At 37.1% G+C, this 72,089-nt stretch overlaps 2 protein-coding genes and 1 long non-coding RNA gene across 4 annotated transcripts; 1 reads left to right on the top strand and 2 right to left on the bottom strand.

Annotated features, from left to right (window-relative positions):
- Positions 1-6,470: 6,470 nt before the first annotated feature.
- On the bottom strand, positions 6,471-11,686 carry LOC148855536 (phytoene synthase 2, chloroplastic-like). Its single transcript, XM_088981934.1, is given in 8 exon segments — positions 6,471-6,842; positions 7,477-7,669; positions 7,978-8,213; positions 8,443-8,519; positions 8,522-8,547; positions 8,549-8,615; positions 10,101-10,151; positions 10,330-11,686. Coding segments are annotated over 8 exon segments (1,305 nt in total). The 5' UTR covers positions 10,808-11,686; the 3' UTR covers positions 6,471-6,665.
- Positions 11,687-37,604: 25,918 nt separating this feature from the next.
- LOC148855535 (uncharacterized) lies at positions 37,605-38,248 on the bottom strand. Its single transcript, XR_016112821.1, has 3 exons — positions 38,101-38,248; positions 37,832-37,946; positions 37,605-37,670 (listed from the first exon to the last, which is right to left on the bottom strand). It is a non-coding gene; the product is annotated as an uncharacterized LOC148855535 (long non-coding RNA).
- Positions 38,249-49,303: 11,055 nt separating this feature from the next.
- Positions 49,304-71,223, top strand: LOC148855534 (uncharacterized). 2 transcript variants are annotated; one of them, XM_088940968.1, is made up of 7 exons: positions 49,304-49,673; positions 49,813-49,859; positions 53,450-53,609; positions 53,725-53,917; positions 59,571-59,700; positions 70,242-70,418; positions 70,648-71,223. In XM_088940968.1, exons 1-7 carry the CDS (start codon positions 49,505-49,507, stop codon positions 70,795-70,797), a joined length of 1,026 nt encoding a protein of 341 aa, XP_088797094.1. In that variant the 5' UTR covers positions 49,304-49,504; the 3' UTR covers positions 70,798-71,223. The 2 variants fall into 2 exon arrangements, with proteins under 2 accessions (XP_088797094.1, XP_088797095.1); XM_088940969.1 differs by lacking the exons at positions 70,242-70,418; positions 70,648-71,223 and adding an exon at positions 65,524-65,836 and having other exon boundaries at positions 49,322-49,673.
- Positions 71,224-72,089: the final 866 nt, after the last annotated feature.

The following is a 72,089-nucleotide window of genomic DNA, read 5'->3' as shown; positions in this document are numbered from 1 at the left end:
AAACCCTCATGGGACTCGTGTTGACCTTTGTGGAGTCCCACGCCATACAATATCAGGTCCAAAGTGGCCATGCAACACTTAGGGTCGTAAGCCTTTAAGAGAAATGGGCCTAAGGCACATTACTAATATGATTAGTTAAGCTGTCACCTAACAATTTAAGTTGTCATGTAATTTAGGCCAAAATTAGGTATGGATCTGGGTATAGAGCACTTATCCTCTTAAGAGGATAATGTTTATCAATTAAGAAAAGAAAAAGTTATCTTCTGAATAGATTCGGAATTTGCTCCATATAGAGTAAAGAGAGAAGTGGGTGGACTAGTCTTGGACTCTCTCTCCACCTTGTTGCTCTGTCTTCTTTTCTCTTGTCTCTCAAGAAACCCATCACGACCTAGCCTTTTCAAGAATTGATTTCTATCCATTTTTTTCTTTGTTTTTTCAAGAAAAACATTGAAGAAATTCAGGATCACTCATCCTACTCGGTCTAAGCTAGTTGGATAATAAATTTGTTGAAATCAGAGTTACTAAATCGGTTTCTCCTGTACATTGCACCATCTTCAGTTGGAGGCCAATTTTGGGAATGATATTGGGTATGAAATTCCACCTCGGAAGCTACAATTTGTGGTCTCTGTACTAGGTATAATCTCCTTTCAACTTGATTTCAAATCTGGTCTGGTTTAGTGCAAGATGGACCCTAAAAATTCAATTTTCAAAATTTCTAGGAAATTAGTTCCTAAAAGGGTAAGAAAAATTTTTGAAATTTCGCCCAACCATCTAGCATGGTTTGGACATCCATATGATGGATTCTAAACCCTTTCATCAAGCCGATGGCACTATGAGGAATGTGCTTGTGGGTGTTGGTTGTCGCAAGAACAAGAACTTTACCTCACATTATCGACATATTATAGTCTCTAAAGTCCTTTAGACCACTCGAACCAATGCCCCACAGATGGAGTTCATCACCCAGCACTGAAACCTAATGGCATCATACTTACCTTCAGCTCTGATTCTCCTTATCTGAATCTATGGCTTCCATGTTGAACCTTATAGATAAGACAATATGGAATTGCACAAGGAATGGTTTTCATAGAGCAAGAGAGTAGCAAATTCTAGTGTCCTATGGGGTAGAAAATGGGAATGACCGTTCAAGTTGAACTTCTATAACCTCTATTGGATGGAGGGGTATCAGATTCGAACATGTAAGAGAAGAAATGAGATGAGATGAGAGGGACTAGGAGTGCCTCCACTGTATCTTCTAAAAAGATCATTGGAGTCGAATATATCGACAAGATCGAATGGGGGAGGAGTTGTAGGGACTAGAGTTTTCAAAGGGCAATTCAAGGAGTGAGAGACTGAGAGAGTATGAGTGGGAAAGGGGGAAAATATCGTTTTGAGTGAAACACGAGTTGAGGGCACATGCGTGTGGGAGGATACGCGACCAATTTTAACTATGTGGGGCGTTTTTGGGGTGCCAAGCGGTGGGTGTAGATTCGAACTCAATCAATCTCACTCAAAGAATTATAAATTAATAGTGGTTATTTTAAAGTAAAATAACAATAATATTACAATCAAATTATTGTAACTTTTTAAAATTCATTTAATAGTAATTATAATAAATAAATTACTATATATTACTAATTATTTTTTTGTAATTTTTCTTATCAAATCCAATGAATCAACCAATAATTAATAAAAATTAAAATAACATTTAAATTCAAATTAAAAATAACAAGAAAATATTTAAAAATTGTAGAAATTTATCTAACAATAACAAAAATTAATAAATAGTAATAAAAATAATGAAAATTAATACAAATTAATCAGGCAATACATAAACCTAATGTTTGGAGATGGATTTGGTTTGATTTAACCCAATTAGGAAAAATCACCTCAATTAGACATCTAAGTGCAAAGTTACAGTTTTCAAAAGTTTAGATATACATGTGTGTGACTCATGGACTGGGTCGAATAGGTCAACAATTCAACTGCTTGGGTTGGATGGGTGATGGTTTTCGGAAGTCAATGGTTTTTGGTCAAATTTTGGCTTTAAAAAACCATATCCAAAAAAGGACAAGGTGATGGTTCAATTGTTCGAGTCAATAGCAAATTGAAAACATTGAAACCGGCCAAACATAACCCAAAAAAATAATGCTTGAGTTAGAACTGAACTAGCATGGATGAGTTGTGAATGTTATGAGCAATACTTTTGCTTCAATTTCACTTAACAAAGCCCATGCATGCATCAAACAGCCTTGACAAGGATATTAAAAAGCTTACAGGGCCTACCTATAACTATTAGTTACATTAAGTACGTAGTTAAGTTATTCATTAAGGTTAAATAACTTCAGTCATATGGGTCAACATATGATACCATAAATAAATAAAATAAGAAACACATATATTTTTGTATTAATTGGTTTCCAGCTTTTTAATATAATGTATCGTCTTATTTAAGTTACCTTTAGGGGGTGTTCTTTTTTTGGATTTTGAGAGGGGGGAAGTTGGTCAATGGGATTTTGGTTCCCATTGACCAAGAATCTCATGTTTATTTTTGAGATTTATGTGGGGACCAGGGAAAGTTTATTTTCTTGGGTACCATTACCTAGATGAGTAATACCCATCTCCTAAGTGGGTAAATAACTTTTCCACCTAGGGGAAAAATTGCTAACACTTGAATGAGACAAAAGTGGCCTTTTTAATAATGAATTTTTATGGCTAAAATAATCATTACCTTATTTGTCAGGTGAATAAAAGAACATGGGTAAATGCACTTACCCAAATAATTGTTTTCGAAAAAAACTTATCCAGGTAATTACATTTACCCAAATAAGTAACTTACCGAAAAACGAACAAGGCCTTAGTATGTTTTCCATTCTTTAATTTCTAATATTAATTCCACTTTGCTTTTAACTATTTTTTCCCTTTTGCGGGAATTTCTAATTTAAATTTCCTTTATTTCATTTTTAAAATATAACTGCATTATTCCATTTATTTTATTTTTTAAATATTTTCAAAATTAGTGTGATCTATCGGTTGAGTGAGCCTTTTTTTTAAAGCCAGTAGATCAAACTACACGACTTATATGGTAAAATCTCCACATATTAATATATTCTTCATTTTAAGATTATTGACTATATAAGTTTTATTTCCCTTTTCTACCTTTCGGATCAATGATGGTGTCCTCTTTTGGCACGTTTTAGGTTTTTTTTGTGACATTTTTGCACAAAACATATCATATTAATTAACGTGACTAAGGACCACTCACATTGCCCCACAATGGTTTTGAAAACAAAAATGGAGTGAACAAATATGACTGTCTATCTGTGGACTGTGGTTTGGTTGGAAAAAAGAAACTCAAATACAAATCTATCTTCACTCTCAAAATCAAATTGCTGTTTGTGTGCTGAATTGGCCCCCTACTACTATTTGGGATATCCTCTGTTACGATACTTGTTACCCAAACATGCACGGATACAGGACTTGTATAAGTTTGCTGAATCCACTTCAAACCCTTGGTATTTGGTAGGAGATCTCAATTGTATTTGTAACTTAAGGTTTTTAAAATTGAATCGGACAACGAAATGGTCAGGGTCTGGTTTTTGGGTTGAACAGTCCAATTGTTTAAACCAAATGGATGGCCCATTCTGACAAAAAATAAAATATTTAAAAACCACCAAAACCGTTGGTAAAACAGAATTGACCAAATCAACGTTTTTTTATAAAATAACGATTCTAGGGTAAAACAGAACTGATCACCTGACCGGTTCCCGGTTTTCTGATCCAACCATCCGGTCCAATCCGACTTTGAAAACCATGATGCAACCTTTTGAGAAGCTTGGAGATCGGTCCCAGTGCTGATCAGATGTGTAACCTTGGAGCGACTGTGAGTAATGTTGGATTGTTGGACCTACTTATACTTGGTCCAATAGGAGGGAGAGTCAATACTTAGTACAACAACGCCATCACAGCTGGGTACTAGTAAAATCAGAATGGCTGTACATCTTTCCTCTTCCAGTTGTTAACCACTTGCCCATGATCACTCGCCATTGTTACTGAAATTATTACAACATTTCAGGGGTAGAAGACAGTTAAGAATCGAGGAGTACTGGCTTCAGGAGGAGGGTTTCCAAGATACCTTCACTCACAATTGGCAACAAGCTACGGGTAATGCTATAATGAAGTGGGAAATATGGCAACATTCCTTCACAGATTACCCGTTTAGAGAAAGAGTTACGGCAATTTCATGAATCACAACACTAACAGGGAGTTGGATCTTAGGAGGCAGCTGGAAGGTTGGCTTGACAGGGAAAAGGCATACCAGAAGCAGCGCTCCAAAGTTGACTGGTTTTCTCAGGGTCATAGGCATACACGCTTCTTCCATGCTTCAGCATCCAATAGAAGGCGGAGAAACAAAATTTACTAGCTAAAGATACTAATGGTAATTGGACCTCGTCTTCGGTGCAAATAACATGTGTATAATGACTTTTATTTTTGGAAAAATCATTAAGAACCCTTGGAATTTTTGAAAAATCTATAAGTATTTTTGCCTTTTGTTTTAATGATTTTGTATTTGAATTTGAGGACAAATCAAGTATTTTATTGATTGTTTAATGTAAATTGGTTTGTGCCGCCCACGGCCTGGCTTAGCATGCTGATCATGCCAGGCTCGACACAATGGTCTTGGCCGTTCTGGGCCTAAGGTTCCAAGTCCACGAGCCGGTAATTTGGGGGCATTTTGGGTAAAGTGATAAATAACTTTACAATGAATAAAATACCCCTCTCAATGACTAAAAAACAGCTAGTTTTTAGAGTATTTTGGGCAACTGGATTATTTTCAATTCCTATAAATAACTTTATCCTCCATTCTCATCATACTAATTCAACAAATCATATAAATAGCCCTATCCTACCATTTTCAATTCCTACAATGATCAAAATCAAAAACAATAGGAGAAAATGATGATGTAAACATTTTTTGTATACTTAATAGTTGTATAGCATTTTTTCAAATTATTGTAATTTTTTTTTTAATTTATTTGATATTTTTAATGACGTATTTTTTTTTTATTTTCAATTTGTAACTATATTGTATTTTTTATATTTTATTAATTTATTTCATTTTCTAATTTTCATATTCCATTCATCCAACCATTGTATGTTTTGTATCATTCAAATTTAAATGAAATGAAATTCCTATTTTTCTTCCAATTTGTTATTCACTTTGATTCTTTTTTTGACTTCTTATTTGGTTAAGTTTTTTTTTTTTAATTTCTTTGTTAGATTTCTTATCTTTTCAAATAATTTCCAAATAAAAGTTAAATATTTTAGTTTTACTTACAAGGAAATAAAAAAAATCAAAAATGTCAAAAAAACAAAAAATGGCCTAGTTCATCCCATGCTCAAAGCCTAACCTATGGCCTAAACCCGCAGCATGGCATGGCACGGCACGGCACAGCACAGAACGGAGCCTAACCTATGGCCTAAACCCGCAGCATGGCATGGCACGGCACGGCACAGCACAGAACGGGCCTGCACGGGCTAGGGCCATGGCCCATGCCAGGCCGACCCCCCAAATTATCCCTGAGGAGGGCGACATGGCTCGACATGGCTCGCGTACCAACACAACACGACCCGTTTTACACCTCTAGTTATTGTCTTATTGAGAGGGCTTGAAATTGGAAAGAAAAGAGAGTTACCAAAGAAGCAGGAAAGGGGGTTTGGAAGAGGTGAACAGCTTTGCTTTAAAATGTCTTACTACTTTTTTGGAATGATGGTGGTTCAAATCTTTTAATAACTTGGGGTACCACATTTAAACTGCTTTGCTTTAAAATGTCTTACAACTTTTTTGGAATGATGGTGGTTCAAATCTTTTAATAACTTGGGGTACCACATTTAAATTTTTACAATTCAAAATCTCCAAAGATGTTCAAACTAGTTACAATTAAATGCCCTAAACCAACTTATAATACCCTGAAGGCCAAAACTCCATAACTACGCTAAAAAACAACTGATGAGTAGAATCATTAGGGCAGAAGCAGAACCGGGACTAAATCGCCTCTAAACCAGTCAAATTTATTTACAAAAAGGTTAAGCTGTTGTTAGAAAACCTACAGAAGGTTTGAACCAGAACAGAACCAGTTGGAAAAAGGTGAGAGATGGATTAAATTAAGCTTTTGAAACATTAGTCGGTTCGGTGTCACTAAGATCGGCCAAAAAAACGGTCAGATCATATTCGGACCGCGATCAACTCTACTGGAACGCTTGTAAATCGGATCATGGTTCATGGTTCTTCAAAATTACTGGTCCAGGTATGACAAGACTGGCCTGAACGATGTTTCTTAAAAGTTCCCGCCAAATTTCAGTTTGGGAGTTGGGACTTAGGACAAAACTATTGGCAGTTTGGCACACATACAAAAGCGAAATATATCAGTAGGTTTATTTCCCCCAAAATTTTAAAATAATATAAATATAAATTTAGCAAAAAAAATGCTAAAACTTTTATTAATTATGTGTGTGTGTGTGTGTGTGCATCACCATTTACCTCATATTTAATCAGAAAGATCAATGTCAGGGTTGCAATATTTACAGCAGTAAAAATATATAACCAATTCTATTGTAGTCTGTATCTGACTAGACATTGCTGTAGAATCCATTGTGATCAATTTGATTCAAGCTTTCACAGGATTTGATATTCTTGATGGCCCAATAAGAGATCTGGTATAAGCAACAGGCAAAGCCAGTAGCTTATTAGCTTTGCTCACATATGCCCTCTTGGTGAAGTTGTTATAATCATTAGCTTCAATCTCATCCAGTATCTGCCGATACAATAGCAGGGATGCCCATACCTGCAATATACAATACTAAAGGTATCAGTTACACAGATTTAGAAGGCTTTAAGCAGATTAAGCAAAGTCTGTTGACAGGATGATGTTGGGGGCTCTTCAGGAAGGTGTTTACCTAAAAATGGCTGCATTAAGTAACTTTTAATTCTCTTGTTTATTTATTTTTACTGGGGGTTTGGGGCAGCTGCATTGCATTCCATTTAACTGATAGAATTCAGTGAATCTATCAGTTCAGTTTCAAGCTTCATGGCTCTCTAGATGGAGAAATCTGTATGACAAAGAAAATGGTTTTGAGTTGTTCATTAACAAATTAAGAAGGATCCTCTGTGCAACATCGTCTGTATTTTAAGAGGAGCGATCCTATGGAAACGCCTTGAATGAATATCTTGTTGACAGTTTGATTTTCACCATTTCCTATTTCTATCACAATCACTCAATCAGCTTGTAGATGATAATAGGGAACATACATACAAGTCAAATCACTGCCTCATTGTGATTAAGTGGTGCTGTTAATGGTGGTAAGTGGTATATAGACTGAATGTTTCAGTTTGTACACCATTTTCCATTCTTATGGTACTTTCCCTCTAGGATTTTCAGAATTCTGAATATTTTTCCTTTCATGTTTTTATTTTCTTACCGGCCATCTACTGGCAGAACTGAGCTCTGTAACCCCTTTCTCTGCTTCATCAAAGAAAATCCTTGCCCTCAGAATTTGGCTCTTCATGAAACTCCTCCATTTGTCTGTGACCTTACCTGCAAAGATATCCTCATCCGAGAGCCCTGCCTGTGCTAGCTCATCTTGTGGCAGGTAGATTCTCCCTCTTTTTGCACTGAATTGAAAAGGAGAAACACATAAGAAATATAGACTTTCATAACTGCTAATCAAGTTAGAAAATGAAGAAGCATTGCCTCGGTACTGTACTAACAATACTACTGGGTCTATTTGGTCAATGCGCACCATAGACCAAAAAGGACATGGGTTGAAGTAGTAAGAAATGATTTAAGTGACCATAATTTAACAATGGATATGGCATTAAACAGAATGGAATGACAAAGCAGTATTCATGTAGCCAACCCCATATATATGGGATAAGGCTTGGATGATGATGAAGATGTCAATGACTTAAGAAGTACTTACTCTTCTCCCACATCCCTGAGTATGTTGGTCAGCTGATTGGCAATTCCTAATGCCAAGGCAGCATTATAGACACTCTCTGTTGTTGCCTGTGATTCAGGTGCAATACCCATGACTGGAACACTCATTAATCCAACAGTCCCAGCTACATAGTAACAGTAGAGATAGAGTTCGTCAAAGTTCTTATATCTAGACTTCTTAAGATCCATCCTCATTCCTTCGATCATGTCTTTGAATGGCTGAAAAATGAGAGATTCCATTCTTGGATAAGAATTTTATCAAGATCATTGGCTCAAAAAGTTGGCAAGTATGACTAGTAAGTATATGCAAGTATGGAGCCCGGAATTGAAGGAATTAAATATATAACAAATATGCACATTAAACATGCTAATCAAGAAAGAAGAGAAGAAGAAAAATAAAACAAGAACGACAAAGACAATCACATGGAAAACCAGAGGTAGCATGCACCTGAATATCAACAGGAAACTTTGCAACTGTATCTGCTAAAGCTGCATCAAGCATATCAAATGGACGGCCTGCAAATAAATCTTCCAACCTTGATTGCCACCTGTCCAAAGCTGTTGGTGTTATCTGTGATGCATTGGGTCCATCTACAAGTTCGTCTGTTCTTCTGCACCAAACTGCACAAAAAAGAAATTAATGGAGGAAACAAAGTCCTACTTTATCTTCCATTTTGCATACACATATCAGAAGCACAATTTTATACACAAACATGTAGATATGATAAAAAAGACCAACTTTTCCTTTCAAGACATTTTTCATTAAAATTGTATGGTGAAGGTTGAAAATATTTGGAAAAACATAGAGAAAGCAAATGCATACAAAATTATCCAGGTTAATTCTAAGTCCACAGAAAAAAAAAGACTATACTAGGGATTTACTATACTAGGGATTTCAAGTAACCAATGCAGCATTGCATGTTTTATTAACAGGAGATGCACCTGAGGTTATAGAGAACTAAGTTAGATATAGTTATGAACTTTGGAGAGAGCCTCAGCCTCATGTTAGTTAGGTTCTTAATTTCTTTCAATTAGATTGTTGGCCAAAAAGATCAGATCATATTCAATTGTAAACTCTCCAATATGTGTCCTGCAGTGCCAATAATTTAGGGTTCTAATTATCAGTGTCCAAACTAAGATATTTATCTTGGTGATCAGAGAAAACGTTCAGAGGTTATGCCAAGACAAATAAAGAAAGATAAGAAGCATATGACCTCAAATGACATTAGTAAAGTTGTTTATATTTACTTTTTATCTTTCTGAGATGATTTTGGCATGTCACTGTAGAAGTGCAAGCTTAAGAGAGACAGAATATTGGTTTGGAGAAAGCTACCCCATTGTGTTGTCATATATGAATTTATAGAAAGGGCCTGATGGGGAATATAATGGAATTTCATATTTTAGAAATGTCACTATCATAAACTTAAGATATCATCCCTTAAAACCAACTAAAAAGAAGAAACCAAAAGAAAAATCCTTCACTGGCTCTAGCTGTATCAACAACAAAATCATCCAAATATCATGTCTTCAAGCTAGCCAGCTAGAAGTAGCAACTGCCAATTTTCAAGGACAGATGATATAATTTTCCCACATCTCCCCCAAGCCCACAACAAGATGAGCATTTGAGAAACTGTGAGAAGCTGTCCTTCCCTTATTTTATTTTTGTTCCACTTTCATGAGAAATGGTGATCTTTGCTAAAACCATAATCTCAAAATTTATCCCTCACAATTACAAAACTAGACCTTAGCTCCAACAGAGTCTATCATATCATATTGGTAGGTCAAACGTTCACCACCATCCTACCTTGATGAAGCTGAAGTTATTCCCAAGGTTAACAAGAGACAGTTGTTACTGACTCTAGCATAAGGTTTAATCATAGATTCTTCCCTTCAATATATCAGATGGGTTATTCTGCTACTACAACTCCCCACACTGCATACCATTTAACTTATATGCTGGTCATTCTCATTTTCTGTGCTTCCTTTAAATTGAAATACATCCCATTTAACATCTGAATCCATTCTTGTTGGAAGGTCAGAGGTCTGTGCAAACTGGAAAGGAATAAATGAAAAGAGTGTCCCTAGTTAGAGGTTGCAATCACTCACCATAAATTGCCCAGATAGCTCTTTGCCTCTCAGGAGTCATGAGCAGAGTCCCTGGACCAAGTAAAAGGAAAATATATAAGATTTGTGCTACAAAGAAATCTGGTTTAGTTAATTAACAAAGGGCTTATCCAAAACTAAGCAAATAAATAAATAGCAAAGGAGGCTTTACAAAGAGAAGAGTATACAAATCTACAACTGGGGAGAAAAGAAAATTAATGAAAAGGCTAACCCAAGTAGAACGTCTTTGCATACTCTGCACATACTTCTCCACACCGGTCATAAGCTTCATTCAACAAACTGAGAGTTCCCGGAGAAACCATGTCCAGTTTCACATCGAGAGCTACACTAGACTTCAGCTGCCTTTCAACCAGAGCTGCCTGTTTAAGCACCACATCATACACCTTCTGTTCTGAGGAGATAGCATTTTCCCCAGCAGGATTTGCAACCAAGCTCGACAAAACAGGGAAGTTTCCACTGTTCTGTGACCCAGACAAACATGAATACTTCAAATATGAACCGAGAGAGCAAGAACCCCATCTGGGTTTCTTCCCCTTCAGTCTTCCATCAAACCTTGCAGACAGAGCTCGACTTAAAGAGTTTGAACCATCAAGAGACCGACCTCCCTCTCGGATTGTCTCTGAAAAACCAAGGCAGTTGGAGATCTCTGTGTTGAGGGAGAAAGCCCACAACAGTGTAGCAGCTGGCATCTTGCACTCCTATAGCAATCCCTGGATATTCCTCTCTCTCTCTCTCTCTCTCTCTCTCTCTCTCTCTCTCTCTCTCTTATCTATCTATCTACCTCATGGTAGAGAGAAACAGTGAGCTGTCAATTCTTCTACTAACCCAACTCACTTTTGGTGGGGGAGGGGGGGAATGGATCACAGGAACCGCAAAAGACCAAATCAGATTCAGAGAAACACAGAATGTATGCTTCTAATAAAAAAACCTCAGAAAACAGACGATCCAAATAATTGAAAATTCAATATGGACTAGCTAACAACTTATACAAGAACTAGTCCCAAGAAAGATCCCCAGTTCTTGAACGGAAATGGAAGCTGGTATGTTCTAAAAAGGATAAACAGGAAGATAAAAAATAAAAAAAAAACCCTGAAAATAAGCCTAAACAAAATCAAAAAACCAAAAAAGTGGTAGAGAGAGAGAAAGAGAGAAACACCAAGCTTCTGATTCCTACAGACTAAGATGATTCAGAGCTCCAACAGAATAAAAGGTCAGCAATTGCCTCCTTCTTCTGCACCGAGCAGGTGGTGGGTACTCTCTAAATCCTCAGTTGCTCAAACCAAACTTGCCATCAAATCCGCCATTCCAAAAAACAGACCAACTAATGCCAAACAATAAAATAAAAGAACCACCCTGTTTTCACTCTCCACCACTCACAGCAACCTCCATTAATTACTGCAAGCACTTACGTCAACATTACAAACAAAACCTACGAATATCCTAGAATCTGCTCGACAACCAGCACACCACCCATCACTCCACTTTTCTTGAATCTAAATTATCACCATTTCTCCAATCAAGTTCTCACTTGTGCCCTGTTCTTCTCTTTCACTTTTCTGTTTTGTCCCTTCCCACGAGCCATATCACCAATTTGAAAGAACAAAGATGAAACGTGGCACTAATCGATCTAGCGATTGAGATAACGTTATCAGATAATCTATCCGGTTGAATTGCTTACGTGTTCGAACCTGACAAAGAATCACGTCGCATGGGTATTCTCGTCAATTCATCCATGAAAAGGACGATGAATTGGGGGTAGTTTGTTCAGTAAGTTAGAGTGGACTTTGCTAGTAGGGACCTAGAAAGCAGACCTCCTGTTCTTAGTCTCAACACACCAATTACATGGTTGGACGGTGAGTTATAGTGGAACACGTTGAGTTGCACTTTTCTGGTAAACCACAATGGAAAGTGGAACTTGCGTTTAGAACTTAAAATGTAATTGCATAAACCAGGAATCTCTGCAAAGAGAATTCTATATTTGTTTAGACCTTAGAGAAAGTGGAATTGAGATTCAATGAGGATTCTCCACGTGGGGAGATTTTGGGTGTCCGATTGGGATCTACTTGACACTCATTTTGGCGTAGATAGATACTATCTAAACTTGTGTCAGTATTATTTAAAGCTCTATTGCAGAAATTAAGAATGCTTTTGGAAACAATGCTAATAAGTGTGAATGTAAATATGTAGAGCGTAAAACTGTTCATATAAAGTGTAAAGTCAGATTAGTTTTGCAATGACGAATTTAATTTCTTGTCAAATAGACTTTTGACTGTAATTGATACAAATATGAATTCTAATAAAACATATGCTTTTACATCTTATTATCAAGATGTAAATATCCATTGATGTATCATTTGTCAATGCATAAATGTAATGTTGCCAAATACATACAAAAGTGAATCAAGAGTATAAATTTAACCTGAATCGGGATTTACACTCCATTTGCATCGTTTTTAAACACAGTCTAAGAAAATCGCTATTATAATCTTTTGTTAGTTATGTGCCTCAGACGTGTTTTGTATATTACAGTCATTCCTATCCCTAGGATGACAACTGGGGTTCTCCTTCCAAGGCTGTTGGATCGGATTAGGATTTTCTCTTTTTTAGGGTAAATTGCTAAACCTCCCTTGAAATTTTTTACCCTTGCTGAAACATTTTCTAAAGTTTAGTAATTGCAATCACCTACCCTGAACTTTTGATAAAGTTACAAGTAGACCTCTGGTATAATCTTCTAAAAAAGGCCTAAAATTGTCTAAAATACCCATGCAATTACTATTGAGGTTGGTTTTACGGGATGAAAAAACAATACAAATTTTATGAACAACAAAAACAAAGAGAATTTAAAGTTGTAGCTTTACCTTTGAGTGATTGATATAAAGGGCAATTTTGAAAAACAAATCAATTTTAAGAAATTGTAACAGTTTGGGATAGAATTTGAAAATAAATATTTTTGTGAAAAGTAATTATATGGGTATTTTATACATTTTTATGCATCTTTAGAATATTCTACCAAACGAGTTCTACTTGCAAGTATCTTGAAAAGTTCAAAAAAGATAATCACAATTACCAAATTTAAGGGGATTTCAACAACAATAAAAAACTTCAACAGAAGTTTAAGCAATTTATCCTTTTTTTTTTATTTGGTAGTGGAGATCGAAAGAGTACATCAGCCTTAAATGAAAGAATGTTGATTTGGTATTGGAATCTTCTTGATTGTTAAGATTCAGTATATGATACCATCCCTTAATGTCATTAGGCTTTGATTTGATGGAGAGAGAATTTTTAGGTGATAAACAGAATGCAAACCTAAGATACAAATTTGTGGGTCTAGAGCCCCATAACTTGCCACCTGTCCTATGTGTGGAGTATGAAATCTATCAATAAATGGGTGCTATTTAGGAGTTCAGTGGGGCCAAAAATCAATTGGTACAAAAGGTTATAATCTTTGTTTGGAGGTGTTTAATTTTAAACTTAAATTAGTATAGAGGAAAAATGGAAATTTTCAATATCTAAGATTGATAATTGAAGTTGAATGAATTTAGCCTTTGAGCTGTTAGAAAGAGAGAGAGAGTACAGGATTGAATTTTTAGCTAATAAAGGGTTCCTAACCCAATACAACATCTGAGTTCCACAAGATTCCTTTTGACAAGTATAGGTGGCATCATATATAGCAGAATTTCCTTTACTTAACCGAGTTTCTAATCTTCTATATATGACCAACATTGCACAAGATAAATGCATGTAATCCATACTATATTAGAGAGAGAGGGTCGCGTGGCTCTCCTTATGATTTTTGTATAATTTGTAAAATTAATGAGATTAAGTTAGGCCCTTATGGGGTTTTGGGTGGAGGGTTAAATTGTATACGGCCCTAACCTTTGGATATGAGAATAGGCATGTGTTCCCCCCTTTATTTTCTTTGTAATTCTGTTTTTTTGCTTTATCTTTTCTTAAAATTCATACTCTCTTTTACATTTCTTATAAATTTTTCTTTCCTCTAAATTTTCTTTTATCCATCCATTTTTTCTCTCACAAAAAAGTCTTTCCTCCTACGAATTTGTCCCTAATTTGATCATGCGATGGATGAATTGTTGTTAAAAATTACCCATATTCTATATAGGAGTGATGGTTATGGGTGAGTATGTGAATAGCCTCATGTTTTATATGTTTAACTAAAACAAAAAACAAAAAAGGAAAAAGAAAAACTGAAAATTTAGATGAATCAAGGAGAGGTTAGGAGTTGTGATGTGGAAAACTCCATATCATGGCTCAGTTTGAAAGGAGTACAAATACAAATATGTAGAATGCAAAACCTTGTGTTTTGTATGTATTTGCATGGTACATAGTATTCGTACTCCTTCCAAACTGAGTCTTATGTAACTAATCGAGACCCATGTGATGTGCATATTTTTTTAGAAACATTAAAGTAGAAAGCCCCATGCATTTTCAACTGAGTTTAATCGATCCAAGTCGAGCATTATTTTTTGGGTTATGTCTAGTCAGTCTAACCACAACCCAAGTTGCATAATAGTATAAGTAGCCAAATTTTGTATAAATTTGTTGAGACCCATGTGATGTGCATGATTTTTTAGAAACATTAAATTAGAAAGCCCCATGACATTTTTTCAATGAGTTGAGTCGATCCAAGTCAAGCATTATTTTTTGGGTTATGTCTAGTCAGTCTAACCACAACCCAAGTTGCATAATAGTACAAGTAGCCAAAATTTGTATTAATTTGTTGAGACCCATGTGATGTGCATGATTTTTTAGAAACATCAAAGTAGAAAGCCCCATGACATTTTCAATGAGTTGAGTCGATCCAGGTCGAGCATTATTTTTTGGGTTATGTCTAGTCAGTCTAACCACAACCCAAGTTGCATAATAGTACAAGTAACCAAATTTTATATTAATTTTTATTATTTTAAATGAAATTTAAGTGGACTTTAGATTAACAAAAATCCATTATTATTATTATTATTATTATTATTATTATTAAAATGAAGTATAATTTTAAAAACTTGTTCATGTTATTCATTTGAATGGAATTTAAACTAATAAAATATAAATTTAAAATTAATAAATTTTCATTATTTTTTGTTAGTAAACTAATTTTATTGATTTAATAATGACTACTCAATTTCGGTTATCTTTAAGTGGATTTTAGATTAACAAAATAATTATAAATCTAATACTTTTTATTAATTTTATTGTTTTATTAATAGATTTGTATATTGACTATTATAATTTTTAAGTGGAAATTAAATGGTTTTAAAATTATAAATTTTATTAGAAATAACAATTAATAGTTATTACATGATTACATAACTTTACTATTATTACTTATTTTATTATCTATTATTTTTATTTTTATTTTTTTAGATATTTTTTACTTATCCTATTTTAATATGCTTGGTGGAAAATTAGATGCATGTACCCACAATCTAAATACATGCATCCAACTATCTGAGGGATAGTGACATTGGAAGGTGGATTATGTGATATAGTAGATAGTAAAAATTTTAGAAAAGGGAGACCTTTATAATTCTGACATGAGATGATAGAGATCCATATCGGAGTGAAAAAGAAGAGTAACAGTGCTGAAGTCATGCAAGAGAGAAAAAAGAAGAAAAATGTTTTTTTGATAAATAAAAAGAAAAAAATATATGTTAAGCACAAAGGTTTTAGCTAAACAAAGTATACAGGCAAGTTAAAATTTCTATACGATACACTTAATACAGAACACACCATAAAGTATCAATAATTCCCAGAACCTCAAATATTGGATATTTTGGAATTTAGCAACTTTCAGGGGTAGATATGTAAGCCTAAAACTGACCCCTCAAAGAATTTTGACAAGGAAAAAAAAACAGTTATAAAGTATCGACACCCAATAAGCCTATTCGTACATATTGGGTATATCGAAGTTTAAAGTTTAAACCATGCTTATATGTTTGATTTATAGCAATTAGCTATGGAGGTTATAAACATGGATATAATGACCATTGCTAAAAGATGATTAAGTCTTTAAAATTTTAGCAATGTTAATAGCGATAGCTGGTCTCTTAACTACAGTTTTTGTTAACCGTGGTTAAAACACACCACATGGCATTGGACTGAAATAGGACTGTCGGAACCAATGGCATGGAGCTTGCCGACAAACAAGGGAACATTAGGCATATCCACCAAGAACAAATATATTGCCGATATGAGTGGAGTACTTTTTGGCAAAAGCAAATAAATTCATAATTTAATACAATCCACCAAAAGAAATATATATATATATATATATAATGCAAATCTGTTAATTCGATCCACCGAATTCTTTTTTTAGAAATTCGGTAGCTTGTGTTTTGGTCTTTTTCCTGCTTAGTATTGGGAATAGTCTAACTACTAAAAATGATGTTTTAAAAAGACGCACAAAGTCTGTTTTGAGCTATTTTTGGAAAGATCTAAATGGAGCTTTTTTCATTTTTTTCATAATGTTTTTAAATAGAAAGATACGCAAGAAGATACACCTTAACCAAATGGTCTTCAAGGTGTTAAGAAATACAAAAGCTCACATCGTCTTTTGACTGTCAAGTCTATGGAAAGATCTTTTAAAAATGAATTGTCAAACGGCAGCTATGTTAAAAGAGATGAATGCATAACTCTCAATGGTGATATGAATTTACGCCGGTGTGAATGGTAGCAATAGGAGTGAATTGGTTTCATTAGGTGGAATTGGAATTTCATTCCCACTATGATGGAATGGTATTCCCACATTTGAGGAAAAGACCATTCCTTCCCAGCCCCTTTTTTGGGAATAAAATCCCATTCCACCATATTCAAATTCCTATTCTGATTCTTGCCTAAACTAAATATACTATAGGAGTAGGCTATTCCAATCCAATGGATTCCAATTCTGATTTCAACCAAGAACCAAACGGACCCTTAATTAGACATTGGAATCTTCATCCACACCTTACCAAATAATATGAGATTGATTATATGACACCTGTTTAATCGATTCATTCTATTTAATGTTACATCAATTGTTAAATTATTCACATTAAATCATTTTTTATTACTTCTACTCATGTCGTTCCGAATGTATGTATGCTTATTCTTTTAACCCTTTCAAGTTGTAAGTTTGTAACAAATTACTTATTTATAGGGTTTGGTTTTTTGGAATTTTCATTGGACATAAATTACCCCTTAATTAATAAATTCTTTGGGCTCAGTTTGGAAAGAGTACAAATACACATATATACATTGCAAATACATACAATATAATACAAAAAAAAACAAGATTTTGCACTCTATAATACATAAATTATCCCTTGGGGGGTGTTCTATAGTTTGGATGAGAAATTGGTGGGTGTGGACTAATCCACACCACACCACAGTCCATAGTTGTTCTAAACTAGGGACAAACTATGTGGATTGGACCAGTTCATACCCACAGTGGTATTATGTAGATGTGGTGTGGATTGGTCCACACTACACTTTTTGATTCCATATATCTCATATACATTTTATGAATAACCTACATAGTCAATCATAAGTGTCTAATTTTTGCATCTTATATGATAAATATATTGAAAAAAAGACATTGATAAATTAATATTAATTTTAATAAAATGATAGTAAAATAATTAAAAAAATAAAAAATAATAATAATTTAAATATTTAAAATTATTATTTTGTTGATAAAAACTTTAAAATAACAATATTTAAATAAATTAAAAAAAGAATGAAAAAGGAGCACCATCATGCTTGTGCTAGAATTAACATTAAAAATATTATTTTATTGATAAAATATTAAAAATTAAAAATTAAAAAATATTCTTTTAAAAATAAAAAATTAAAAAGAAAGAAAAGTATGTAGAAGATATGTACTGTATCAAAATACAATGTGGAAATGTTGTGGACCAGCCACATCCACAAGATATAAGTGTGGTCGAGATTTTGAGTTGTGGACGGGACTGGTCTACAATATATATTGTGGACCAGTAGAACGATGCGTTCACCCCGTGGCATGGACCGAAATGGTCCATCCACAAGATGAACACACTACCAAACGCCACCTTAATCATTGAATTTCTTGGGGACAAATGTGTACTTTGACAAAACACCATAATTAAGACATTTAATATTGTAATTTTCTGAAATTTTCATTGGACATAAACTACCCCTTAATCATTGAATTTCTTGGGGACAAATGTTTATTTTGATAGAACACCATAATTAAGACACTTAATATTGTAATAGTCATTATTTAATGGTAGAAGCCATTTATATGTAAACGTGTTCATGGACCGGGTAGCCCGACGGGCCGACCTAGCCCAACTTGGCCCCCGGACGGGCTTGAACACACATTTGACCCTACGGGCTTGACCTCGGGCCTAAAAGCCCGAGCCCAACTATGTTGTAGATCAGGCTCGAGATTTGTTATAAAAACTAGTTAGCTGAACCTGGGCTTCGAGCTTTTTATCAGGGCCGGGCTCAAGCCCAAGTTGTAGGTCCATTGATCGGGTCAGGCTCAGGCTCAGGCTCGGGCTTTTTATCAAGGCCGGGCTCAAGCCCAAGTTGTAGGCCCGTTGGTCGGGCCAGGCTCAAGCTCAGGCCTAGCAAAATCCTATTTATACAAAATAAAAGCCCAGGTCGGCCCATGAACAGGTCTATTTATATGAATAGATGTCACCTCATCCTCCCATTAAAATTCACTCAATAAAAAAGAAACTTACAATCACTTTCCCATAAAACAAAATTAATTAATTATAAATATATGAAAATAATAATAATTAAAATAACAAAATCTAAATAAAATAAAATGTAAAAAATATAAAATAATAACATCATCATAAAAAATTGGCACGTGCACACTTTTAATTATTATTCAAACATCTGATACCTTAATCAACTTATGTGAACACTGCCCATAACCTCAAATAGAATTCTTGGACACTTAAGCTATGTTTGATTTGAAGGAAAAGGTAGGAAAAGGAAGAAAAAGGTAGAAAAACTTATATAAGATTTGTAAAGATTTTCTCTACTTTTCCTTCTTTTCTCTACTTTTTTCCTGAAAACCAAGCACAGCGTTAGTTTTAGGGAACGACAAGTTTTCTTCTTTCTCACCAAAATGAAGAAAAGTTCAAATCAAAAAAGTGAGATTCAAATCTTATGGAAAATGGTTTTCTATTTGGTTACACTGTGAGAGATCGATGGAATGCCCAATGATATTGTGACACGTGGGTAACATTTTAATTATCCTGTTTCCAATTGAAAACACCATATGAGTGACGCAGTTTTTTGTTCCTTCGTCCATGAATGATGTTAGAGCGCCCAGCGACAAGCAGACGTGTAATCAGATTCTTTTTTCTAGGTCTGAGTACTCTCTTTGACTGAAGTTCTGACCTGATTACGTGTTCATCTCTGGGCGTTCGAGCATCCTTTCCTTTGTATGGAGCCTCAATGAACTCGCCATTACAATTTACAGAGCCCCTGCATCCACCAGCATGAAGCATGATCAACAAAAATTTAGGGATATTGACTAAAAATTAAGAGAAAAAAAGCTATGTGGAAGAAAAAGTGGAGTATCAGGAGTTTGAAGAAAAGAAACAAAGATTAATTAAACCGGATAATACTCCCAACAGATGCTTCCAACAATCCTCCCAATAAGATGAACATGATGCAGTCTGTATTGGAGAGATCTTATCATGAATGATAGGAGAGATGTTTCCATTATGTGGATGTAGTAAATTGTTGGGAGCAGATCTGAACTAAGAGAGATACAAAGAAAAAAGACGGAACACCTATTCCTATAAATCTAATATAGTTTTTTGAAAAAAAAAGCAAAATCATAGGGTAAATCAAATAATATAGATTATATTATTAAAATAAGTCCAGATTTCTTATCCACACCTACCCACATAGCACCACAGCCACATATGGAGAAACATCTCATTCTCTTATATATTATAATGCATGAGAAGATGTTCCCAATGCATGGAGATAGTGTTTCCTGGGTTATTGTGGGTAGAGTTCTTGTGGATAGGAGATCCAGACTATTAAAATGCATCAGCCCATATTAGGGCCATTTCCTGATTATTCTCATGTCATATCCCTTTTTGATTTATTAATACATTCTTTTAATCAATTTTTGACAAAAACATAACATATTAGCCAAACCATGACCTTAAGAGTTTTCATTGTAAATCTCAAGAGAAAAGGAGCTTCAATGATTCGCTGTAATTCCCTCCATGATTGCTTATAAACTTCTCTGGCTCTCAAGTATTGACAATAATCGGTTGGTGTATTTTATGCTTTTTTATCACAATATTTATATGTAGCATATGGTTCAATTCCTCATATGTATTTTCAGATCTAAATAGCAACTTGCATCAATACAAAATGAAAATTTTCTATATAGAATTAGATAGATGCTTGCCTAGATGGCTTTCATCAACTAGAATAAACAGCAAACTAATTGAAGGAATGGAAAGAAAAGAAGGAAAGTTATTAAGAAACATAAATGCATAATCATTCATATAAGATATATATACTTCAATTTCATATAATCAAATACACAGTGCCCATGTTCTTAGAGAGGGAAACCAATGTGCTAACTTCTCGGCCAACAAAGGTATTGATCAGAAAAATACCCTCATTTTCAAATCTTTGTAGAACATTTCCGCTTAATCTTTCCAAGCTTCTTAAAGAAGACTACCAAAGACTTCCTATTTTATGAATAGGATAGTGGTAGGGTTGCAACTCAGACAGGTTGGGTTGGGTTGAAGACCAACCCAGGCCTAACCCTAAAGGTGAAAACCTCAGGCTCAGGTTTGGCCCAATCCAAGGTTAAGCCCAATTTTATTACCCTAGCCCCAACCCAAGTTTAACCCAAGATAATTCGGGTTGGCCTTGGGTTTGAGCCAGGCCAGGTTAGATTAATTGGATTTGAAAGAATTTGTGAATATATTTTTATGTACTCATCTTTTATCAGGCTTTATTATTGTAAAATAGAAATGATTGAAAACAAATGTACATATACATATTTTAAACATAACATATAATTAGAAAAAAGATATTTTATATGAATATTATACATGTATCTGTTTGGGCAGGCTTAGGTTGCCTCAGACCTCAACCCAATCCCAACCCAAGTTTAAATCAGGCCTAAGTTTTCTAACCAAGCCCAACTGCGGCCTAAAAATTAACTTAGACCCAACCTATGCAAAAATTTGGGTTTGATTGGATCGGGCTTGGGTTGGGGCAGACCAAATTGCACCCCTAGGTAGTGGTGGCCATTTGTGTGCTGCCTTTGTTCCAATGTTTTGCTTTTCTTCTAATTTGTTTGGTGATGATGAGGTTGTGCTTTGTTTTTATCTCCTTTTATAATGTATAATTAATAAAATTTGAGGTGATTGCCCCTTTACCCGATATCCATTTCCTCTGGCATCCTCAAAGTGAGATGGGTAATAAGTTGGGTTATAATATGACCTTCTAAAATACCATCAAAATCAAAGCTGTCTAACTTTGGCTAGGGGGTTCAGGAAACTCTTTCTTAAATTATAATTTACTTAACGAGAATGCAATTTACTAGCTATGTTGAACTACAAGAAAAACTTTTTAAACCAATCAGGCTATTTGGGAGATGTTTATGATTTCTCATTTCTCTAAAATGATTTCTCATTTTCTCTATTGAATAGGTTATTAAGTTGGTCAGAATATCATTACTATACTTGTTACTTCGACAATCTCACTTTATCGATGGAGGGACAAAATCTTGTTGATTTTGGGTTAATTTATCTAGTTATATTTGTAAGTCTTAGCAATTATGGGATTGTAGGTACCTAAGTTGTTTGGAAACCTTTCAATTTTTAGGTGTTGAAAAGCTCCCACCCATGCTCATATGAACGTAGGCCTTTTGATATTAAACAGGTTCATGATTTGATTCTGATGAAGGATGATTTGATTCTGATCTGTGAAACAGTGACATGTAGACATCGATTTAGCATGAGCAACAGCCTAGTGTTGAAGCCTGGAGTAACTAAGTGACGGGCCCACGAAGCAGTCCGCTACGTTACAGCTCACGAGGGGAGAAGTCCGCTGCAAGGCAAACTCCGAGCTCCCCGTGCTATCTTTGAAGAGATACTCCGAGGCAACTGCAGCTCGCGAGCTAAAGTTATTAGCTCGCTCAAGCTCCCTAGCAGATAAGTCATTCTGAGGACCAATTCCACTAAGAGTAATCCTAGAGTGTTTCAAGCTTGCCACAAAATAGCTCGCGAACGAGCCGCACTAGCGCTCTCCAGGAAGCTTTCGACTGACAGACCATACTGGTCAGACTGCACCATATTCTCTACTGATGGCACAGTCCCAGTCCTTCTGACAGTCTGCGTCCACGTCTCTCAGCGGGCAAAGGCGTGCCTGCCACTTTGGGAACGTGTCACTCACCCGGGCGAGGCGTACGTCACAACGGCCACCTGCACAGCCCTAGCAGGTAATGGCTATGGCAGGAACCCAGTGGCAGTTATGCCCGACCTAATGTGAGTGTCCCTATAAAAGCCCTCAGGGCAGAGGAGAAAGGTCTTCTTGAATCTCTAACCCCGTGAACATATTGGTAGCACGCTATCCTCACTCTTAGCCCTTCGTCTTTCTCTCACTTCTACCGAGTACTAACTTAAGCATTGGAGTGTCCCCGTCAGGTATCCCCCCCAAGGGATTCTTCTTATTCTTCCTTGTCTCAGGTGTGTTTAAGGAGCCACACGAGTGCCAGCTAGGAGTGACTGGATTGCGCTGCATCATTTGGCGCCGTCTGTGGGAAACACTTCAAAAGGCCTTCTCTCTAAACTTTCTCAGTCCTGTTCTTCCTTTAAACAATCCAACGCTCATGGCTTCCTCTAGCAATGCTGGACGAAGCACGGAAATGGATAACTCCAGGGAACAACTCCAGCTTCCTACTGTCTGTATCGGATAGTTCACCGCCCCCCTCTCAGCGGACGGAATCCCCAGCCTGAATGTGCCTCTCACAGTGGCACCTGTCGTCGCCCCACTCCCTGCTACGGTCGGAGCGACGTTCACCGAACCTTCGGTCGTGCTTCCAGCGGCCAGCTCAAACCAACTGGAGGACTTGATGCAGTGCATGCGGGCCATGCAGGCCCAAATGTAACAATTCCAACAACTTCATCTCTATCAGCAACACGTACTGCACCAAGTCTCCCAGTATCAGTATCAGCAGCAGTTCCCCCAACTGCCTCAACCTCAACTTCAGCAGTCGCAGTTCCCACCTCGGCACCCAGCCTCGTAGCAAGCTAAGTCTCGCTGCCAAGACGAGCACCCCTCTGGCCAAGGAGAGGTCCCCCAAAACCTCCCAAAAAACCAGGCCTCCCCCCACAGTAGGCGAGAGAGACCGGCTACCCCGGTCTGACCGCAGGCGGACAGGTCGGGAGGACCCCAGCTCGGCAGGTCTACATCACCTTGGCAGTCGAAGCTTGAAACCCCAATCCTTGAAAATCGGTTCAAGATCCTGACAATAGACTCCAAGCAAGACCCCTCTGTCCACAGCCATCACCAGCACACCGGGCTACTTCCTGCACAAACCATTCCAGACAGCGCAGAGGTGAGCAGCACGAACACCGAGCCCACCAAGAAGCAGAGACGCCATCGCCGAGCTCGCTGATCTGTCACCCGCAACTTGCCCGAGCTCATGGGCAAAGAAGAGGTAAGCTCGGCCGAAGTCAAAGCTCCCCTCCTCTCAGTTCTATCCCCCCTGTCTTCCAAACTCTTGGCAGTTCCAATGCCCAAAGACTTCAAGCTCCCCCTCTTGACAAGTATGATGAATCATTTGACCTGAATGATCATGTAGACGCCTTTTAGTCACAGATGCACCTAACAAGAGCCAGTGAGTCGTGCATGTGCGTAGCCTTCTCCACTACTTTTAGAGGAGCAGCCCGCACGTGGTACCGGAATCTGGCACCCAAGTCGATAAGAAGTTGGGCGTAATTCGCACAAACCTTCATGTCCCACTTCGTTACTAGCAAGTGGTGTTTGCGAACTGAAGAAAGTCTCCTCAGCATAGTGCAGAGAGAGGGAGAATTCATCCAAAGCTATATCAAGCAGTTCAACGATGCCTGTATGCAGATACTGCACCTGGACCTCGCCATACGCCTTGTAGTAGCTAAGAAGGGCGTGACACACAAAGATTTAAATGGCACATGGTCATCAACCAACCAGCGACCATAACCAAGTTCCTGAAGCTTGCGGACAGGTTCATAGCCACCGAAGAGGAGATCAACCAAAAGGGTGAGGGCACGCCCGAAAAAAGAAAGAGGGAATGAGAGCTCTCCAGTCAAGGAGACAGCCGAAAGAAAAAAGACACAGCTCAGAGAGCAAGGTCGGGTCAATTATTCTGACCTCCTGTAGTAGACCAAGTTGATTACACCCCACTGAACGCGAAGTGGGCTGAAATGCTGATGGCGATCAAGGATGCCCCGTATGTGAAATGGTCACCCCGTCTGAGGGGGTATCCCAATGAAAGAAATAAGAATCTGTATTGTTGTTTTCACAAAGATCACAGTCACAATACCGAGAGTTGTAAAAACCTCCGCGATGAGATAGAGGAGCTCATCCGTCACGGGTATCTAAGAAACTTTGTACAGAATAATAATAATAGTAATAAAACAGGTCGACAAGGGGAGCAAGGTAAGGATGTTCCTGAGTCCAGCAGCAGGCCGGTCGAACAACCGCAGAGGCAACCTCCGGAGGAGAGGCCAGTCCGGGGGACCATCCACATGATAGTAGGAGGTTCGATCGTCGTGGGTTGCACTTCAGCAGTAGCTCGGACTTCGATTCGTGAGGCCACCCAGGAGGAGCAGAACCCCCCAAAACGGCCGAGGACAAAAGAGTCAATTTTCTTCACAGAAGATGATGCGTGAGGGGTCCACTACCCCTACGACAACGTGCTCGTAATAAAGTTAAGAGTCGATGACTTCGAGGTCAGGCATGTACTCGTTGACTCAGGTAGCTCAACCGACATCCTCTTCAAAGTTGCGTTCGACCAGCTCCAGTTATAGAGAGGTGACCTGAAGCCCGCAAACACTCCTTTGGTAGGCTTCAGTGGAGAAGAAGTCTGGCCCCTTGGGAAAATAACTATACCTGTGGAAGTCGGCACGTGGCCTTGCATGGTCAGATTCAAGCACGACTTCTTGGTGGTCGCGCCCCACTCCCCCTACAATGCCATAATAGGTCAACCGATCACCCATGTCCTACGGGCAGTGGTCTCCACTTACCATTTGGCTATGAAGTTTCCAACAGACTTCGGTGTGGGGGTAGCATGGGGTGACCAGCTCGAATCCCGTAAGTGCTACGTTGCCGCCCTGAAAGGAAAAACCAAGGTAGCCGATGACCTCGAGCTGGAGCGGCTTATGGAGCAAGGCAAAGAACGAGCCACACCCACAGAAGAAACAGTCGCGATTCCGACCTCAGCAGCGGACCTAGCTCGAACGCTTTAGATTGGCGCTTTCATTTAGGAACCTCTACTTTCAAAACTGATAAGTTTCTTACTTCAAAATTTAGATATTTTTGCATGGTCTGCGGCAGAGATGCCCGATATAGACCCCGAACTCATAACTCACAAGCTGAACACTGATCCTATAGTTAGGCCCGTTAGATAGAAGAAATGCAACCTAGCCCCGAAGCGGTGGAAAGCGATCGACGAGGAGGTCGAAAAGCTCCTCGTAGCTGACTTCATAAGAGAAGTCCACTACCCAAGTTGGGTAGCCAACCCCGTCCTGGTAAAGAAGGCTAATGGCAAGTGGCGCATGTGCGTCGACTACATCGACCTGAACCGGGCTTGCCCAAAAGACTGTTTCCTACTCCCCCGAATTGACCGCTTGGTGGACGCAACCTCGGGGCACGAGTTGCTAAGTTTTTTGGATGCCTAATCGGGCTATTACCAAATCAAGATGGACCCAGCGGACGAATAAAAGACTGCCTTCATCACGGAATTCGGCCTATACTGTTACAAGGTTATGCCCTTCGGGTTGAAAAATGCAGGGGCAACCTTTCAAAGGCTTGTAAATAAGTTGTTTGCATCGTTAATCGGTAGAAAAGTAGAATGCAATGTAGACAACATGGTTGTCAAAACTCAATTCTCACATGAATTAATACAAGATTTGCACTCTGTTTTTGAAATTCTGCGTAAGTTCAATATGAGACTGAACCCAAACAAGTGTGTGATCAGTGTGACCTTAGGCAAGTTCATAGGATATATCGTTAATCAACGCGGCATCGAGGCCAACCCGGATAAAATTAAGGTCATTTTAGATATGAGACCACCCCGGAAGTTGAAGGAGATTCAGAGGTTGAATGGCTGCATAGCCGCACTGAGCCACTTCATGTCTAAATCGGCGGACCGCTGTCTACTATTCTTTAAGGCAATTAAGAGCAAAGGATTCAAATGGACCCAAGACTGCGAGCTCGCATTCGACGAGCTCAAGAAATACCTTGCTAGTATGCCAACCTTAACCCGGCCTGAGGAGGGCGATGTCTTAGAACTGTATCTCTCGGCGAGTGACGAAGTGGTCAGTTCAGTGCTAATAAAGGAAGAAGATCGGGTCCAACAACCCATCTATTATGTTAGTAAAGTATTGCAAGGAGCAAAAACGAGATACTCGGAGATGGAAAATCTAGCATACGCACTGATAATCGCAGCTCAGAAGCTCCGCCCATACTTCCAAGCTCATACTATTATCGTCCTCACCGAAAAACCTCTGAGGCAAGTGTTGCTTAAGCCTGAGGTCTCTGGTCGGTTGACGAAGTGGGCAGTTGAGCTCAGTGAGTATGACCTCCAATACAAGTCGCGAACTGCCATTAAGGTCCAAGCCTTAGTAGATTTCATAGCCGAATATACATTCAGCTCCGAAGTCCCCAGGCCGGTTGAGCACGAGGCCCCCAGCTCGGATGAGCCCGAAGCTCCCAGGCCGATCAACTCCGAACCCCATGAGGTAGCAGCCAATGTGGCATCTCTCCTAGCTCGGCCAATCACAAGCTGAGATGAGGAGCCATGGATCCTTCACGTAGATGGCTCCTCGAACCAACAGGGTAGCAGAGAGGGAATAGTTCTACATGGCCCAAGTGGCACAAAACTGGAATACGCGCTACGCTTCGAGTTTGTGGCGTCTAACAATGAAGCAGAGTATGAGGCATTGATAACCGGACTAGTCATAGCCAGAGAAGTAAAAGTAAAGCACGTTGTTATCTGCAACGACTCCCAGCTTGTGGTTAACCAGGTCACCGGCGAGTACGAAGCTCACGAGCCAACCATGATTGCCTACTTGACCAAAGTTAGGGAGGCCCTGCTCGATTTCCAGTCACACTTCATCAAACAGATCCCTAGGTCGGAGAACACTGAGGCTGGCACCCTGTCCAAGTTGGCTAGCACTAGAGACATCACCATGAGAACCGTGTACATAGAGAACTTATCTCGGCCTAGCATTGTTAGGGGGCAAAGGAGGTTACTCCCGTCGTTCAAGCAGAGCCGAGCTAGATTGATTCACTCACGAGCTTCCTGCTACACGGGACCCTCGCTACAGATCGCAATGCAGCCAGAAGTGTGCAGCGCCAGGCAGCCAAATACATCATGATAGACAAGCAGTTGTACAAGAGATCCTACACGCTCCCCTATCTGCGTTGCTTGTGGCCTACCAAAGCCGAGCTCGTACTCTACGACACTCATGAGGGGTTGTGCGGCGGGCACTTGGGGGGCAGAGCCCTTGCCCAAAAAGCACTTCAACAGGGGTATTATTGGCCAACGATGAAGGCAGACGCTATTGAGCTCGTTAGAAAATGTGACAAATGTTAGACATGCCAATATTCACCACCAACCCGCTGCCGACCTCAAGTATCTCACCGGTCTGTGGCCCTTTGCACAATGAGGCATCGATCTACTCGAGCCATTCCCACCCGCAACAGGTGGAAGAAAGTCCTTAGTGGTAGCAGTTGACTATTTTACCAAGTGGGTAGAAGTCGAACCCCTCGTAACGATAATAGCCCAAAATGTCCAAAATTTCTTTTGGAAAAGCATCGTATGCCGCTTCGGATTACCTTGGGTATTGATCTCCGACAACGGCAAACAATTTGAAGACATCAAATTCCAAGACTGGTGCCAAGATATGGGAATCTGACTGAACTTTACTTTAGTCACACACCCTCAAGCAAATGGTCATGCAGAAATCACAAACAGAGCCATCCTCTGTGGATTAAAGGCACGGTTGGACCGGGCTAAAGGATTGTGGGCAGATGAACTACCCAATGTTCTATGGGCATACCGGACCATGGAGAAGGCTGCCACGGGAGAAACACCCTTCAATCTCACATAGGGCACCGAAGCAGTGATTCTAGTAGAGATCGAAGTGCCTACGTTACGATTAGAGGCATACGGCGATCAGACAAACGAAGATGAGCTACGTACAAACTTGATCTACTCGACGAAGTAAGGGACCTCGCGTACATCAGAACAGCAGCCTACCAGCAGAGAGTAGCTCGGTACTATAACGCCAGGGTCAAGAAGCGGAATCTCCGTGTTGGCGAGTTGGTCCTTCGTAAAGTTATGGTGCCTGAGCCCAGCACTAGAAAGCTCGAGTCCAACTAGGAAGGCCCTTACCGAGTGAAACGAGTGTTCGGGGAAGGAACATATGAGCTCGAGACCCTCGAAGGGAAACAAGTACCTCGAGCATGGAATATTGTCAACCTAAGACAATACTATCTGTAAGAACCGAGAGTGAGCCACAAGCCACTCCCAAAGCCCAAGGGCAAAAATACCGAGCTAACATGACCTCGACACAATAGGACCCAGTCGCCTCCATGGCATGGGTAGACTTTAAGAGTGAGCCACGAGCCACCCCCAAAGCCCAAGGGCAAAAATGCCGAGCTAACATGACCTCGGCGCAATAAGACCTGGTCGCCTTTGAGGCATGGGCAAACCTCAAAATAGACTGTGAGTTGCCCCAAAGCCTAAGGGCAAAGAATGTCGAGCTAACACGATCTCGGTGCAATCAGACCTAGTTGTCTCCATGGTAGCTTGTCAAGGTGAGGAGTGTAAGCAGCTCGGGGTTAAACCCCACCAAATGCGGTTTGTCCTAGTACAACGATCAAAGTAAAGAGTGACCAACGGGCAAATGGTTCGGGTGCACGTAGCAATCGACTCGTGCACCATGGAGGTGCCTTACTTCGTGTAAATAGTTCTAAAAGCTTAGGTATCAAGATCGCCTTAGCAAAGATACAAAGAGTTCATCATACTCAGAAGAAAATAACCTTCATTATCACTTCAAAATAAAAAGAGAGAGAGAGAGAAAAGAAAGAAGAAAAATAACGAATGCAATAACCAAGCTAAATAGCTCGGGAAAGTTCGACTATCACAGGGCACAACCGTCCAACCAAAGACTTGTGAAAGACCGGGTTTACGGCACCCAGAAGCCACAAGAAGCCCAGAAAAACGCCGCCTCAAGGATCCACGTCCTCATCCTCTGGAGAGTTAGGCTCCTCTTCCTCCGCTTGGTCCACCGTCTCAGGAGACAGACCCTTCATAGTAATGCCATCGAGGTTGAGTATGAAGAAATTCTTCCGAACCAACCACTAACAAAGCTTAAATCCCAAGTGGTACGAACTCGAACCATACTCCGCCTTGAGGTTCTGAAATTCCTGAGAGTTTTTAAAATCCCAGACCGCTTTCTCTCGCTCAGCCTCCACCATCTGATTAAAGTTTAGAGTCCGACTTAGAAGAGTGGACTCCAAGTCCCACACCTGCTGCTTGAGGAGCTCCCTCTCCACCACCATCCTCGATGATTCCTCTCTATAACGCGTGCTCTCTTTAGAAAGCCGAGCAATTTGAACCTCCTGGTCGTGGACGAGCAGCTCCTGAGACTCGCTCCCCTTGCGAGTGTGATGGAGCTCACCCCGGATCCTGTCGAGCTCGCCTTGGAGCTTCTGGTTGGCAGCCCGTTGGTCGAGGGCGTCGACGCGATGGATGCGCGTCTAGAGAGCCATGGCATGGATGGCAGGATTCACCTGCCGACGGAAAAGAAGATCAGAAGACAGCGGAAAAGGGCAAAACAAGAGAGAAAAAGAAAAAAAGGTCACTTACCAACATGCAATGGGCAGAGGCAAACGCGGAGAGGTCCCCGGGCTCCATGTTTCCCCACGGAGCAACCTCGTCATTAGTGATCCCCTTTCGGCTCCTCCGGCGAGCCACCAGATAATCATTCACCCCCTCCCAGTTTCCCACTGGAAACCGGGGGTAAGGACGAGGCTAAAGGGTATTACAGGGAGCCTACCCCGGCTGAGGGAGCTCGTTTCCCCCAAGGTTAATCCCACTAGCCCTCTCAGGTGGGGGCATCGGAACCTCGGGCGAAGGAGAGGGTAGAACTGGCTCAGCGGACCTGAACTCAGTACTTCCCAAAGGGGGGTCCAGTCGAGTCGCATCCTCTTCGCATGGCACCTCTGGCTGCCCGAGGAAAGGCGGCGAGAATCGGCACTGGACATGATGGCTGCTAAAAGACCACAAGATATTAGTCCAGCAAAAGACAAAATGCATGTGTATACAATATTGTCACAAGGCACTACGCGACCTAAAAGGCCGACCTACTCGGGCTCAAGCCTGCCTGCATGAGCTTCTCCTTGGTCAAGTAGTCTGAGTAAAGGAAGCCTACCGACACCCAGGACAACATCATTTTCTGAATTTCAGGGTCCAGCTCGGCCCCAGTGTCTTGGATGGGACCCCTGCAAGCAGTGAGGAAGGGCTACCCCTCGGGGTTACGGACCACAAAGTAATCTCGCTTCCAGGCAGGAATCTTATTTGGCAGCTTGTACAAGAGTTTATAGACGTGACAGGGAGAGAGGTAATAAAAGTGCCTCTCCGGAGGAACCCCAGGAGCAGCGTTCTTTATACAAAGGATAGAGACAAAAATATCAAGATCCAAAGGAAGGCAGTACTCGTAACACAGGGATATAGTCCCAACCATGTTTCGAATGGCGTTGGGATGAAGCTGGTCAATGGTGACGTTGAAGTGATTTAGCACCTCCACTATCAAGGGGTGCAGGAAGAGGCGCAAGCCGGCCTCGAGTTGTTCCTGAAAGATTATTATGTCATTAGGACCATGCTCCCAAGGGAAGTTGTCAGTGGGGAGGCTGTAAACCAAATCCCTAGGGAGGCGAAAGTAGTAGATCAGAGACCTGAGTCTCTCCGCTATCATCAAGGAAGGGCCAAAGGTATCAGGCTCCCTCCCCCTAGAGGTAGACGCCATGTCGCCATAGGCCTCCCGAGCCTCCAGGATCTGCTCCCAGGCTCCCCCCGAGCTCGAGGGAGCATCATCATCATAGCTATCACCCCTGTGATAGGTGCGGTATGGGTACCCAGACGTGGCTGACGGCAATTGAGACTCACCAGAATAGACAAAATGGAGCAAACTGAGGAGCTCGGGTAGACTCGGTGAAGTGTGCGACCTCATAATCCAAAGACAGCAAGATGGCATGGGAGAAAATGAGGCCCGAGGGGCCCCCTATTTATAGTCACCACCCTTCCAGATTGACAGCCCAAATCAAAGTAGATCCAACGGCACACCTTCTGAAAATCAAAGGCGATTGGTGGCATGTCTTCCATAATTAAGGTAGTCACAATCGCACGATGTTCGGAGTTAAAGGCCATCTCAGCACGTTTTCAAAATCCGAAAAGTCAGGAGAGTCAGAAAATCTCTTGATTCCCGCAAATGCATTTAATGGGGGCAATCAATCAAGTTTGAATTTTGGTCAAATCAGTTCATCGCACTTCATAAACTCCCCGCGCTAAGGCGGTATTCTTAGCTCGAGGAGTGGGGGGCAATTGATGAAGGATGATTTGACCCAACCTGTGAAACAGTGACACATAGATGCTGACTTAGCATGAGCGACAACCTAGTGTTGAAGCCCGGAGTGACCAAGTGACGGGCCCACGAAGCAGTCCGCTATGTTATAGCTCACGAGGGGAGGAGTTTGCCGCGAGGCGAACTCCAGGCTCCCTGTGCTATCTTTGAAGAGATACTCCGAGGCAACTGCAACTCACGAGCTAAAGTTATTAGCTCGCCCAAGTTCCCTAGCAGACAAGTCATTCCGAGGACCAATTCCACTAAGAGTAATCCTAGAGTGTTTCAAGCTCGCCACAAAATAGCTCGCGAACGAGCCGCACTAGCACTCTCCAGGAAGCTTCCAACTGATAGACCGTACCGGTCAGACTGCACCATATTCTCCACTGACGGCACTGTCCCAGTCCTTCCGACAGTCTGCGCCCACGTCTCTCAGCGGGCAAAGGCGTGCCTGCCACTTTGGGAACGTGTCACTCACCCGGGTGAGGCGTAAGTCACAATGGCCACCTGCGCAGCCCTGGCAGGTAATAGCTGTGGCAAGAACCCAGTGGCGGTTATGCCCGACCTAATGTGAGTGTCCCTATAAAAGCCCTTAGGGCAGAGGAGAAAGGTCTTCTTGAATCTCTGACCCCGTGAACATAGTGGTAGCGCGCTATCCTCACTCTTAGCTCTTCGTCTTTCTCTCACTTCTAACGAGTACTAACTTAAGCATCGGAGTGTCCCACCGGGTAGCCCCCCCAAGGGATTCTTCTTATTCTTCCCTGTCTCAGGTGTCTTTGAGGAACCACACGAGTGCCAACTAGGAGTGACCGGATTGTGCTGCATCAGATTCAATTGAATCAAGGGAAAATGCATTTAAAGAGTGATTTCCTCATATTATGGGACCAGATATATACCAAAAAAATTAAGTAATGTAATAATTGTTTCCTGAAATGGTAATAAATCATATAAAATTAATGACTTTTATATGGGTATTGGAGTAGGGTGCTACCTCTATATGGCAACTTGTGCTACCAATATGATAGAACCCATATAGCAGGTATTCCATGCTCTGAAACATAGATGTGTCCATACCTTTTTCCTTCAAGGCTTTGTATTCAATCTATTAAGATATCTAATAGAGGCTTTGTATCCAATCATAATGATGGTTTTGGCATGATTTTCAAAACCGGATTGGACTGGATGTTCAGATAAGGAAAAACTAAGAATCAGTTTTGTTTTACCCCATAGCCATTATTTCATCAAAAACCATTGATTTGATTAATAAACCGCTGATCCGGACTGTCAAATTATTCAACAGTTTTGGTCATTTTTTAATTTTTTATTAAAAACAGTCCATCTGTTCAATTTGAACCGTCGGACCATTCAACCCGGGAACCGAACCCTTTGATTTGTTATCCAATTCAGTTTTAAAAACCTTGATTTTTAACCTTGATGTCTCAAATCTTAAAAAAATCTGCAGTATTATACTCCCTAAACCTCACATTGTTGTTCAAGATAGAGTGGTGTGGACCTTTACAAATCAGGGAAATCTAGCTACATCCTCAGTTAGAAGGCACCTCTCAAATGAATTACCTAGTGGGTCCTGCGGTGGTTATTTGCATGCTGAGATTGAGATGAAAATGGAAACAACTCCCCAGAAACGACTCTGGCGATTCTCGCGTTTCTCTGGAACGGAATCGTGTTTTGGTGCGTCAAATTCTCGGAATCGCTCTGATTCTGGATGAAAAACCTCACCCGAAACGCTGATTCTACCATTCCTCTTGAGATTAACGAATACAAGTACTCATGTTCCACGTACGAACATGGGGCACTTCTGTAATTTTACACTCAAAGACATATCCTAACTTCATTCGTTGTTTTCCTTTTCCCCACCCCCGGCGTTCTTACTCTAACGGCTCTCTCTGCAACTCCAGCAACCTCAAGTAATCTCCTCATCTTTTATTTTTTTCCCACTTTCCATCAACGCTACCCCCAACATCTCACTCTGTTGTTTCATTTTTTTTTCCCTCTTTCTATTTCTTCACGATGCTCTTGTTATTTACAGGAGAGAGTGTAAGATCTTTGTAACTCTCCCGAGGTTGTCTACAACCTAGAAGATATCAGGTCAACTTTAGTATTTATTTTTTTTTTTTGTTTTAATTGAAACAACCCCAAGAACAAAATCGTTCCAGGGAGAAGCTTCTTTCGTTAATATCTGCCCCTGTTCCCAGACAAGTTCGTTGCATGGAATACAACTCAACACATCCAGGTAAACAAGAACTTTGTTACCATACCTCAGCTGCAGTGAAGGTTATTCAATTCTCTTCATCTGGTAAGGACATGCTGTAAAGGTAATCCGATTCTGCCGTGATTTCATTTTAGCATATGTACATGGTTTTCAAAGCCGGACCGGAAAAACCGGGAACTGGTTAGGTGATTGGTTCCATTTTACATCAGAACCGTTATTTCGTCAAAAATCATTGATTTGGTTAGCAAATCATTGACCCAGGCGGTCAAACCATTTAACGATTTTGGCTTTTTTTATTTTTTTATTTTTTGTCAAAATGGACTATCCATTCAACCCGAACTGACCAGTTCGATTTTAAAAACTTTGCCTGTCTAGACAAACTCTTGATATCATTAGGAAGAAGGTTGTGTTTGGTTTGAAAGAAAAAATAGGGAAAGAAAGGGAAAGACAGAAAAACCTATACAAGATTTATAAAGGCTTCCTATATTTCCCTTCCTTTTCCTACTTTTTCCTTCAAATTAAAACAGAGCGTTAGTGTTTTGGAATATTTTTTGTCCAGTGTAGGTTATCTGCTGCCATTAGTCAATTATACTTTTCTAGTTTAGCTAGTAACCTACAGTTAAGTCAATGATAAAGTCAGAGAAATATTCTTCGTTATTTAGGCCTTTAGATGATGACATCAACTAACGTGCTTTACTCTAAAATATATGGTGTTCTAAAGAATTACTGTATGAAATCATTTGAGTTGATCCCTAGCTATATATATATATATATATGCAGATTTCTTAATCAACTCTCTTGTGAGCGAAGGAACTAATTAGATATGATCTATATTGGGGAGATGAGTTGAAGGGTAGACAACTACAATAATATTGCAACTGCCAAATGGGCTATCATGAATTTACTTTGTGACTTGCTAGCTGACTCTAGCTAAGCAAGTCTTCATTTCCATTATGCAATGAAATTTCTGAATTGTTATTGATAAAAAAGAATTTATGTATCAAAGTGTTGGTAATAGGAGATCAAGAGATATTTTTTTTTTATTAGCACCATCAATAAAATTTAGTATCAAAACCAAACAAAAGAAAGCCAAAGGCAGGAGGGCTTTATTTCAACTCCTATTCTCTTTTACATAAGCAATATGGACCTTATGCACACTTGTTTCCCTAATTTAAGGACTCCTAATCACTCTCCAGCTCATACAAATCGTTGAAATCACTTGAACCAAACTAAAATTGATTGGGTTCATAATAGAATGGATTAGATCGGGTTAATATCTGATTTGCTGTAGGTAGAGGCTAACCTCACTAAAAATAGAATAACTTGGCCAATATAAAGCATAATGTTGTAGAAGGTACTTGGAGCCTCATGGATACCTGTTGTTTGAAGGCTCATTTTACAAGCATGATTTGGAGAAAGATTCTTCAACCATCTTCATACATAATCAGGTGGGATACATGACTAACTTCATGTAGATGATTTGCTGGCAGACATTTTTAAGAAAAAAATTAAATATATCTCAAAATAAAATTTAAATGCTTATTTGACTGAGAAGAAGGAGAAGTGACTTGATTGATGTTTCCGTGTCTATGCTACTATCATTTCAACAATTCAACAACTTAGTAGGCAGGCTTCCGAGGTTGCTACTGGTTGAGAATTTGTTTATGTTCTTTTCATGGGACTCATTTAATGGATCCATTTTTCTTTGTTGTGGTTGATGATGTGATTTCTTTCTGGCTGAATGCATCAATAACCACAATGGGACTGAAACTAGAACATACCACTCCAGATGGGCATTTGTAATACAAGGGCTGAAGAGGTGTGCAGACAAAAATAGCTGTCTTGGGGAGAATATCCATTTGGTTAATAATGTAATAACTATATGCTATCAATGAATAAAAGGGATGGAAAAGGATTTTTTTCACTATAATTAGGACCAATTTGTTTATCTAGTGGGAGAGGAAGAATGTTGTTAATGATGGCTAAAACTAGAAGAAACTATGCTCGTGGGTTACAAATGCCCATCTGGAGTGGTATGTTATGCTTATGGATGTTGTACAATTCGAGGTGTTCGAACAGAGGACGCAATCACATAGTTTTGCCAACGGGACAAGGCCGAGGTGGAAGGACAAAGTCGTGCAATAAGATCTGAAACCAAGAAAGATATCAGAGGCCCAATGAGTGATTCCTTGGGTAAGCACTCCGATGCTCAAGTCAATAAGTGACTTTTGACTCTTTAGCCTCCATACTATTATTCTGCTCAGACCAGCATTGCTCTCAACTGATCGGCCCAACACCCATCTTTCCTTGCTGACTTGAGCGTCAGAGTGCCTACTCGGGGAATCACTCCTCAGCCCTCTGATGTCTTTCTTGGTTTTAGATCTTGTTGCGCAGCTTCATCCTTCCACCTCAGCCTCATCCCATTGGCAGGACCATTTGACTGCATCCTCGGTTCGGAACACGTTGGATTGGACAGTATCAGTTGGTGCCGTCTTTGAGAGTCGCACAAAAAACCATCTCCCAAAACCTCTTTCCGCGCACCCAAGACAATCATGCCTAGAAACACATCCGACCGCTCCGAAGCCCGTTTCCCATCTTGGGGTTCCCGCTCTCACCGCATCTCTCCAACACCAGGTGCCACCGACCTCCCCAGCAATGTTTAGATCTTGGAAGCACCTCGACCTGCGAAAACCAAATACCTTGATCAGCATAAGACCGGGGCCACTAAGGCAAAGACCTCGGCCAACAAAGACCAAAGACCTCGGTTAGCATAAGATCGAGGCCACTAAGGCAGAGACCTTGGCCAACGAAGACCAAATACCTTGGTTAGCATAAGATCGAGGCCACTAAGGCAGAGACCTTGGCCAACGAAGACCAAAGACCTCGATTAGCATTATTTCATATAATTTTATGTTGCAATATATCTAAGCTCTCATATTAATAACCATTATTTCAAAATAAATAAAAATGTTTCATGAAACACAAGGATTATTTAGAAATTCTTTTATCAAAAGATTAAAAGACAATTTCAATTCAGGCAATTTATTTTTTGCAATCTTTATAATATTAAATATTTGATTTTAAGTTATTTATTATACTAATATATGATTTTATTTTTGAGTAAATTACAAAGACCACCCAATACTATGGGGTCTGTGACAAATACCTCCTATACATTGTTTTGCGACAAAGACCTCCCTGTACTATGACCATGAGATAAAGACCCCCTTCCGTTAGCCTTCTATTCAAAAAGACCATTACAATATTTGTTAATTCCCATACTACCCTTATAATAAATATTCTAACAGTTTTGAAAAAAACACTATTCATCTTCCCCGACCTCACATATACGAACAATCACAGCGGTAATCCCTTTTACCTATTCAATATAGCTGATAACAATCTCATTCGAGAGTTTGCTTCCGTTTTGATCAGTCGCGTGGAAAACTGTGGATAAAAGTGAAGACAATGAGATTTGGGAACATTCAAGGCAAAAGGAAAGAGGGGCTTAAAACTTTAAATCAATCGTGGAAAGTTGCTATAGTAAGCTTTGGGTTCGATGCACTTAAGCAATGGAAGCATTGAAGAAAGCATATTTTATTGCTTACCGTCCATGAACCATTTGCCATTAGAGGATATATAGGCCTTCTTAATACAGAGGTTCAGATCCATGAGAACTTGAATGGCCTCCAAAAGGATTCCATGTTTTCTTGCGCTATCAACCTGAAACATAAAAAAACAGATAGGGGATTGGTTTGATTTCTAGGTTTCTAGGTATTCTTTTTTTGAAACCTCTCATGAATTATTTCTATCTCAAAAATAATTTCTATTATTATTTTTTTTTCTAGAAGGGGTGGAGTGGTTGGAAGAAGCATACCTTCACTATAGTCGCATTAGCGCAAATGACATTGTCAATGACGACTCTACAAACAAGTCAGAAAAATAAATTAGAGGCTGAAATTTGGAAAGAAATTGATGCAAGAATGCTCGGTTGTTGCTAATGGTGATCGTAGAAAAAAAATGGAACAAAACTCTTTGAAAAGTCAATTAAGAGTTTAAGACTAAAGAAAAAAAGTTATGGAATGAACGGGGGAAAATGGGAAAAGGTCAGAAAGCGGTGCGAATGGATGAGAAACCAACAAAAAGTGGTTGAACGCTCGAAATGGTTGAATAAAATTTAAAAATGTTTCAAGATGAAGCAAATGACTAAAATTTAAAGATATTTCGAGACGTGTTCGTGTATCGTGAGGTTGGGGAAGATGAATAGTGTTTTTCTTCCAATTGTCCCAATAGTTATTACAAGAATAGTATGGGGATCAAAAAATATTGTAATGGAAGATTTCAACGAAAAGCTAATAAAAGGTGGTCTTTGTCTCAATGTGATAGTATAGGGGGGTCTTTGTCACAGACCCCATAATATAGGGAGGCCTTTGTAATTTACCCTTTATTTTTTTTATTTTCTTTTTATTTTTCAGCTAAATGTTGGTTTCTATTTGGAGAAAGTGCTCTACATGCTCTACCTTTACAATCAACTATAATGAAAACATTGTCACAAATTATATAATTTAATAGGTGTGATTAATATAATTAAAACACTTTTAACCTTATACATACACAACAACAAAACCACTATCATATAAGATTTTAAAAATGTATGTTTATATCCACTATAATATGAGGTTGAAGGTGAGAAATCTTATTAATGAAAAAATGATCCACTAGTAGAATAGTTGCAAATTGCTAAAAATGATACAATGTTTCTAAATAAACCTAGTGATCTACCTAGGACTAGCACATTTATTACTAAAAAATTAGATATGGATATTAATAGGTGGGAGGAACAATACACCCGAAGAGATACAAAAGCAACACAACTTGTTGATGATGACAATGATGATGAGGGTGATGATAATGGTAGTGATAGAAGTAATAATGATGAGAAAAGTAGTGATGGCAGTTGTGGTGGTGGCGGTTATAGTAAAATTCAATATACACAATCAAGAAGCAATGTTAGTGATGGTGATAGACTTATATTTATCAATTTCTCTACCTTTCTAAAATGAAATTCAGAAATCTCTTCATGTTAAGAGTCTTTTTTCTCATCTTTATATAAACTAGATTCCATGGCTTCCTATTTCTATTAATAATAAAAACATTTATTTGCATTAACCCATAATTCAAAATTTTCAAGCCTCAAATCTCTAGAAACTAGAGCATAAGCTATCCATTTTGGATCAATGACAATATCAAACTATTTAAGTATTACGGCTAACCAAGTTTTAAGATTTCCTATAAAAGTAATATGCTTATGCTCAAGATCTCTACGAATGATTATACGATTCAAGAAATTAACAATGAAACCCAAAATTGTTAAGGTTGCATACCATAGGGTTATTGATGATAATTGTCATCTCCCATTTATAATGTTACTTTGGATTGAATTCCCCTCCGATTTGGCAATGACACTAATTATCTCTTCATCTTCAATTGTAATACCCATTCACTTCTTCCTACATGAATTTAAAGTAGAGTAAGAAAAGATGAACACTAGTTTTGACATTTTTTTTTGGGTGGGGGCAATAGGTTTAACATTGTTTTGTTAAAATGACATTTTTTAGAGTAGTTTCAAATACCACATTCCTAAGAATGCTTGTTATCCATGGGATGTTTTGGATGTGAAATAAGTTTGTAATATTCTTCCAATTAGGGATGACAATTTTCCCTATCCCCGTTGTGTACCTAACCTCCCTAACCCAATGAGGTCAGGGTCAAGGATGGGGAATGAAGTTCCTGTCCCACCTCAATCCTGATTTCATATATTAAATATTTTCACATTAAATATATATCATTATACATATATGATATTATTTATATTATACATATATCAAAATCTATCTAATTAAAGTTTTTCTTTATTTTAAGTATTTTTTTAAATAGAGTTAATTAAAAATTTTCGAAGATTTGGGTCCCCATGGGGAACCCATCTCCATCCGAGATTAGGGATGGAGGACAATTTTTATCCTCGATAGGGGTTGGGGTTGAGGATAGGGGTTTATTTTAAAATCAAGGTCAATGATGAAAAATGTGATCCTCGCCCTAAACCCACCCCATTGCCATTCCTACTTCCAATGTATATTTGATTGCCAATTTTCTAACATAATATTGGTGGACTGTTTCATGTTGAAACCTCCAAAACAAAGATAAATATTAGGTTACACTTAAACATATTATATTAGGTTACACTTGACCCATCTTCGTATAACCCAAAAACATGGTTTGGTAAGGAAAACTATCATAACGAGTTATACATAACCCATTTTTGTTGACCCAAAAACACAATTTGAGTATGTCTTTGCTACCTTCTATGTATAGTTCATCTCCTTAAACGTAATGCACTTAATTAATATCTTATGTAATTAATGATTTTATGCATGAATTCTATAAATAGGATTTCTTGGAGAGGGATTCTTATACAACATAGAAAGCACCAGAGCAAGAAGAGGTGAGAAGTTATTTGTTTTTTTTTTTATTTTCAATTTTAATGTAATGTTTTATTCATGGATTTAGAAAGTGAACAAATGCTTGGTTCATTTTAGAAATTCATGTTTAATGAATTACGTTTACTCTTATTTCAAATCATTTATTTTCTCTCTCTTATTCTTTTTTTTTGTTAAATAAATATCCAAAAATCTAATCAATTCTATGGAAGGTGTTTTTACTTATTTCAAATCCTTCTCTCTACTTCTTATATTTTTTTTGATAAATAGATATCAAAATTCAAATGAAAATCATTAAAGTTATATAAAATTGTGCTTGTAGTCTGTCACTATTTATGAAATGCATGCTAACCAAGTCTATGTAATGTGTTCTTATTATTCCAAATCCTTCATATTCTGCTTCAATTCTATATAATTGTGTCTACATTTTGCTTTTGTCATTATTATTTCTAAAATATATAAAAAAAGTTGCATGTTATACATAAGAGACAATTTTAATATATGTATAGTTTTTTTGGTTTGATGTAATTTGTTTATAGAAATAATGGTTGGATTATACGAAGTCAATATTTCTTTCAAGAACTTGTTAAATGAATTGAGTACTCGACTGCGAATTCTACTTCCAAGAATGATAATTAAGGATGTTGATAAACTTTAAAGCTACAGTTAGACTTGAAAAAGACAACTAGAGATTTTATGGAAAATTAACACTTGGTAAGAAGTATTTAAAACAATATGTCTCTTTAAAAGTTGTTAAGAAAATAGTTGATTTCTTTAACATAAAAATTTTTTATGTCAACTATGAGTAGTTAGAGAGTTATCGCTAAAAATGTAGAAAATTTGAAAATCATGTTGAAGGATTAAGGGTTGAGATTTCAAACTTGAAAAGTAGACTTGTTGAACTTAAAATGAAAGAAGTGATTGAGGTGGAAGACGATCTTGAGGAGGAAGACTATTCAATTGGTGACATATAGATTTGGAATTTTTCGAGTGTTGACACAAGTTAAAAAGACACAATGTGCTTTCAAGTAATGTCTTAGTGTCTTGTTTCTGAGAGTGCTCAGTTTGGTTTTGTTAGTATTTGTTTTAGCATTTCATAAGGTAACTTTATTTGACTTAATGAAAGTTGAAATTGGACTATTGTCATGAATCAGTTAATTTGTAAACCTCATTTTCTCCTACAAGAAAAAACCTTTTTAAGTTCTTATTATCGGAAGTCTTTTTTTAGTATACTAACAAATGGATCAACGATTCACCTATAAATGAATATGAAACCAACAATGTTAAAAATGCCAAAGGTAAACACATTGATAGGAAGGAATTGGGATTTTGATTTTGAAATGATGATCTTGTCGTTACTCATTATTCAATAAAAAAGATAAGTCATTTAATTGAAGACCACTAAGTAGAATATTATGCATAACTAAATTAAAAGAAATGTTAATATCCATTTCAATTCTTCAACTTAAATTAAGACATAGAGATTTCATGCACTATTATAGTCTTGGTTACTTAGAAATTCTTGAAGAAGTATTGTTGTGAAAAGTAAAGCCAATAGTAATCTTCTACTTGAGTCCTTAAGTATAAAGTTTTGTTCTCAATTAATGTTTTCTACATAATAGAAAACACTTTAAATTACTACACGAAGATTTTATGAACTGTTACAACCTTTGGTTATTTAGAGATTTCTAAGAGAAGTCTTGTTATGAAGAGCAAGGAAAAGTTGTTCATTAAGGAGTGTGTTTGCAACTTACACATTTATTATCTTTCACGATTCCTTATTCCATTAGATATGGCAAAGGCTTTGTAGTACAAAAAACATGATTTTTTTTTTTTGTAGTGAATGTGGAGAGATAGTTTAAATTTCATTTTGTAGAATGGAACAAGTGCTGAATGTGAATCAAAGGAATTAGAATTCAAAAACTTGAAGAAGAAATTCAATGTTGCCTTGTTTGAGATTCAAATTATGCATTCATATGATACATCTATATGGAAATGTATCAAAAAAGACATATCCTACATTTTAAATGGGTCTTAGTTTCAAGTCAATCAAGGGAAATAGAGTCAAATTGTTGTTGGACAAATAGTTTAGCCAGTAGGCTTCCATGGATCAATTTATAACCCTATATATGTTGGCTTAAAGCAAATTATTTCTCATTAATGTTTTTTTGTCTACATGAGATAGGAGAAATTCTAGAGTTTTTGAGAAAACCTATGTTAATAATACTTAATGCTAAACAAAATTAGAGGAAAACTTTGTTCATAGTTGCTTGTCTATAAGGATTTCAAGGGGTTGGGCTATAACAGATATTTTGACAAAAATATTTATTCTTTTGTTAATCTCCTGCTATCAAGTTGTATAGTCCTATACTTAGGAGGTGTACATGGCTTATACATGTAACACTTTTTGTTTACACAAGAAGTATGCATGGCTTAAGCCTCATAGGTAGGTTTATCAATGTATTAGATATTGGTCCTACCTAACATGGACAAATATAAGTCCATCATAGATGAAACAACTCCAATTTAATCCGGTAAATACTTTGGACCATTTTAGAGTTGTCTAAATCAATGTCTAAACCATCCAATCTATTCAAATTGGTTTCAATTTACACTGAGTCCAATCCAAACATAATCCATTGACACCCATACTCTTATCTTCTATTAATGTATTAGATATTGTTCAATCCTAACCAATCCAATCTCTCAACCTAGCTTTTATACCAATTACAAGGGGAGTGGAAAAATGTTGAAGGTGATACTACTAGACAATGAGGTATGTATTTACAACTTGTATTCACTTTAATGACAAAGTTATATATAATTACTTATGAATAATTTTCAATGTAAGAAATAAAAATATAAGCGTTATTATTCAATGCAATAATAGAGAAATTTGTAAATACATTATTTTCTTAAAAGATATATTACATCACTAACGATCGAATGAAGAATATTAATATGCTTTTACAAAATTGTCTACAAAGACTATCATTGATCTAACATTAATCACATAATCAAGAATATGAGTGAGCTTTACCAAGATAAACTATAAATTTATTTAACTTTATGGCATAAAAAATTACACTACAAGTAAAAATTTGGTTGGTAATTAAAAAATCATCATAATGACAATCTTCTTAATTATAAAATAAAAATATACTCATTATTCAATAATCTTATTCTTTGTATATGTGGTTGTAACGGTGACTAAAATTGATAGGACATTAATTCAAATATAAAAATGGGATCTTAATGAAACGTGAGATCATTATATTCGATGCTAAATACTTTTTATAAACTAACAATTATGAATTCCTTGTTATTATTAAAAATGTACTAATTACAATTTCTCTAATAATTAATATAGTTTAGAGCTTGTTCTATTAACACTATGAGGATAATACACAAAGGAAGAAGGTAGCTTACTATTGGAAATTTTTTTTAAATAAGCTAATAGTTGTATTCACATCTTTGGTTGCTACAACATATGGAGACAATAAATTTTTATATTATGATCAAAATAAAACAAAACATACAAATAAATACATAACACATTTTCCTATAATACAGGTGGTTCTTTTTTTACAAAATCTATCACAACAATGCAAGTAGGCCTGCTCATGGGACTGACCAACCCAACCAACTTGATCCAAGTTGGTCCAAGTTGGTTGGTTTTCAAGCATTGTTGATCGGTTTTGGTTCTCAAAATAGGATAACTGAGAGATCGGGTTGGTTTCAATTTGCCAATCCATCATATTATTTTAATAAAGTCTAATTATGTTTGGCTATTAATTATTGCCTAAAATAGTTATTGTTTTTTAATGCAAATTGCCTTTTGATGCAATAAAATAAATGGAAAGACTCTTCACATCCTCCTACAGTCCATATCTCTCTCCCCCCCTCTCTCTCTCTCATGCCACATATCCCAATTCCATATTTCTAATATTTCATGAAATAATATAGTTATTGCCTTTCAATGCAATGGAAAAAATGAAAATGTCCTTCACATCCTCCAATAGTTTATATTTGTTTATCTCTTTCTCCCTTGCATGCCACATGTCTCAATTCCATATTCCTAATATCTCACTAATCAATTATAGTATTTTATTTGATAATAAATTTTCTTAATTCTTCATAGTTTCAAAAATAGAATGACACAACTTTTAATGCTCTAGTCTAGATACCAAAGTCTATTCTTCTCCAAGACTCCAATGTAAACATATGGTTGACCATTCGACCAAATCAAATTGAATTAACCAAAACCGATTCATCATGTTTGGATCATTTTTAAGAAAATATGGTTGGTTTCAAGTGGTATAATCCTTAACCTGAGATAGTTGATTCAATTGGGCAGATTGCATGTAACCAAGCCAAATCGACTCATGTACAATCCTAAATCCAAGTTAATCCACATATACGAGAACTATAAGTATAAAATCAAATTTTGGCATACTATTTTATGTATGTCTATAAAGATAAACATTCACAAATGCAGGTGCGAAATAGTATGTCTTCAAAATAATAGTACTTTGTTGACTAAAAAAATTACTTACTCGAGTAATTAGAAGAAGTTAAAATAAAGGACTTCATATAATGTCAAACATTTCAAGTAATTTCAAAAAAGGAATCCATCAAAACAATTGCAAACTAGTTTACACATTTATACCTTTACTTAAATAATACATGCTTAAATTAAAGATCTAATATGTATAGGTAAATTATTGTTCAACCAAAGTAATAGTAACTAATATCCTCAACTTGGATGGACCCTGGTACAATGTATGTGACAATTGCGACAAAAAGGTTGATTTAACAGAAAAAGGGTCATATTGTGCCAAATATACAAAAATTGATGTCAAGTACTCAAAAAGGTATGTGGTAAATTAAAATAAATAATTTACTAAGAATATATTACAATAATATTATTGACAATTCAAAAAATGCATCGAACAGATATATGCTTAGAATCAACATATCATATAACACTAGGAAAGGTACTGTTAGGAATGGCAATGGGGCAAAGATTACGTTCCCCATCCTCGACCTCAATTTCCAAATCATCCTCCATCCCTGTCCTTGATCCTGTCGGGGAAAGAAATGCTCCTCCATTCCTGACCCCGTCGGGGATGAATTCCTCGTTGGAGACCAAGATCCCTGATTACACAAATCCTTTTTTTACTCCATTTTGTAGGGTAGCTCTTGATGTATGTTCATCCCAAGTTTCTTGCACACGGAAGGAAAATCTTGAGTTTCAGATCTGTAACATCTCACATTTGTTTGAGATTTCATATTTGTAACATCTTACATCTGTTAGAGATTTCAAAAACCAGAAATCGGACTTGTAAGCACTAAGTTGAGAGAAAGAGAGACATTGAGAGAGAGAGAGAGAGAGAGTACCGACGGGCAACGACAACTATTGATACTGAAGACGATAGACGAAGAAGGGAAGAAGAACTGGAGAAGGGTAGGGCTTTGAGTTTTAGGCATTGTTTTATATTCTTTCTTCTTTGTCTGTTGAGTGTCGAGTTAATTAGTTTAGGTAGTAGAAGAGAGTCTTAAGAGTGTCAGGGATTTTTAACTCCATCCTCGCTCGACTCTGACCCCACCAAAACACTCATCATATTCAACTCCACTGGATTAGGGAGCTCGGGTACTTGTCGGGGATGAGGAAAATTGCCATCCCTAGGTACTATCACATTATTTGAACCAACCATTGAGATAATTGAATGTTTAACATCGAAATTTGTAATATTCTTAAGAGAGGTAAAATTTTTATTAATAAGCACTATTATTATTACTACTACTACAAAATAATTTATTGCTAGGAAAAGTAACAAGTTCATAACTTATCTTTAAGAGCTAAAACGAAAAGGTATACTTTTTCATCATATTAATTGATAAAAAAGGAAATATGGATCATAATTCTAGCAAATTTATAACAACTAACATGATCAAAGTAGATAATTCAACAACAACATGGATAGAAGATGTCAATTTATTCAAAGACAAAAGAATAAAAAAGATCAAGATTAAAATATAATAAAAAAGATAACAAACCTCCAAAAGTGAAACAATACTACAAATTAGTCAAGACAAAAGTTATCTCAAAATACATTACAATTATTTTTATTTCAGTTTTACACAATTTCCATGACATTATGAAATTAAAACTACAACCATTTAAAGTTTATTTTTAATTATATTGTTACTTTTGTTAAATTTTAATTTATATATTAAATATGGTGTATCTAAAATTCAAGTAATTAATTTCAAGAAAAATTTCTCACATGCAACGCACATGCTTAACTACTAGTGATGTATATATAAAAAAAGATAAACAACAATAATTACCAATATAATTTAAGGCATTCTTTAGCTATTTGGAAAACAAATGGACTATTTGTGTAGTTAGATATTAACTTAGATTAGATAGTAATATATTAACAAAACTTTTACTTCATTTTATTGACAGATATTTGTATCAAGAAAATTATTTTCATTAATTTAGTTACATTTAAATTTTTAACTACTTCATTGATATATTAACTTATATATATATATATATATATATATATTAAAATATTAAATTATTTATATTATGTTATAATGTAAATAATTAATTTAAATAAGATATTATAGTAATTTTATTTATTAATATAATTTAGATATTAATAAAGATAACCTAATTATTGTATTTTTTAATTGGAGATTATAAATACTTACCCTACTTGCATATGAAACTTACCATATTTGGGGGGGGGGAGCCCATTGTAACCCTTCAACATTGGTGGTAGCAGGATTGAGCCACCATTAGTTGGTAGGTCCCATATGTTCAATGACGACCAATTTAGAACATTTTTTTTTTATGACTTACATGGTATATTAGTTCCATACATTAATCAATGACGCATACTAAGGTATTATACATGGCCCCTTTATTCTATTAGTTTCTTATGAAAAATGATTCCTTTATCGTATCAAATAAAAAACTACATCTCAAGTTGTTCTACTGTTCTACAATCTTTAAAAGTATAAAAGTTACTTTATTACTATTAAAAATCTTAAAAAATTAACTTAATTTAACTAATAGCTTATTCAACTTAGTAAGTTAATAATTTTTATGAATTTAAATTCCACCTTAACATAATAAAAATCAATGCAAATTTATTTAATAATAACTTATAAAATAATATTATTAATGATATTAATAAAATTTAAAATCCATTTAATGTTTTTAAAATAACATAAATTATTAATAAATTAATAAAAAGCTCTTAGTCTTAAAATTATTTTTTAAAATATATTTATATTCTATTTAAAAATAATTAAAATTTATTAATTTAAAAATAATTTTATTAACTTAAAATTCAACTAATAAAAATCATAAAAATTTTATAACGACACATGACCCAAAGTAATATCTAGGTTGGACTTGGATGAACTCTCTCTAAATCCAAATGTTTCAATGCTTTTTTTACTCTAATATTATTTCACTTAACAAATATTGCAAAAGATAATTATAAAAGTAAAATTATTAATAAAATTAAAATATATGTAATTTCAATTTAAAAATGTAAAAAATAGTAAAAATTAAAACAAATTTTTGTATTATATAATTCACAATACAAAGGAACTTTGGGTGCGGAATAGGTAGCATGCAACGTCCAAACCCAACCACAGAGAGCTTATATTCTATCGGTTTGATCATAAGGGATGCTAAGTGATCAATTCAACCATCCACTAATATAAATTTATCAAGTAATTCATAACCCAAAAATAATTATTGAGATGGATTTTTCCAACTTAGCCCATTTAGGGATGCTATTCCTTTGAACCAAGCCCATAATCCACAGGCCCATGAATTTATTACTGTTCATGTTGGTTCACCTCGAGTTAAGCAAATCCGAATTCGACTAGTATAGCATAGGGTTGTTTACAAATAAATTCAAACCGACCAAATCGACCAATCCGGCCTGATCCAATTCGAGTTGGCCAGTTTTTCTTTACTATCGGTCGGTTTCAGGTTGCAAAGATAAACAAACCGATAATTCGGTTCAGTTCGGCTTTCGTATGTGAAAACCGAAACTGAATTGAACCTAGTAATGTGAAAAATATATATTCTGAAAAAATATCTGTTAAATATAGATGTTATAGTTTTAAATAATAAATATATATCTGAAAAGAATATATATTCTGAAATATGTCAGATGCATATTTCCAGAAATTAGAAAATATATATTTCGATATATTTGTATGTATGTTTTGGTCTTAAATATATATTTCCAGAAAATATATTCTAAAATATTATATATAATATTTAGCACTTTGACTTATGTGCATTGTGCAAGTTTGGAGTTGGTTAAAACTCAAACCAACCCAAACAGACTCAAACCGACCAGATCGGTTTTACTTAATAGATAATCGATTGGAATATATTCTAAAATATTATATATAATATTAGCACTTGGACTTATGTGCATTATGTAAGCTTGGAATTGGTTGAAACCCAAACTGACCCAAACCGATTCAAACCGACCAGATCGGTTTTACTTAATAGATTGAGCGATTTCAATTTGATTTAGGTAATCCGATCAAATCGGATCAGTTGAAAGCCGCTGCGTGAAGCGGTTATATAGCAGATTAGCAGGGTCCAGCCGTCCAGGGGATTAAAAAAAAAAGACTGATATCCGATTTAGGGCTCATGCAGATATAACTCTAAGTACGAGCTTTTGAAAATCGAGTTTGCAGAAAGGAGAAGTAAAAACTCAAGAAGGGAAGAAGATGGCGGAGAATGAACCAAATTCGGGGTTGGGCCCCGAAGGAAGGGAGGAGGGTCTAACGCCGTGGGAGCAGCACGCAGCAGTTATCAACATCCCTCGCTTCGATTACAACGCACCCTCTTCGCTTTTGGAGTACTCGCATTCTGGGTTCCTCATTACCTGCCCCATTAGTGAGACCCTTGTTTTCTCATTCTTCCCGTTGTTTGTTTCAACTTGCTTTGCTTTTTACGACTTGATGTTTCTTTTTCTGTTTCCTTTCTCAATCCAGCTGAGAAAATGGCATTTTGATACTTCTGTTTTTCTTGCCAGAGCGGGAGAAAAGTGCCACGAAAGAAGCTATTTCCATCCTTGAAAAGGTTTTTATCAAGTTTCTTTTTTGTTTGTTACTCTATAAATTTCTTTATTATTTCCTTGGAGCGGATTATCTGTTTCTCTGTAGTGTTTTCTTTCTTGCAACTTGATTTGTCACAGTAGCGTGCTTTTGATGGAAACACAACAATGTATATTCAAATTGGTGGTTCTTGTATAGAAATTAGAATTGGGCAATTCCATCATTATTCCATAATAACCCTGATTCCTTCGAATTAAAGTTAACATCTTTAAAACAGTGCTGTCAATGTGATGATTGACTAGTCAACCAACTAGTCAGTAGGGGGATAGACTGACTGTATCACTAGTTGGTAAATAGTAATACTCATGATGTGGTCACCTAGGATGACAAAGCATTAACTGGGCTGACTAGTCATCCTAGTTAACCACGAAGTTACTTAAATGCTTTTGGTTGTAGTCTCTAATGATTTGAAATAAAATAATGGATGAGTTATTTTTAGTTTTCTTCCAATTAGTGATGTGTTGGTATAGAGTTGCCATTAGACCTGTTCATGGGTTAGCCTCGGGCTGATCTTTTGCCAAAACTTGAATGAGCTTGGCCTGAAAGCCTGAGCCCCTGAAACAGTGTAAAATGTTCATGAGCTGAGTCTGAAGCCTGGCATGTGAACAGGCCTTGTCATAGACAAAGAACATGTAAAACAGTCAAGATTGCACTCTTTCTTTGAAAACAAGGGCTGTAATCCCTACAATAAGCTATCTGGCAGTACAATCATTGATAAGTATGAAAAAAAAACTGGAGTCTTGGAAGAGAAGCTATATCTTCATGGGGAAAGCTCACCCTAATCAAACCAAAGACACCCTCTCAAACCTCCTGACCTATTATCTTTCAGTGCTTGAAATCCCAGCTAGAGTGAGGAGTCAGTTAAAACAGCTTTAACATAACTTCCTTTTGGAGGGAAGTGGAGAGAGGAGTCACCTTGTGAACTGGGAAAACATATGTAATCCAATGAAGGAGGGCGGCCTGGTTCTTGGTCATATTTCTAAAAGGAACTGTGCTCTACTAGGAAAATGGATTTCGAGATACAAGGGATCTCTATGGACCTCAGTTATTTGAGGTAAATATGGTAGAAATGGTCTTGAAAGGGGCGACACTCATCCATTGCTGAGCTATTCCCTTGCCAACCCTTGGAAAGGTATCCTTCCAACTATAAATACCTTGACCCCCTTAACCAGATTTATACTTGGAAATTTGAACCAAATTAGATTCTGGACTGACCTTCGGTGGGGCAGTAAACTTCTCTCAGAGTCTTTCCCCTCCTTATTTAGGTTTTCCTGTGAACACGCACTCGTTTCCTCTACCTAGGAATGGCAACGGGGTGGGGACCATATTCCCTGTCCCTGACCCTGATTCTGAAATTAACCCCATCCCCTTCCCGATCCCCATCAGGGATACAATTTGTCCTCCATCCCCGATCTCCGATAGGGATGGGTTCCCCGTGGGGACCTGAATCCCCGAATTTTTTTTAGACAACAGTATTTTTTTTGAAAAATAAATTTACTTGTATATAATCGGGGGTCAGGGTTAGGGCGGGGGCCTCAATCCCCATCCCCGACCTCGACCCTGATCAGGGATTCCTATTAATCCCCATCCCCATTTGGGGATCGGGGATGGGGAAAATTGCCATCCCTACCTCTACCATCTTTAGGGATGATTAGATCCACTCTTACAACTTCAACTTCTGTAGAGCCTTGAGAGATACTGAAATTTCTATGATCTCTTCACTTATTACCTCAATTTCAGAAGCCTTCATCCCCCCCCCCCTTCCTGGACAAAAGGATTTGGCACTTCGCAGATTGTCACAAATTGAACACTTATGATATCTTGCAGAAGAAACTACTGGGGCAGAGATGTATTCCCCCTTCCATGTGTGTGTTTTATGCTATAGGGACGGGGAATCTATATGCCATCTTCTTATAAACTGTTATGTTGCTAAAAGCCTACAAACATTTGACAATTTTTTTCCTGGATTCAACTCATGATGGCTGTTATTGTTGGACTCCTAACTCTGTGTGCAGTTCATTGTCCAATGGCCTAATTGGGAAAAAGAGGAAGATTCTTTTGGAAAGCAGTCATCCATGCAGTGAAGTGGGGCATTCGGGATGAAAGAAACAGAAGAATTTTCAAAAACAGGTTTTCTTCATTTGTGAGTTTAAGATTTAAGATTCTGAACTTAGTCAACTCCTGGATGCTTCTCACCAAAATGTTTACAGGCTTCAACATTGGGGATTTACAAAGAAACTATTAGGAAATTCTGCTTACCTCTCCTGCAAACCCCCCTCTTGTTTTTACCCTCCCTAGATGGGATAGTGATTTCATCCTACAGGTCTATTGCTGCTTTAGGAAATCTCAGGAAACCCCTTCTGCAACAGGGATTAGTGGCATCTTTAGGAACCTAAATAGTGATATGTTCATTTATTATGGGCTTACGGTGGTCCAACCACAATATCTAATGTTTCGGAAGCAGAGACCTGCTCACTTCTTGAGGGTCTAAGGACTGCCAATAGACTCCACTTTAGTTCCTTGGCAGTTGAACTGTTGAAGGTGACTCCAGAAAAAAACATCAGATGGGCCAAAGGGCAGATGGAAGGTCCTTCGAAACTTGCTAACCTTCTGTTTCAAGTTCATGAACTAGTTTCCTTGCTGAAGTGCACCTTCAGATGGATTCCTTGTGGTCTTTACTATATTGCTTAGATTAGAAATGAATTTAATAAATTGCTCACCTTCTATTTGAGTCTTATCTATATCAGATTAGAATTGAATTTGGATTGCAATCAGATATTGAACAACATTAACAAATAACACTAAAAATGATAAAAAAATTATATTATTATATAATAAAATGAACTAAGAATGACTTTGATATTGTATATATCATGAAGAGAATGAATTGAAATTAACTTGCACAAAATTTAACCTGTGATTCTTAGGTAAAAACATAACATTCAAACCAATTTTACTAATAGATCATCATCATCATCATCATGCAATAGATACAATATAAACATTTATATATAAGCATTGAATTGAATTGGGCCATAACAGATTGGATAGGGGTTGGTCCATATTCGATAAAATAATAATTGATTGAATTTGGATCACCTTTAACTGGATCAAATTCAAATTCAACTTTGGACAAACGGATAGCGTTTTCAGCCCCTAAAAAAGTAGGTATTGTTGCACACTTAGAAGGTGCTTTTGTGTCCAACACATTTGAATTTGGTGCTCAAGCAATGCTCCCACTCTGCAGTTTTGGCACTTAGTAGGGGTTTTAAGATTCCTACTTATTATTTCTTATATTTTTATTGCAATGATTAATGCATTTTCAGAAGGCTTCATTGGAAATATATCACTTCATTTTGGAAATATGGTATCAAACTATTACTTTTCAGAATGCAAATTGTTCTTATTCTAGTTGAAGATCTTTTTTTTTTTTTTTTGGATTTTGCTAAGATTAAGATTTTCTATTTAAATGTATATCAGATTTGTTTGAGACCCAGATGATATTATGATAGACTAGGCTACTTTGGTACCATTATCTTTTGGATTTTTGTGCAGTTTATTGTGTCTCAGAGCTGTGGTAGTAGCTCTGAATGTTTGGAAGTCTTGGATGCAAATGTGGCTGCGAAAAGAAGAAAAGTATGCATAGAGGAAAGCAATGGGAAAGGTGGTAATAACCTTGAGAGCACAAAGGATGGAGACACCATAAGAGATTCTGGTAGTAGTTTTGTAAATGAATGAACTTTCTTTTTCAAATGAAAATTGGTTATGTGAAATTCCAAATTTTGATTTGTACTTGGTAGTGAATGACCGTTACTTATCTTTGAATGCAGATGGAATTTCAAAAGAAACTAGTTCATTCTCTGCTAAGATAGGTGTTGAATGCAGTCAGGTTCTTTCACTAGTAAAGTTGACAAGGAGTGGATTACTTCTCTTAACCATACCAAGGAATAGCTCTTATAACACTGTTGATATTTTGGCAAACATATTTTGTTCTTTGGATTCTAGAAGTCTGAAGGCACCACTGTGAGTTGCTTGCATACTAATTTAGTTCTTTGAGATTTTTTGATATATATTCCAATTTTCCCCTCTTTTCTTCTTCTTTCTGTTTTATGTTTTTTTATCAATTTCTTGCTTTTCTTTCATGTTTTGTTCTTTCATTTTTTGTTCTTGTCTTTTTAATTCCATTCATTTTGTAGTTGTTAAGGACTATGCACTACCCACCCTCCAACCTCTAAAAAGATCCAATCAATCAGCTCTTGAGATAAGCATGTTGAACACCTCAACTATCAAGGTAAATAAGCAAGGAGAAAGCGGATCCCCTTGTCTCAACCCTCTGGTAGCTAGAAAAAAAAATCTCTGATCACCCTGTTAACTAGCATTGAATAATGGCAAGTCTTCAAGCAACCTTCAATCCATGCACACCATCTCTTTCCAAGCCCATAACACCTCAGAATTTCTATGAGGAATGACCAATCAACCATATCACATGCTTTCTCCAAATCTAGTTTACACATAAAACCTTTTTCCCTCCTCTTAAAATCCTCAACACATTCATTAGCTATCAGGATTTGGTTAGTGATCTGTCTTCCTTGAAAAAAAGCCCCTTGGGATTGGCTTATCAGGTTGGGTAAGACTAATTTTAACCTTAGTGACAATACTTTTGTTATTATCTTATAGATGCTTTTCTCCAGGCTGATGGGTCTGAAATCTCTTGGTTGGGTGGCATCTCTCTTTTTACGTATCAGAACTAAGAAAGTGGAGTTTATCCCTGGACTAATAAAGTGTTCCTCAACAAACTCCTCAAAAACTGCCCATAAATCCGCTTTAATTATCTCTCAGCAATCCTGAAAGAACGTCATAGTGGATCCATCCAGACTTGGAGCTTTAGATCTATCCATTGAAAAGACAACTTCCTTTAATTCTTCCAAATCAAAGTTTCTTTCCAATATTCTTGCCATTTTAGTATCCAATCTGGCCATTCTAGTCCTTCCACCCTAAAACCAACATTGTTCAGCCTTTTATATATTGCTTGAAGTGATCCACAAAACCATGGGTGATCTCTTCTTGGTTGACCAAAATTTTACCATTCACTTCTAATTTCTCCACAACGTTCTTTCTTTTTCTCCCATTGGCTAATGCATGAGAAAACTTAGTGTTGCCATCCCCCTCCTTAATCCATTGATGCCTCGATTTCTGCCTCCAACAAATTTTCTACCTAAGAAAAATCTCTTCCAACTTCTTTAAAGCTTGACGCCAGATCCTATCCTTCTCTCTTAACATTCCTTGGCCTCCCTTATCATCTACTTGATCAATTTGGGATACCGCTCCTAGTTTCCTCTCCTCTATTCTTCCAAAATGATCTTTATTCCACTCTTTTAATTTGCATTTAAGCCTTTGTATTTACCCGTGGAATTTAACCCCTTTCCAACTAACATCCCCAATTTCCTCATTCCACCATTCAGCCACCTTGTGCACAAAGTTTGGGTGAGTAAGCCACATATTTTCAAATCCAGACGGTTTGGGGCCATTGGGAAAAGCCTTAATTCCAATACTAATTGGTTATTGGGCAATGTTTTGAAGTGACTCTTGGCAAGGCCCTAGTCATCAACCCTATTCAATGTTCTTCCCACTCAGGGGTGAAGATAAACCTATCCAATTCGGAACAGATGGGAGGCATTGAAACTTTGACCACGTAAACAAAGTTTGTTGGAGAGGAATCTCTTTTAGTGCATGGTCTTCAATAAACTCATTGAATTTCCTCATACTGGTAGAGACCATCTGATTGGTATTATTTGTCTCATTTGTAAACCTAACTACATTAAAGTCTCCCCCTAGACACCAAGGTCCATCCCATAGGCCTCTGACTTCGTATAACTCTTCCCACATTTCACCTCTTTCTCTCTCTCTCTCTCTATATTATATATATATCTGTATGTATGTATGTATGTATGTATGTTAGGACCATATACATTTGGCAAAACTCACATGAATCCATCTTCCAAATTGCTAAACTTTAGAGAGACTGAGAAATGACCAATTAATTCTTCCAGGGTCTCCACCACCTCATTGTTCCACATAGTTACTAGACCCCTAGATGCTCCTCTGAAGGCATGAAGGACCATCGTAGTCCTCTAGAGCTCCAAACACTTCTCACCCATCTTTTGTCCATATCTATCACTTTTGTTTCTTAATAATAGTACAACACTATGTTTGGATTTTCCTTTCTTAGCAAATCTTTTATTACCTGCCTTTTCGTAGCACTCCCCAATCCTCTAACATTCCAACTTATTATCTTCATGACAATTTTTGAAAAATTACCCAAATCACCCACCCTTTATTTTGATCTCTTCCTTCTCTCCCCCTTTGCACTAAACTCTAAGTCTCTCACTACATCAGACTTCTATTTCTCTACTTCTGTCATTTTTTTCTTCATATGTCCTTGCCCCCCCCCCCCCCCCCCCCCCCCCCCCCCTTCTTGGAATAAACTATCGTATTATTAATTTCTTTTAGATTTAGCCCCATCTCCCCTGCCACTTCCACTACCGGTCCCCCTTATTCTCTCCAATCTCCCTACTTAATTTCAAGCTGAATGTTGTCTTGGTTTCCAAATTCCCCATGACTTGTTGTAATCCCTCCCTCCTTACTTACAAGCTCCTCAAAGGATTCACACACCATATTCCAAATTATTTCCCCTTGTTCCTTACGAAAAGCTTCCTCTACTCTCTCTTCATCTCCACTCTACTCATCAGTAGCCTTAAAACAAATGACAGGCATTCCTGGAGAGAGAGGTTCAACACTGGACTTTGGAGCTAGAGCAGTTGTATTGGCACTTGACCTAGAATTACCAATTTCCGAGGGAACAAGGTTAGGTTTAATCAGCTGTGGAGAGACCGCTTAACCCTTGTTAGTACATATATCCCTCTTGTGTGTAACTCCTGTTTGTACAGGAGGGCAGCTAGAAACCACCAACAGAATACCCTATGTATGTTGAGTCCCTGAAACAAGATTAGGTGTAGATGGGTACTGACTGTTACCTCTGCCACCAGAGCCTACTTATTCCTTATTTGCTCACAGAACAGCTTCAGAAGGCTGTGGTAGAGTTAAGTTTTTTGATGTGATGTCATTTTCTTCCTCCAGGAACAAATTTTCAGTATCAGAACTCTCATGAAAATCTGGATTTCTGTCAAGGCAGATGCTTCCAATACTCGACTTTCATGGTCCTCTGACTCGGTCTCTTCATTGTTCAATGAAAAAACACTTGTGGCGTTGAAGGAGTTGAAACACCCTTGTTGTGTGGAACCAGAATAAAGCTTCTTAACATGGTCCCATATTTGTTTCTGTATCTAAAAACATAAAATTCACACTTACTTTTGATTCCATACTACTCCACAACTATGTCATGATTTGAGCATTTTCTTGCTCCCACTCACTATACCCTTAAGGTTCAGCTAAATGTTTATCATCTCTCACATGCTTCACTTTCCCTTTGGATTTGAGAAAAAACCTCCATTGATTTGGCAAACGACACATAGTTCTCACCATTTAGTTTAATCGATGTCATTTGCACATTCATATAATCGGGGGGCGGGGGGAGATCATAAAACTTGGTTTTTGATTACTACTACATTAATACTCTCTCCTGTCATTGCCATAATGCTATCACTACTCTCACCATTAGTTTAATTCTTTTATTTTATTTTTTGATTTAAGCCATTTCCATCATTAACAGAAATAATTTTCATTTGTCACAATTATTTTTGTTTAATATGATGAATATATAATATTAGAGACATGGCCAATTTTCCTAAGATTTTCTTGAATCGGCCTCCGAACACTGAATAATTTGCTTTTTCAGTGTTGGAGGTCATTCGGCTACACCTCCAAATTGATCCTCTGAACGCCAAAAAAGCCTATGAGTCATTTAGTGATTGAACTAGCTCCGAGTGCATTCAGAGGTAGCGGACGAAAATCACATACCAATTGTGCCCTTTATGAAAATCAAAAACTTAATACCAGTGGTTGTCCCTTCAGCTGCTTCTAGCTATGCTTGTCAAACAACTTTTAGCTTTACTTCATGTTCATCCGTTGAAATTTGTGCAATTCAAGCTGGATGAAATATTTGAGAATCTAAAGAAGAAACTGAGCAACCAGGTGAAAGTATGAAACTGATGGGTTTGTTTAATGGCAACAACATGGACAGAAATCAATGGGTTCCTGAAATATTTGAGCTGGATTCCTGAAAGTTTCACATTTCATGTTTCTTCAATGGCAGCAACATGGACAGAAATCAATGGGTTCCTGAAAAATTCTAGATGGATTCCTGAAAGTTTCACATTTCATGTTTCTCCAATGATGGCAACATGGACATAAATTGATGGGTTTCTTCTCCAGCGACGACAACCCCTTATTGTCATTTTTGGAATGCTTGATCACATGCTCAATGGTGTTCCTTTAACTCCGATTTGAGCCTAAAAAGAAGGGACAACAGTCGATTGATAGTCTTTGACTGATTGTCATACGTTGAAGGTACAACAGCTTGATAGGCAACCAAATCACTCACTGACTACCGTCTTGGATGTGTATCAAAGGCCACTGGCACCTCTGGTACTGTCATCATCCTATACAAGGGCTTTCAATTGTTGGTTGCCCATGACCATTTTTGGTGTCGGTATAATTAATATTATTTTGTAAAATATTATAATATTTGTTTAATTAATGTTATTTTATAATATTTATAATATTCTTTATAATACTAGACTTTTTTTATTAATTTTTAATATTTTATCATTTTTATTATTTCATAATATTTTCTATAATATCATAATATTTTAATAATTTTTATTTGTTGTTATTTAATAATGATTTTGAGGGGTAAATTTGTAAACTGCAAACTTTTCAGATGTCACAACATTCAGATCACTGAACAACTCCACTGTATTCAGATGTCTGAAAAAGCAAAAATTTATTTTTTCTACATACTTTCAGAGCTTTTTTGGAGATTTTTTGTTTTTTTTTTTTTTTTTTGCTTTTTGGACTTTAGAGTTTATACTTCAGATTTGCCAAACGCCACCCTAGTCAGAACGCTCTATGTTACTATATATGGAAATTAATTGAGTAGTTGATAACAAGAAGATTGGAGAGAGATTTAAGGAAGTAGTGAGACTTGGGAGTTCAAAACTCGAAAAAGTTTTAATGGGCACAACTTGTTTCACTTTTCAAGGTAAATAGGACACTTGATGCTAATCTCATTGTATTTATGTCATAAATTAATTGACAAAAGAAACTGAGAGGGTGTTAACACATAGAAGAGAGAAACTGCTGATGTGGACCCAATTGTATTATACCTATAATATAGATTGCATGTTTTGAAAATTTCTTGTCATTATTATTTCTATTGTTTTAAAAAAGAATATTTTTTATATTTTTTATGGGTGTGATTATATATTTGTTACTTGAATTTATTGAACACATCATCTACCTATTGCCTAAGCCATGCATCATATTTGGAGAAGCTAAGAGGCCTAGTCATTGGCTACTTGCACTTCATTGCTGAGAAATCATTTATTGGTATTCATTAGTTTGATACATCTCATGACTCGTTATGTGTGAGTTGTTTTCCAATAGTATTTTCTAAATTTATTCCAGTGTCATGTTATATGACATTTTTTTGGTGCAGTTGGATTCATCGTATTCTTCCTATCCAAGCAACTTGCAGTCTCAATGAGATGGATCTACGAAGAGTTGTGTCCAAACTTGTCCAACAATTCTTGGATGATAAACAAAACAATGTTGAAAGACCTGTAAAGGTACTATCATTATTTATCAGTTCATATGCACATGGATAGATACTAATGTGACAGTATGATTGATGGTTTTAAAAAGTCAAAGATATGTTCCAAGTGTTGCAGACATATTTTAGTGTCGAAACCCATGACAGAAATTATAATGAGTTTAAAAAATAAAAAGTTGGTCAACATGTATTGTTTTGGTCAATGTTGACTAAATCGGCTACTTATGCTTATTTCTCTACTGTTGATATCATAAGGAATTGGTGAACCATTATTTATTCTTGAACCATGAGAAAATAGGCAGTCATGCAATAAATTCCACCTACACATCCTTTTACCAAGACTAGTTTAAGAGCATGTTCCATGCACATGTGCACAAGGTTCAAAATATTGATACGCCCAATATGCCGGTAGAGGCGTATCGGGCGATATCGATAGTGTTTTCAACCCTTTTTTTATTTTTTTCAAAACCGATTCAGGGGGGCCGGTTTAAGGCTCCTCCACCCCCTGAACCGGTCAGAACCCTGATACACCCCCGTCAGGAAGCCACCGGCACGATACGGGCCGATACGTATCGATACTTTGAACCTTGCATGTGCAAGTATTGATCATATAAATGCTATATGGTCTTTGGATTGACTTTTATGACCTGCCTGGAACCCAAAGCAAATATCTGCTTTATACTATAGATGAACTTATATGTATCAATAATATGTTTTGACGATTGGCCAGACAAGGAGTCTATAGGGACCAACTATTCTGTTGGATGGTTCCATTGGGGAACTATGTTAAGATCCAGACCCAGCCATCTCAAACTCGGGGTCCTCAACCAAGCAGCCCACTGAAGATATCTCATGGAGCACCTCCTATCAAGTTTGTCTATGCCAGGAAGGCATGTCATCATAGCTAACTCGAGTTGGCTGCCATGTGCTGGTAATTGGCATGATAAGCATAATATACAGAGGTTAAATAGCCCCTTGAGACCTAAAGGATAGTAAGAAATATACCCGAATCAATCTCCAGCTTCTTCTCTCTTCTTCATTCTCTGTAGTCCATTTCAAGAGGTAGAGCTTCCTAGAAGAAACTAATTTTGGTTGGAGGCTATCAAACTAATTGTGTGAATAAAAATAAAAAGCCAAATGAGAGGTAGGTAAATATAGCCTACAAAAGGGTGCATGGAAAATCATTCTTTTTCACAAATTAATAAAGTTTCTAATGGTTACTGAAAAAATGCCTTGGAAAATAAACTGATAAAAATTGCCAAGCAAATTGACTTCTTGTTTTTTAAATACTATAATATTTTGAAGCATATGTTTGACATATTCTAGGAAAAAAGAATTATATCAATTATCTAAGGGTAGACAAGGTGCATATGATTTGTAAAAATTATATGGAAATGTTGTAAAAATTATAGATATGGTTGAAACATTGTAAAATATGCATAAATGTAGAATGGTATTTTGTGAAATGATAAAAGAAGCATAGGCCCACCTTTTTAAATTATTGTCTTGTTCCAAATCATTAAACAAAGCCAAGAAACTAAGGTTATTTATCTGAAGTTGTCCTGTAAACCTTAAGATTCAAGACTTCATGACAGAATGAGTTAAAGATTCAAAACTTCATATAAATGGTTGTAATAGATCAACCAAATAATCTATTACACAAGAAAAAACCACTAATATTTAACTTCATGTTTGAAATGAATATTGAACTAGCTCAAAGTGGTAATCATGTAAGTTAGGCGGGCATTGACAAATGCTACATGGAAGCCACATTCTGCTAATGGACTACAGAGTTTGACAAAAAGAAGGGGCATTGACAAATCAGATACATTGAGGATAGATCCACCAGTTGGGAAGAGTGTAATGGATTTAGAAGAGGGGGTTACAAAGGCTAGCCACGTTGGTGGGGTTGTAGGCTTGCACACTTTACTGTTTAATCTTTTTACTAATAAAATTCAGAACTGTTATCCATAAAAAATGTGGCAACATTATTAGTGTAGGCATAGACATGCCATATGAAAAAAAAGGAAGGTCAATCTTTGGGATTAGTGATGTTAACAGGTTGGGTTGGCACATATTTGCCTCAACCCTAACCTGATCCTCAAATGTTCCCATTCGAACCTGACCTAGCCTGACTCAGCAACATGCAATTTCTGAACCCGACCTGACCTTATAGGGTGTCACTTTCTCCATTAGTGAAAGAAGAGAAATCAAAACAAACATGAAAAGAATCCTAAATTTTAAGGCTGTGGAGTTAGAAGTCAACAAATTGCAAGAAAACCCTATAGGGTATTATGACCTAGTAGGGTGGGTTAGCCAAAACACAAACCTGACTTGGGTTAAAGAATCAAAACCCTAACCCACAAGCCGGGTTTAGCATTTAACCTGCCCATTAACATCCCTCTTTGGGATACTTGTTTCAATTAACATTTTCTTTTTGGCCAAAATCTTGTATTTTGTTTCAGGTTTTTATCTTGAATGTTTTGGTTTTCTATGTGCATAGAGACGTGCAAATGCAAAAAACAAACAAATAAGTAAAAAGATGCAAATTACAAGAAAACCCTATAGGGTATTATGACCTAGTAGGGTGGGTTAGCCAAAACACAAACCTGACTTGGGTTAAAGAACCAAAACCCTAACCCACAAGCCGGGTTTAGCATTTAACCTGCCCATTAACATCCCTCTTTGGGATACTTGTTTCAATTAACATTTTCTTTTTGGCCAAAATCTTGTATTTTGTTTCAGGTTTTTATCTTGAATGTTTTGGTTTTCTATGTGCATAGAGACGTGCAAATGCAAAACACAAACAAATAAGTAAAAAGATGCAAATTTCCTTATTGAAGAGCATTTTAGTATTGAGGGTGTCACATAGGCAATTCAACTTCAATGATAAAAAAAAACTTATTCTACTTGGGAACACCACTTTTTACATCAGGTTTCAAAAATAGGGGGCATTGGAAGAAACATCAAAATGACATATCTTAAATCTGAAGGGTATTCCCGCTTCCTTTATTCTATTTGTGGTCTAATGATGCCTGTGTTTGAAACATTGATAAAACATTTTATTTCATGTTTCATGTCAAAATGTCTCTTTCTCTGGTATTAGCTTCAAACCACCAACATGGAGGCTGAACGGTTTTTGCCTCTGGGTTGCGGGTCACCGGTTTGGCCATCTGGTCAAATGGGTCAGACTGTGCCATGTCAACAATATGTAAATACATACATATGTATATGTATTTATATGCATATATGTGTATAGTTATGTATAAACATGTGTTTTATCAATTAATAATGTATAATTATATTCTACATGTAATATATGCATTATTTTATATTTAATTTATGTTTTTAATTTTTTTTTATTTGTAAAAGTATTAAAAATTTTGATTTGAGGCCAAAAAGGGGTTTTCTAGTGAAAATAGTAGGCATGACACATAGGTCTCGAAAAGTTACCCAAAATCAAGACAAAGATCACCTCAATTGGACATCAAAGCACAAAGTTATGGCCTCTTGAGGTTTGCATACACATTTAGTGTGCAACCCATGACCTTGTCACTGGGTCGAATGGGTCAACGTTCCAACTGCTCGGGTTGGATGGTTTTTGACGAAGTCAACATTTTTGACCATTTTTTGGGTTTTACTATGTTGAAGATTAATCAGTTTTATGATGTTTTTCTGAGTAGATGTTTATGTTAGTTGTTAGATAGGAGGTGGGGACCACAGTAGTTGTGTAAGTCTAAATTTTATTATGTTTTTGAGTATTGTATATGTTGTTTTATGTTTTGCTGCCCTGTAAGGGCATAGTTGTCTTTGTACTGTTATATTATTTTTAGTATAAATAATAAGTGAAGGGGGCGACTAGATCATTGCTCTCTTTTCTTTTCAACTTCTCTTCTTCTCTTCTTCCCCTTCTCTCTTCTCTCTTCAAGAAACTACTTTTTTTTCATATTTTTTAATTCAGCTGATTTCTATTTGGTATCAGAGCATCGACTAGGGTTTCTTGAAGCATTATCATGTAGCCCTAGATCAGTTGACTGGATGAAGTAGTAAATGGCTGATCGATCTACTATAGATTTCCCAGTTCTTGGATTTTTTGGTGGGATCTAGTCATCAAGAAGGTGATCTACTATTCAACATCAAAATTAGGAAGAATTGGAGTATGGGGAAGAGTCATAGAAAAGTTGGATTCTTTGTTTTTTATCTGATCTTGGGCGCCCATGTATTGTTAGTTTTCTTTTGATTTTCTGAAGAGGGCGGTTTGGTTTCTGGAATTTTCTAAGCCTCCCGGAGCGATCAATTCACTCTTCTCTATTGGGAGGCATGGGGAGGAGAGAGATTTCTTTCCAGCTAGGGTTTTCTTCTTCCAGAAGGGTTGGTTTCTGTGCGTGTGATATTAAATTATTTTTTGAAGGTCTCCAATCTATTTTTTTCTTACTGTTGAACTGTTTGAAGTAAGATGGAGAGTTGGAATACTGAGATGAAATCTATCGGTACTGTGGGACTGGGTGTTGGAGGTAGTAGTGATATTTTTGGGTTTGGGATCATTACTACAATAAAAATTGATGGTACAAATTATTTGGAGTGGGCACAATCAGCTAAGATGGCTATTGGTGCCCGTGGAAAATTAGGGTATCTCACTGGGGAGGAGAAAAAACCTGATACAGACTCTTCCCGATGGGTGCAGGAGAGTTACATGGTAATGTCCTGGCTGTGTAATTTTATGTTACCTTATATTGCAAAAAAATTCCTATGGGCTAATATTGCTAAGGAGATTTGGAATGGAGTGACTGAAAGCTACTCTCAGAAGCAAAATGAAGCCATAGCCTATCAGTTAAGAAATCGGGTGATAAGTATGAAACAGGGAGAAAAACCTCTTGCTGTGTATTTCTCCATGTTGAAAACCCTATGGCAGGAAATAGATCACTTGGAATTGTAGTATGGGAAAGTGTAAATGATGCAACAACTTATCACAAACTGGTAGAGAAGAATAGGGTTTTTGAGTTGGCAGGGCTGAACCCTGAATTTGACATTGCTAGGCAATATATTCTTTCTAGGGAGGGTGTGACACTCTCTCAGGCCTATGCCTTTGTCTCTGGAGAGGAGAGTAGGAGGAATGTAATGCTGAGACAGCTTGGGATTGACCAGTCGGCTATGGTTGGTACAATAAAACCTAAGCCAAATGGAGACAGGGGGAGTAGTGAGACTAGAAGGGAAGATAAGGACTTAGTGTGTGATCATTGCAAGAAGCCTAAGCATACCGGGGATACTTGTTGGAAGCTTCATCCAAATCTTATGCATGCTCAGATAAGAAACAAGAAGGGAAATGCAAATGTAGCCACTTCAGGAGACTCTTCGGGCCCTCTTTCCTAAACTGATTGGGAATCCATTGCAGTAGCAGTAGTGAGAAGAGAATTGGAGAGGTTTGGACAACTTATGAGTAAGAAAGATTCACCTAGCTCTAGCCTTCCAAATGGACAACAAAATGCAGGAGCCAACTACACCACTTCCTTAGCAATACAGGTAGTTCATATGCAACTGCAAATCTTGCATTCACTTCAGGTAAGGAGGGACCCCTTTAGATTATATACTTGGGAGCATCTGAGCACATGACTAATGCCCCTACCCTTTTCAGTTTCTATCAGTTGTGCTCTGGTAGTCTCTACAACAGATGGTTCACATATGCCCATTGCTGGGAAGGGGATAGTTAGAGTGTCCAATGATATAACTCTATCTTATGTTTTATGTCCCTAGACTTCATACCAACCTACTGTCTGTTAGTTCGTTGACAAAAAAATTGAATTGTTTCGTGACCTTTCTTCCTGGTCATTGTGTTTTGTAGGATCTGGAGTCAAAGAAGATGATTGGGAGTGGTTGTGAGGTGAATGGAGTCCACTTTCTGGATGAGATTCCAAGACATCAGGGACATCATGTTAGCAACAACAGTAGTAATGGGTCAGAGTTAGTGAACCATATTATGCTTTGGTACAATCGCTTGGGACATCTTTCTTTTAATTCTTTGAAATGTCTTTTCCCAAAGTTGTTTGAGTCTGTTTAATTATCTACTTTGGAGTGTGTGAGTTGTTAGTTAGGAAAGCATTGTAGATAATCTTTTAAACCAAGTAATAAAAGAAGTACTTCTGCTTTTAATATTATTCATATTGATGTATGGGGGCCATATCCTATTCCTTCAATGAGAGGATTCCGTTACTTTCCATTGTTTGTAGATGATTATACACGATATTCTTGGATATATTTGATGAGATCACGTGATGAGGTTTCTAACTTGGTACAACAACCATGGTTTCAAATGTCGCCAAATGTCGCTAATGTTGCCCAACATATGTCGATGTCGAGGCTCACTGACATGAAAATGGATGGTAATATAAAAATTACATTATGTCGGTTGACATTTCCTATATTTCGGAAATGTCGACCAAATCGGTCAAAATAACCAAAAAAATACAGTTTTTCCTATTATGCCGACAGGATGTCGACTTATGTACATTAAAAATATAATATATTATATTAATATAATACAGTATATTAATATAGATTATTCCATTAATATTTCTATTTAATATTTCAAATAAAATATTTATAAAAAGAATTAATTAATTACTTTATAATATAAAACATAAAATATTTTTCAAGTAACAAAATATTAACTAGTTAGTATTTTTTAAAATATTTATTAAGATCAGAAAATGTTTATTAAATTTTATAATAAACCATATTCTACATTTAATATAAAAAATAGAATAAATTTAATAAATTTTATACTAAATCATAATTTATTATAAATTTAGTATTAAAAATCATAATAAATTCATTTAGTTTTATAAGAAATCAGAATTTATCATAATCTTAATACTACAAAAAGGACAATCAGTTTATTAAATTTATAATAAAGTATAATGTATTATAACCTTAATATTTAAAAAATCAGAATAAATGTATTTCTATTTTCTAGTGTGAAATAAATATATTAGAATTTATAATAAATCAGAACTAAAAATAAGAAAAGAAAATATCAGATAACCTTGTAAAAACATCAAAATGCATAATAAATCAGTAAATCGTCATTTACTAATTTGTTACTGATCTTAGTTTTTTAGCTTTATATAATGGTTGGGAATAAGACAATAGTCTAGAAATATATATTAATGCTTCTTTTATCATTTTACAAAATATCTTTGCATATTTCCACATATTTCATAATATTTCTACAATGTTTCTAAGTTTTACAATATTTTCCCTCGACATTTTCGACATGTCCTATATTTTGGTAAGCGATATTTCCATCGACATCGACATTTTAAACTTTGACGATTGCTCCACCAGATGGTTTTAACACAATTTGGAGTGAGAACTAAGGCTTTTTGATCAGATAATGCCAGAGAGTACTTTGAGAAGGACCTGACCACGCATCTCTTAGAACATGGTGTAGTTCATCAAAGTAGTTGTGCATATACACCGCAACAGAATGGAGTTGCTGAGAGGAAAAACATACACGTTGTGGAGGTGGCAAGGAGTCTTATGGTGTGTGCTTCAGTTCCTGTGTAGTTCTTACAGCCATGCATTTGATTAACCACGTTCCTTCACGGACTTTGGGGTTTAAGGTGCCATTTAGTCTTCTTTTTCCAAATGGGAAGATATTTCATATACCTCTGAGGGTTTTTGGTTGTGTTTCCTTTGTTCACATTCTTGGCCCTCATTGTAAGAAATTGGATCCTAAAGCCAAGAAATGTGTTTTTCTTGGGTATGCTCAGAACCAAAGGGGTATTACTGTTATGATTTAATGTCGAGGAGCAAATTTGTCACTATGGATGTTACCTTCTTTGAATCCACCTTCTCGAGTGGTTCACCTTAGGAGAGTTTTGGGGAGGAGAACTCACAATTTGTTCCTCTTCCTGTTTCTTTGGTGCCTCAATCAGTTCGGTTAGCACCTGCATCAGTTCAGCCAGCACCTGCACCTTTAGTTTCATTACCTAAGCTACTACAAGCGGCCTCATAGAAATATCAATGCCGACATATGATGGTTGACTCCACACATCCTCAACCCACACCACTCTCTAACAGTCCTTCTGAAACTCCAAATTCGGCAGATACAGTTCCAAGTATTCCTTTTGAGCCTGAGCCTGTTATATTTTTTGATGATAATGTTCTTGTCCCTAGCACCATTGTTGCAGCTGATCCTACTGACCTTGATCTTCCCATTGCACTTCGTAAGGGGAAGAGAAAGTGTACAACCTATTGCATTTCACACCATCTTTCCTACAATGCCTTATCACCCTTTTACCGTGCTTTTCTTTCTTCCTGGATTTTGTGCCTATACCTAGGAATGCTACTGAGGTTCTCTCCAAACCTTAGTGGAAAACAACCATGCAAGATAGGATAGATGCTTTGGTAAAAAACCAAACTTGGGAAGTAGTTTATCTTCCCCCAGACAAGGAGACAGTCGGATGTAGATGGGTATTCATAGTAAAGTATAAGGCCGATGGAAAGATAGAGAGGTACAAGGCAAGGTTGGTAACAAAAGGGTATACTCAGACCTATGATGTTGATTATCTAGAAACCTTTGCACCAGTAGCTAAGATGAGTTCAGTTCGTATTTTTTTATCTCTAGCAACCACCTATTCATGGCCCTTGTTCCATCTTGATATAAAAAATGCCTTCCTCAATGGTGATTTACAGGAGGTATATATGACATTCCAATAGGCTTTTATGAAAATGTTAGTAAATGAAAGGTGTGCAGACTCAGAAAATCTCTGTATGGACTGAAACAGTCAACTAGGGCTTGGTTTGATAGGTTTAGAGGGGCGCTCATTCGTTTTGGATACACACAAACATAATCTGATCACACCCTCTATGTGAAGAGGAGAGATGCTCTGGTGTCAATTTTGATTGTGTGTGGATGATATAGTGGTGACAGGAAATGATCTGCAAGAGATTGATGATCTCAAAAAATCATTGTAGCAAGAATTTGAGAACAAAGATCTTGGTGAACTCAAATACTTCTTGGGGATTGAAGTTGCAAGATCCAAGCATGGGATCTTCATTTCACAAAGAAAGTATGTACTTGACCTACTGTGGGAGACTAGGAAGCTGGGGACCAAACCAATAGATACTCCTATTGATCCAAATCATAGAATTAATGGTGTGGATGGTTAGTTGGTAAAGAATGTGGGGAGATATTAAAGAATGGTAGGCCGACTGTTGTATTTGTGTATGACATGACTAGATATTTCTTATGTTGTCAATGTTGTGAGTCAGTACATGCATGCACCTCGGGTTTAGCACTGGGAAGCTATTGAGAGAATACTTGCATATTTGAAAAAGCATCCTGGCAGAGGCATTCTTTTCTCAAATCATGAGAGCCTGAAGCTAGAATCCTATACAGATGTAGACTGGGCAGGATGCTTAGGTGACAGGAGGTCTACATCAGTAGTGTGTACCTTTATAGGTGGAAACTTGATCTTCTAGAAGAGTAAGAAGCAAGTGGTTGTGGCAAGGTCAAGTGCAGAGGCTGAGTATAGATCCATGTTTCATGGTGTCTTAAAACTTCTTTGGGTTAGATTTCTTTTGAGTGAGATTGGGGTGAAAGCAGAGGAACCTATGATGTTATACTATGACAATCAGGCTACAATTAATATTGTCCACAATCCAATTCAGCATGATGGGACAAAACACATTGAAGTTGATAGACACTTTATAAGAGAAAGGGTAACAACCAGAGAAGTTTGTTTGCCTTATATCTCTTCAGAGTTGCAACTGGCTGATGTTCTCACTAAAGGGGTGGCAAAGAACAAGCTTGAACATGATCTACGCAAGTTGGGAATGTGTGACATTTACTTCCAACTTGAGGGGGAGTGTTGAAGATTAATCAGTTTTGTGATGTTTTTCTGAATAGATGTTTTATGTTAGTTGTTAGATAGGAGGTGGGGACCACAGTTGTTTTGTGAGTCTAAATTTTATTATTTTTTGAGTGTTATATATGCTGTTTTATGTTTTGCTGCCCTATAAGGGCATAGTTGTCTTTGTACTGTTCTATTATTTTTAGTATAAATAATAAGTGAAGGGGCAGATCATTGCTCTCTTTTATTTTCAACTTCTCTTCTTCTCTTCTTCTTCTCTCTTCTTTCTCTCTTCAAGAAACTACTTTTCTTTCATATATATATTTTTTTAATTCAGCAGATTTCTACTTACTAAAACTGGACCTAGAATCTTGGCCAAGTGACGGTTCAACCAGCTGGGTCAACAGCAGGTTGAAAACACTGCTTCAAACACTATACTTCAAGCTGAAACATTCCACTTGAAACACCACCATACCAAACACCATCTATGTTATTTCACTGAAATATGCAATTATGGTCTTATCTTTAGCTTTGGTGCTTGAAGATGTTTGAGATGGAAATTTTCAAGATTTTATGAGTGAACCCCCCTCAAAAAGAAAAAAAAAAAGGAAAAGAAAGCAAGAAAACAAATAATTGAAAAAGCCACACTTGCAGTTCCAATTAATTCTTTTTCCCCACACTACATCTTATTTGACATTTGTAGTTTGCAGTTGGTTATAATAGAAGAGGGATAGAAGAGACTGAGATGAAGACTCAGAGAAATACTTCAAAAGATTCTAGTTCATTCAATTTATTAGATCGAGAAAAGTGCTTCAGTGTTGTGGCTGGTGCAGTTAAGGATGTTTTACCAGATTCAGTTGTGGACCTCAAGGCTCCACAGGTATATAAATTTGTTTCTTTCCTCTTCTTTTTACAGTTAGAATACATGTTCTAGTATGTGAAGAATTAAAACTGGATGCTTACATTCTCAATCCTGCATAAAATCTCTTTGGATGTTAATATTAGTATATAACAATCCTGCGTAAAATCTCTTTGGGTGTTAACATTAGTATATAATGATATTCATGCATATCAAATATTCTTGTGCTGACCATAATTTAAATATACAGTTGGCTATTCTTGTTGAGTTGTTACCCCTTTCTGGGGTAGCAAATGGATCATTAGTGGTTGCTGTCTCAGTGCTTCCAAGTAATCTTGTCAGTACGAAGCCTCGACTCTGCGTTAAGGCTTTGATCTCAGACATCAAGACCTTAAACTGAAGGAGTTGAAAGATTTGGAAAATTTCCTGTGTTCCCATCAAAACTCAAATCCAGTAATGCTTCATAGCTGCTCAAATAGTAGTTGATTTATCAGAGGAAGCCCACAAAATAACAGGTATCAACCAGCTATTTGTTCAAGGTCATTGACTCGTCTATTTGGTGGGTGAATCCAAGCAATGATGCTACAAAATGGTAGAAGCTGATAATTTGAGGTGTTAAACTTGATGTCATTGACTGCAGCATTACTATGTTTTTGAATTTCTAATGCATTGAAATGCTTGTGTGATGTAGTTGACTTGTGCATTAGATGATATTAAAGGTGCCTATGGGCCTTGTGCCTTTGCATGGTTGAAAGCAGATCAAGTTCTTGACTAGTTTCTTGGTTTCAGTTTTCATATTTTTATATATCATCAATTTTCTATGCTATATTTTTTGGTTTTCTGTTCTCTTTTGTAAACACCACAATGTCATGTTAAATTGAATGATTTTTCAATCAGAAACAGTGAACCAATAATTGGTTGAAATATGGAAAACCTCAACATATCTGTACAAATAGAAAGAAAATGATTACTCCAACCTTAAAGTATTTGGAATGACACGATCATCATTAGGATAAAGATGGTAGTATAATCAAATATTTAACAGGTTTCCAATGACCCAGTAGTTATGGTTATTTGGCATCACTCCTAGAGTAATGGCCTAATGGGATTGGCCCTGCAGAACTGCAGGCTCTCCATGGCATGGCCACTGGGCCTAAAATGCAGCCTGCACTATCCCCACCCATTTCTACTTACATCAACTAACCTGCTAACCTGTACAAAGGTTTCATATCTTGTTGGAAGCTTCAACTTTAGTGTAAATTTTGTATCCAATACTGTATATTTTGTTTCCAATGATGTCCTTGCCATATTCAGGTAGCAAATATTGTACCTAACTCTGATGGTACCATGCTCCTATGGGGCTGTATGCAAATTTTGTTATTTACAGGCCAGGTGCCGTGCCCCAATCAATCCCATGTGACTTTTTCCCTGATAGTCAGAGAATCTGCAGTGATGATATTTGTTGCTCTTAGAGTCCACATGAAGTCATGAACGAGAATGGTTCAGGATTTCTAACAGTGCCTTCAGATCAATTGAGTTGCACCATAAGTCTATTTACCGAGCAAATAAAGGCAAATAAAGGCATCCATGTGTAAAAGCAATCTTCAACCCGGGACTTGAATGATTCTCCTACTTTGCAAATCCTGTGGTTTAAAGATTGCCTGTCCACATCACAATCTGAATTACATCCTA

The sequence above is a fragment of the Nelumbo lutea genome, chromosome 4 (genome assembly GCF_056320005.1).
Source record: "Nelumbo lutea isolate HS-2025 chromosome 4, American lotus-T2T, whole genome shotgun sequence".
In the NCBI taxonomy this organism is placed as follows: Eukaryota; Viridiplantae; Streptophyta; class Magnoliopsida; order Proteales; family Nelumbonaceae; genus Nelumbo; species Nelumbo lutea.
This window is presented reverse-complemented; position numbering and strand designations above follow the sequence as displayed.

Excerpts from the sequence above, each read along its gene's own strand:
- LOC148855534 (XM_088940968.1), top strand. The coding sequence starts at position 49,505 with ATGGCGGAGAATGAACCAAATTCGGGGTTGGGCCCCGAAGGAAGGGAG. Across the intron at positions 49,860-53,449 it reads CTATTTCCATCCTTGAAAAG|TTTATTGTGTCTCAGAGCTG; the intron begins GTTTTTATCAAG and ends ATTTTTGTGCAG. Across the intron at positions 53,610-53,724 it reads AGACACCATAAGAGATTCTG|ATGGAATTTCAAAAGAAACT; the intron begins GTAGTAGTTTTG and ends CTTTGAATGCAG.